Below are 71,740 nucleotides of genomic sequence, written 5' to 3' on the forward strand. Positions count from 1 at the left end.
CCCTCCAGTCCCAATCACCCCTCACCTGTTCCCTTTCCTTCCCACCCATCTCTACCCTCTCCAGTCAACATCAACCCCGTCACCTGTTCCCTTTCCTTCCCACCCATCTCTACCCCTCCAGTCCCAATCACCCCTCACCTGTTCCCTTTCCTTGCCACCCATCTCTACCCTCTCCAGTCCCCATCACCCCCTCAGCTGTTCCCTTTCCTTCCCACCCATCTCTACCCCTCCAGTCCCAATCACCCCTCAGCTGTTCCCTTTCCTTCCCACCCATCTCTACCCTCTCCAGTCCACATCAACCCCGTCACCTGTTCCCTTTCCTTCCGACCCATCTCTGCCCCTCCAGTCCCCATTACCCCCTCACCTGTTCCCTTTCGTTCCCACCCATCTTTGCCCCTCCAGTCCACCTCAACACCCTCACCTGTTTCCTTTCCTTCCCACCCATCCCTCCCCCTCGAGTCCCCATCACCGCCTCACCTGTTCCCTTTCCTTCCCACCCATCTCTCTCTCTCAGTCCCCATCACCCCCTCACCTGTTCCCTTTGCTTCCCACCCATCTCTACCCTCTGCATTCCCCATCACCCCCTCAGCTGTTCCCTTTCCTTCCCACCATCTCTACCCCTCCAGTCCCAATCACCCCTCACCTGTTCCCTTTCCTTCCCACTCATCTCTACCCTCTCCAGTCCACATCAACCCCGTCACCTGTTCCCTTTCCTTCCCACCCATCTCTGCCCGTCCAGTCCCCATTACCCCCTCACCTGTTCCCTTTCCTTCCCACCCATCTCTACCCTCTCCAGTCCCCATCACCCCCTCAGCTGGTCCCTTTCTTTCCCACCCATCTCTACCCCTCCAGTCCCCATTACTCCCTCACCTGTTCCCTTTCCTTCCCACCCATCCCTCCCCCTCGAGTCCCCATCACCGCCTCACCTGTTCCCTGTCCTTCCCACCCATCTCTCCCTCTCCAGTCCCCATCACCCCCTCACCTGTTCCCTTTGCTTCCCACCCATATCTACCCTCTGCATTCCCCATCACCCCCTCAGCTGTTCCCTTTCCTTCCCACCCATCTCTACACTCTGCAGTCCCCATCACCCCCTCACCTGTTCCCTTTCCTTCCCACCCCACTCTACCCCTCCAGTCCCCATCACCCCTTCACCTGTTCGCTTTCCTTCCCTCCCATCTCTGCCCCTCCAGTCCACATCACCCGCTCACCTGTTCCCTTTCCTTCCCACCCCTCTCTACCCCTCCAGTCCCCATCACCCCTTCACCTGTTCGCTTTCCTTCCCTCCCATCTCTCCCGCTCCAGTCCACATCAACCCCTTCACCTGTTCCCTTTCCTTCCCACCCATCTCTCCTCCTCCGGTCCCCATCACACCCTCACCTGTTCCCTTTCCTTCCCACCCATCTTTGCCCCTCCAGTCCACCTCAACCCCTTCACCTGTTTCCTTTCCTTCCCACCCATCCCTCCCCCTCGAGTCCCCATCACCGCCTCACCTGTTCCGTTTCCTTCCCACCCATCTCTCCCTCTCCAGTCCCCATCACCCCCTCACCTGTTCCCTTTGCTTCCCACCCATCTCTACCCTCTGCATTCCCCATCACCCCCTAAGCTGTTCCCTTTCCTTCCAACCCATCTCTACCCCTCCAGTCCCAATCACCCCTCACCTGTTCCCTTTCCTTCCCACCCATCTCTACCCTCTCCAGTCCACATCAACCCCGTCACCTGTTCCCTTTCCTTCCCACCCATCTCTGCCCCTCCAGTCCCCATTACCCCCTCACCTGTTCCCTTTCCTTCCAACCCATCTCTACCCTCTCCAGTCCCCATCACCCCCTCAGCTGGTCCCTTTCTTTCCCACCCATCTCTACCCCTCCAGTCCCCATTACTCCCTCACCTGTTCCCTTTCCTTCCCACCCATCCCTCCCCCTCGAGTCCCCATCACCGCCTCACCTGTTCCCTTTCCTTCCCACCCATCTCTCCCTCTCCAGTCCCCATCACCCCCTCACCTGTTCCCTTTGCTTCCCACCCATCTCTACCCTCTGCATTCCCCATCACCCCCTCAGCTGTTCCCTTTCCTTCCCACTCATCTCTACCCCTCCAGTCCCAATCACCCCTCACCTGTTCCCTTTCCTTCCCACCCATCTCTACCCTCTCCAGTCCACACCAACCCGTTACCTGTTCCCTTTCCTTGCCACCCATCTCTGCCCCTCCAGTCCCTATTACCCCCTCACCCGTTCCCTTTCCTTCCCACCCATCTCTACCCTCTCCAGTCCCCATCACCCCCTCACATGTTCCCTTTCCTTCCCACCCATCTCTACCCTCTCCAGTCAACATCAACCCCGTCACCTGTTCCCTTTCCTTCCCACCCATCTCTACCCCTCCAGTCCCAATCACCCCTCACCTGTTCCCTTTCCTTGCCACCCATCTCTGCCCTCTCCAGTCCCCATCACCCCCTCAGCTGTTCCCTTTCCTTCCCACCCATCTCTACCCCTCCAGTCCCAATCACCCCTCACCTGTTCCCTTTCCTTCCCACCCATCTCTACCCTCTCCAGTCCACATCAACCCCGTCACCTGTTCCCTTTCCTTCCGAGCCATCTCCGCCCCTCCAGTCCCCATTACCCCCTAACCTGTTCCCTTTCGTTCCCACCCATCTTTGCCCCTCCAGTCCACCTCAACCCCCTCACCTGTTTCCTTTCCTTCCCACCCATCCCTCCCCCTCGAGTCCCCATCACCGCCTCACCTGTTCCCTTTCCTTCCCACCCATCTCTCCCTCTCCAGTCCCCATCACCCCCTCACCTGTTCCCTTTGCTTCCCACTCATCTCTACCCTCTGCATTCCCCATCACCCCCTCAGCTGTTCCCTTTCCTTCCCACCATCTCTACCCCTCCAGTCCCAATCACCCCTCACCTGTTCCCTTTCCTTCCCACTCATCTCTATCCTCTCCAGTCCACATCAACCCCGTCACCTGTTCCCTTTCCTTCCCACCCATCTCTGCCCCTCCAGTCCCCATTACCCCCTCACCTGTTCCCTTTCCTTCCCACCCATCTCTACCCTCTCCAGTCCCCATCACCCCCTCAGCTGGTCCCTTTCTTTCCCACCCATCTCTACCCCTCCAGTCCCCATTACTCCCTCACCTGTTCCCTTTCCTTCCCACCCATCCCTCCCCCTCGAGTCCCCATCACCGCCTCACCTGTTCCCTGTCCTTCCCACCCATCTCTCCCTCTCCAGTCCCCATCACCCCCTCACCTGTTCCCTTTGCTTCCCACCCATATCTACCCTCTGCATTCCCCATCACCCGCTCAGCTGTTCCCTTTCCTTCCCACCCATCTCTACCCCTTCAGTCCCAATCACCCCTCTCACCTGTTCCCTTTCCTTCCCACCCACCTCTACCCCACCAGTACCCATCACCCCCTCAGCTTTTCCCTTTTCATTCACACCCACCTCTCCCCCTCCAGCTTCCATCAACTCCCTCACCTGTTCCCTTTCCTTCCCACCCATCTCTGCCCCTCCAGTCCCCATCAACCCCCTCACCTGTTCCCTTTCCTTCCTACCAATCTCTGCCCCTCCAGACCCCATCACCCCCTCACCTGTTCCCTTTCTATCCCACCCATCTCTACCCCACCAGTACCCATCACCCCCTCACCTGTTCCTTTCCTTCCCACCCATCTCTACCCCGCCAGTCCACAACAACCCAATCAACTGTCCCTTTCCTTCCCACCCATCTATGCCCCTCCAGTCCCCATCAGCCCCCTCACCTGTTCCATTTCCTTCCTACCAATCTCTGCCCCTCCAGACCCCATCACCCCCTCACCTGTTCCCTTTCTATCCCACCCATCTCTACCCCTCTAGTCCCCATGTTCCCCTCAGCTGTTCCCTTTCCTTCACACCCACCTCTCCCCCTCCAGCTTCCATCAACCCCCTCACCTGTTCCCTTTCTTTCCCACCCATCTCTACCCCTCCAGTCCCCATCAACCCCCTCGCCTGCTCCCTTTCCTTCCCATCCATCTCTCCCCCTCCAGTCCCCATGACCCCCTCAGCTGTTCCCTTTCCTTCCCACCCATCTCTCCCCTCCAGTCCCAATCACCCCTCACCTGTTCCCTTTCCTTCCCACCCATCTCTACCCTCTCCAGTCCACATCAACCCGTTACCTGTTCCCTTTCCTTCCCACCCATCTCTGCCCCTCCAGTCCCTATTACCCCCTCACCCGTTCCCTTTCCTTCCCACCCATCTCTACCCTCTCCAGTCCCCATCACCCCCTCACATGTTCCCTTTCCTTCCCACCCATCTCTACCCTCTCCAGTCAACATCAACCCCGTCACCTGTTCCCTTTCCTTCCCACCCATCTCTACCCCTCCAGTCCCAATCACCCCTCACCTGTTCCCTTTCCTTGCCACCCATCTCTGCCCTCTCCAGTCCCCATCACCCCCTCAGCTGTTCCCTTTCCTTCCCACCCATCTCTACCCCTCCAGTCCCAATCACCCCTCACCTGTTCCCTTTCCTTCCCACCCATCTCTACCCTCTCCAGTCCACATCAACCCCGTCACCTGTTCCCTTTCCTTCCGAGCCATCTCCGCCCCTCCAGTCCCCATTACCCCCTAACCTGATCCCTTTCGTTCCCACCCATCTTTGCCCCTCCAGTCCACCTCAACCCCCTCACCTGTTTCCTTTCCTTCCCACCCATCCCTCCCCCTCGAGTCCCCATCACCGCCTCACCTGTTCCCTTTCCTTCCCACCCATCTCTCCCTCTCCAGTCCCCATCACCCCCTCACCTGTTCCCTTTGCTTCCCACTCATCTCTACCCTCTGCATTCCCCATCACCCCCTCAGCTGTTCCCTTTCCTTCCCACCATCTCTACCCCTCCAGTCCCAATCACCCCTCACCTGTTCCCTTTCCTTCCCACTCATCTCTATCCTCTCCAGTCCACATCAACCCCGTCACCTGTTCCCTTTCCTTCCCACCCATCTCTGCCCCTCCAGTCCCCATTACCCCCTCACCTGTTCCCTTTCCTTCCCACCCATCTCTACCCTCTCCAGTCCCCATCACCCCCTCAGCTGGTCCCTTTCTTTCCCACCCATCTCTACCCCTCCAGTCCCCATTACTCCCTCACCTGTTCCCTTTCCTTCCCACCCATCCCTCCCCCTCGAGTCCCCATCACCGCCTCACCTGTTCCCTGTCCTTCCCACCCATCTCTCCCTCTCCAGTCCCCATCACCCCCTCACCTGTTCCCTTTGCTTCCCACCCATATCTACCCTCTGCATTCCCCATCACCCGCTCAGCTGTTCCCTTTCCTTCCCACCCATCTCTACCCCTTCAGTCCCAATCACCCCTCTCACCTGTTCCCTTTCCTTCCCACCCACCTCTACCCCACCAGTACCCATCACCCCCTCAGCTTTTCCCTTTTCATTCACACCCACCTCTCCCCCTCCAGCTTCCATCAACTCCCTCACCTGTTCCCTTTCCTTCCCACCCATCTCTGCCCCTCCAGTCCCCATCAACCCCCTCACCTGTTCCCTTTCCTTCCTACCAATCTCTGCCCCTCCAGACCCCATCACCCCCTCACCTGTTCCCTTTCTATCCCACCCATCTCTACCCCACCAGTACCCATCACCCCCTCACCTGTTCCTTTCCTTCCCACCCATCTCTACCCCGCCAGTCTACAACAACCCCCTCAACTGTCCCTTTCCTTCCCACCCATCTATGCCCCTCCAGTCCCCATCAGCCCCCTCACCTGTTCCATTTCCTTCCTACCAATCTCTGCCCCTCCAGACCCCATCACCCCCTCACCTGTTCCCTTTCTATCCCACCCATCTCTACCCCTCTAGTCCCCATGTTCCCCTCAGCTGTTCCCTTTCCTTCACACCCACCTCTCCCCCTCCAGCTTCCATCAACCCCCTCACCTGTTCCCTTTCTTTCCCACCCATCTCTACCCCTCCAGTCCCCATCAACCCCCTCGCCTGCTCCCTTTCCCTCCCACCCATCTCTACTCCTCCAATACCCATCAAACCCTCACCTGTTCCCTTTCCTTCCCACCCATCTCTCCCCCTCCAGTCCCCATGACCCTCTCAGCTGTTCCCTTTCCTTCCCACCCATCTCTCCCCTCGAGTCCCCATCACCCCCTCACCTGTTCCCTTTCCTTCCCACACATCTCTCCCCCTCCAGTCCCCATGACCCCCTCAGCTGTTCCCTTTCCTTCCCACCCATCTCTACCCCATCAGTACCCATCACCCCCTCAGCTGTTCCCTTTCCTTCCCACCCATCTCTACTCCTCCAATACCCATCAACCCCCTCACCTGTTCCCTTTCCTTCCTACCCATCTCTGCTCCTCCAGATCCCATCAACCCCCTCAACTTGTCCCTTCCCATCCATCTCTGCCCCTCCGGTCCACCTCATATCCCTCACCTGTTCCCTTTCCTTCCCACCCATCTCTACCCCACAAGTCCACACCAACCCCCTCAGCTGTCCCTTTCCTTCCCACCCATCTCTACCCTTCCCGTCCCCATACACCCCCTCACCTGTGCCCTTTCCTTCCCACCCATCTCTGTCCCTCCAGTCCCCATCATCTCCCTCACATGTTCCCTTTCCTTCGCACCTATCTCTGCCCCTCCAGTCCCCATGACTCTCTCAGCTGTTCCCTTTCCTTCCCATCCATCTCTACCCCACCAGTACCCATCACGCCCTCAGCTGTTCCCTTTCCTTCCCACCTACCTCTACCCCTCCAGCTCACATCAACCCCCTCAGCTGTTCCCTTTCCTTTCCACCCATCTCTACCCTCTCCAGTCCTCATCATTCCCTCAGCTGTTCCCCTTCCTCCCTCCCATCTCTACCTCTCCAGTCCCCATCAACCCCCACGCCTGCTCCCTTTCCTTCCCACCCATCTCTACTCCTCCAATACCCATCAACCCCCTCACCTGTTCCCTTTCCTTCCCACCCATCTCTGCCCCTCCGGTCCCCATCAACCCCCTCACCTGTTCCCTTTCCTACCCACCTATCTCTAACCCTCCAGTCCCCATCAACTCCCTCACATGTTCCCTTCCCTTCCCACCCATCTCTACTCCTCCAATACCCATCATCCCTCTCACCTGTTCCCTTTCCTTCCCACTCATCTCTACCCCACCAGTACCCATCACCCCCTCAGCTGTTCCCTTTCCTTCAGACCCACCTCTCCCCCTCCAGCTTCCATCAACCCCCTCACCTGTTCCCTTTCCTTCCCACCCATCTCTGCCCCTCCAGTCCCCATCATCTCCCACACCTGTTCCCTTTCCTTCCAACCCATCTCTACCCCTCCAGACCCCATCAACCCCCTCGCCTGCTCCCTTTCCTTCCCACCCATCTCTACTCCTCCAATACCCATCAACCCCCTCACCTGTTCCCTTTCCTTCCCACCCATCTCTCCCCCTCCAGTCCCAATGACCCCCTCAGCTGTTCCCTTTCCTTCCCACCCATCTCTCCCCTCGAGTCCCCATCACCCCCTCACCTGTTCCCTTTCCTTCCCACCCATCTCTCCCCCTCCAGTCCCCATGACCCCCTCTGCTGTTCCCTTTCCTTCCCGCCCATCTCTACCCCATCAGTACCCATCACCCCCTCAGCTGTTCCCTTTCCTTCCCACCCATCTCTACTCCTCCAATACCCATCAACCCCCTCACCTGGTCCCTTTCCTTCCTACCCATCTCTGCCCCTCCAGACCCCATCAACCCCCTCAACTTTTCCCTTCCCATCCATCTCTGCCCCTCTGGTCCACCTCAAACCCCTCACCTGTTCCCTTTCCTTCCCACCCATTTCTACCCCACCAGTCCACACCAACCCCCTCAGCTGTCCCTTTCCTTCCCACCCATCTCTACCCTTCCCATCCCCATAAACCCCCTCACCTGTGTCCTTTCCTTCCCACCCATCTCTGCCCCTCCAGTCCCCATCATCTCCCTCACATGTTCCATTTCCTTCCTACCCATCTCTGCCCCTCCAGTCCCCATCATCCCTCTCACATGTTCCCTTTCTATCCCACCCACCTCTGCCCCTCCAGTCCCCAAGACTCTCTCAGCTGTTCCCTTTCCTTCCCATCCATCTCTACCCCACCAGTACCCATCACCCCCTCAGCTGTTCCCTTTCCTTCCCACCTACCTCTCCCCCTCCAGCTCCCATCAACCCCCTCACCTGTTCCCTTTCCTTTCCACCCATCTCTACCCTCTCCAGTCCTCATCATTCCCTCAGCTGTTCCCCTTCCTTCCCTCCCATCTCTACCTCTCCAGTCCCCATCAACCCCCTCGCCTGCTCCCTTCCTTCCCACCCATCTCTCCCCCTCCGGTCTCCATCAACCCCCTCACCTGTTCCCTTTCCTACCCACCTATATCTACCCCTCCATTCCCCATCATCTCCCTCACATGTTCCCTTTCCTTCCCAGCCATCTCTACTCCTCCAATACCCATCAACCCTCTCACCTGTTCCCTTTCCTTCCCACCCATCTCTACCCCACCAGTACCCATCACCCCCTCAGCTGTTCCCTTTCCTTCACACCCACCTCTCCCCCTCCAGCTTCCATCAACCCCGTCACCTGTTCCCTTTCCTTCCCACCCATCTCTGCCCCTCCAGTCCCCATCATCTCCCTCACCTGTTCCCTTTCCTTCCAACCCATCTCTACCCCTCCAGACCCCATCAACCCCCTCGCCTGCTCCCTTTCCTTCCCACCCATCTATACTCCTCCAATACCCATCAACCCCCTCACCTGTTCCCTTTCCTTCCCACCCATCTCTCCTCCTCCAGTCCCCATGACCCCCTCAGCTGTTCGCTTTCCTTCCCACCCATCTCTCCCCTCGAGTCCCCATCACCCCCTCACCTGTTCCCTTTCCTTCCCACCCATCTCTCCCCCTCCAGTCCCCACGACCCCCTCTGCTGTTCCCTTTCCTTCCCACCCATCTCTACCCCATCAGTACCCATCACCCCCTCAGCTGTTCCCTTTCCTTCCCATCCATCTCTACTCCTCCAATACCCATCAACCCCCTCACCTGTTCCCTTTCCTACCCACCTATCACTGTCCCTCCAGTTCCCATCACCCCCTCACGTGTTCCCTTTCCTTCCCATCCAACTCTACCCCTCCAGTCCACATCAACCCTGTCACCTGTTCCCTTTCCTCCCCACCCATCTCTGCCCCTCCAGACCCCATAACCCCCTCACCTTTTACCTTCCCACCCATCTCTACCCTTTCCAGTCCACATCAACCCCCTCTCCTGTTCCCTTTCCTTCCCACCCATCTCTGCCCCTCCAATCCCCGTCACGCCCTCACCTGTTCCCTTTCCTTCCCACCCATCTCTGCCCCTCCAGACCCCATCACCCCCTCACCTTTTACCTTCCCACCCATCTCTACCCTTTCCAGTCCACATCAACCCCCTCACCTGTTCCCTTTCCTTCCTACCCATCTCTGCCCCTCCAGACCTCATCACCCCCTCACCTTTTACCTTCCCACCCATCTCTACCCTTTCCAGTCCACATCAACCCCCTCACCTGTTCCCTTTCCTTCCTACCCATCTCTGCCCCTCCAGACCTCATCACCCCCTCACCTTTTACCTTCTCACCCATCTCTACAATTTCCAGTCCACATCAACCCCCTCTCCTGTTCCCTTTCCTTCCCACCCATCTTTGCCCCTCCAATCCCCGTCACGCCCTCACCTGTTCCCTTTCCTTCCCACCCATCTCTCCCCTTCAGTCCTCATCACCCCTCGCCTGTTCCCTTTCCTTCCCACCCATCTCTCCCCCTCCAGTCCCCATCAACCCCCTCACCTTTTCTTTCCCACCCATCACTACACTCTCCAGTCCACATCCACCCCCTCGCCTGTTCCCTTTCCTTCCCACTCATCTCTCCCCCTCCAGTCCCCATAACCCCTCACCTGTTCCTTTCCTTCCCACCCATCTCTGCCCCCGCCAGTCCACACCAACCCCCTCAGCTGTCCCTTTCCTTCCCACCCACCTCTCCCCCTCCAGCTTCCATCAACCCCCCCACCTGTTCCCTTTCGTTCCCACCCATCTCTGCCCCTCCAGTCCCCATCATCCCTCACACCTGTTCCCTTTCTATCCCACCCATCTCTGCCCCTCCAGTCCCATGACCCCCTCATCTGTTCCATTTCCTTTCCACCCATTTCTACTCTCTCCAGTCCCCATCATCCCCTCAGCTGTCCCTTTCCTTCCCACCCATCTCTACTCCTCCAATACACATCAACCCCCTCACCTGTTCCCTTTCCTTCCCACCCATCTCTACCCTCTCCAGTCCCCATCACCCCCTTAGCTGTGCCCTTTCTTTCCCACCCATCTCTACCCCTCCAGTCCCCATCAACCCCCTCGCCTGCTCCCTTTCCTTCCCACCCATCTCTACTCCTCCAATATCCATCAACCCCCTCACCTGGTCCCTTTCCTTCCCACCCATCTCTGCCCCTCCGGTCCCCATCAACCCCCTCACCTGTTCCCTTTCCTACCCACCTAACTCTGTCCCTCCAGTTCCCATCACCCCTCACCTGTTCCCTTTCCTTCCCATCCAACTCTACCCCTCCAGTCCCCATGACCCCCTCACCTGTTCCCTTTCCTTCCCACCCATCTCTGCCCCTCCGGTCCCCATCAACCACCTCACCTGTTCCCTTTCCTACCCACCTAATTCTGTCCCTCCAGTTCCCATCACCCCCTCACCTATTCCCTTTCCTTCCCACACATCTCTCCTCCTCCAGCCCCCATCAACCCCCTCACCTGCTCCCTTTCCTTCCCACCCATCTCTCCCCTTCAGTCCTCATCACTCCCTCACCTGTTCCCTTTCCTTCCCACCCATCTCTACCCGGCCAATCCACACCAACCCCCTCACCTGTTCCCTTTCCTTCCCACCCATCTCTACTCCTCCAATACCCATCAACCACATCACCTGTTCCCTTTCCTTCCCACCCATCTCTCCCCTTCAGTTCTCATCACCCCCTCACCTGTTCCCTTTCCTTCCCACCCATCTCTACCCCGCCAGTCCACACCTACCCCCTCAGCTGTCCCTTTCCTTCCCACCCATCTCTACCCCTCCAGTCCCCATAAACCCCCTCACCTGTTCCCTTTACTTCCTACCCATCTCTGCCCCTCCAGTCCCCATCATCTCCCTCACATGTTCCCTTTCCTTCCTACCAATCTCTGCCCCTCCAGACCCCATCACCCCCTCAGCTGTTCCCTTTCCTTCCCACCCATCTCTACCCCACCAGTACCCATCACCCCCTCAGCTGTTCCCTTTCCTTCCCACCCACCTCTCCCCCTCCAGCTCCCATCAACCCTCTCACATGTTCCCTTTCCTTCCTACCCATCTCTGCCCCTCCAGTCACCATCATCTCCCTCACATGTTTCCTTTCCTTCCCACCCATCTCTGCCCCTCCAGTCCCCATCATCTTTCTCACATGTTCCCTTTCCTTCCTACCAATCTCTTCCCCTCCAGACCCCATCATCCCCCTCACCTGTTCCCTTTTTATCCCACCCATCTCTGCCCCTCCAGTCCCCATGACCCCCTCAGCTGTTCCATTTCCTTCCCACCCATCTCTACCCTCTCCAGTCCCTATAAACCTCCTCACCTGTTCCCTTTACTTCCTACCCATCTCTGCCCCTCCAGTCCCCATCATCTCCCTCACCTGTTCCCTTTCTATCCCACCCATCTCTGCACCTCCAGCCCCCATGACCTCCTCAGCTGTTCCCTTTCCTTCCCACCCATCTCTACCCCACCAGTACCCATCACCCCCTCAGCTGTTCCCTTTCCTTCCCACCCACCTCTCCCCCTCCAGCCCCCATCAACCCCCTCACCTGTTCCCTTTCCTTCCCACCCATCTCTGCCCCTCCAGTCCCCATCATCTCCCTCACGTGTTCCCTTTCCTTCCCACCCATCTCTGCCCCTCCAGTCCCCATCATCTTTCGCACATGTTCCCTTTCCTTCCTACCAATCTCTTCCCCTCCAGACCCCATCATCCCCCTCACCTGTTCCCTTTTTATCCCACCCATCTCTGCCCCTCGAGTCCCCATGACCCCCTGAGCTGTTCCATTTCATTCCCACCCATCTCTACCCTCTCCAGTCCCCATCATCCCCTCAGCTGTTGCCTTTCCTTCCCACCCATTTCTACCCTATCCAGTCCCCATCATCCCCTCAGCTGTCCCTGTCCGTCCCACTCATCTCTACTCCTCCAATACCCATCAACCCCCTCACCTGTGCCCTTTCCTACCCACCCATCTCTGCCCCTCCAGTCCCCATCATCTCCCTCACATGTTCCCTTTCCTTCGCACCCATCTCTGCCCCTCCAGTCCAAATGATTCTCTCAGCTGTTCCCTTTCCTTCCCATCCATCTCTACCCCTCCAGCTCCCATCAACCCCCTCAGCTGTTCCCTTTCCTTTCCACCCATCTCTACCCTCTCCAGTCCTCATCATTCCCTCAGCTGTTCCCCTTCCTCCGTCCCATCTCTACCTCTCCAGTCCCCATCAACCCCCTCGCCTGCTCCCTTTCCTTCCCACCCATCTCTACTCCTCCAATACCCATCAACCCCCTCACCTGTTCCCTTTCCTTCCCACCCATTTCTGCCCCTCCGGTCCCCATCAACCCCCTCACCTGTTCCCTTTCCTACCCACCTATCTCTAACCCTCCAGTCCCCATCATCTCCCTCACATGTTCCCTTTCCTTCCCACCCATCTATACTCCTCCAATACCCATCAACCCTCTCACCTGTTCCCTTTCCTTCCCACCCATCTCTACCCCACCAGTACCCATCACCCCCTCAGCTGTTCCCTTTCCTTCACACCCACCACTCCCCCCAGCTTCCATCAACCCCCTCACCTGTTCCCTTTCCTTCCCACCCATCTCTGCCCCTCCAGTCCCCATCATCTCCCTCACCTGTTCCCTTTCCTTCCAACCCACCTCTACCCCTCCAGACCCCATCAACCCCCTCGCCTGCTCCCTTTCCTTCCCACCCATCTCTACTCCTCCAATACCCATCAACCCCCTCACCTGTTCCCTTTCCTTCCCACCCTTCTCTCCCCCTCCAGTCCCAATGACCCCCTCAGCTGTTCCCTTTCCTTCCCACCCATCTCTCCCCTCGAGTCCCCATCACCCCCTCACCTGTTCCCTTTCCTTCCCACCCATCTCTCCCCCTCCAGTCCCCATGACCCCCTCTGCTGTTCCCTTTCCTTCCCATCCATCTCTACCCCATCAGTACCCATCACCCCCTCAGCTGTTCCCTTTCCTTCCCACCCATCTCTACTCCTCCAATACCCATCAACACCCTCACCTGGTCCCTTTCCTTCCTACCCATCTCTGCCCCTCCAGACCCCATCAACCCCCTCAACTTTTCCCTTCCCATCCATCTCTGCCCCTCCGGTCCACCTCAAACCCCTCACCTGTTCCCTTTCCTTCCCACCCATTTCTACCCCACCAGTCCACACCAACCCCCTCAGCTGTCCCTTTCCTTCCCACCCATCTCTACCCTTCCCGTCCCCATAAACCCCTTCACCTGTGCCCTTTCCTTCCCACCCATCTCTGCCCCTCCAGTCCCCATCATCTCCCTCACATGTTCCATTTCCTTCCTACCCATCTCTGCCCCTCCAGTCCCCATCATCCCTCTCACATGTTCCCTTTCTATCCCACCCATCTCTGCCCCTCCAGTCCCCATGACTCTCTCAGCTGTTCCCTTTCCGTCCCACCTACCATTCCCCCTCCAGCTCCCATCAACCCCCTCACCTGCTCCCTTTCCTTTCCACCCATCTCTACCCTCTCCAGTCCTCATCATTCCCTCAGATGTTCCCCTTCCTTCCCTCCCATCTCTACCTCTCCAGTCCCCATCAACCCCCTCGCCTGCTCCCTTTCCTTCCCACCCATCTCTACTCCTCCAATACCCATCAACCCCCTCACCTGTTCCCTTTCCTTCCCACCCATCTCTGCCCCTCCGGTCCCCATCAACTCCCTCACCTGTTCCCTTTCCTACCCACCTATATCTACCCCTCCAGTCCCCATCATCTCCCTCACATGTTCCCTTTCCTTCCCACCCATCTCTACTCCTCAATACCCATCAACCCTCTCACCTGTTCCCTTTCCTTCCCACCCATCTCTACCCCACCAGTACCCATCACCCCCTCAGCTGTTCCCTTTCCTTCACACCCACCTCTCCCCCTCCAGCTTCCATCAACCCCCTCACCTGTTCCCTTTCCTTCCCACCCATCTCTGCCCCTCCAGTCCCCATCATCTCCCTCACCTGTTCCCTATCCTTCCAACCCATCTCTACCCCTCCAGACCCCATCAGCCCCCTCGCCTGCTCCATTTCCTTCCCACCCATCTGTACTCCTCCAATACCCATCAACCCCCTCACCTGTTCCCTTTCCTTCCCACCTATCTCTCCCCCTCCAGTCCCCATGACCCCCTCAGCTGTTCCCTTTCCTTCCCACCCATCTCTCCCCTCGAGTCCCCATCACCCCCTCACCTGTTCCCTTTCCTTCCCACCCATCTCTCCCCCTCCAGTCCCCATGACCCCCTCTGCTGTTCCCTTTCCTTCCCACCCATCTCTACCCCATCAGTACCCATCACCCCCTCAGCTGTTCCCTTTCCTTCCCACCCATCTCTACTCCTCCAATACCCATCAACCCCCTCACCTGTTCCCTTTCCTACCGACCTATCACTGTCCCTCCAGTTCCCATCACCCCCTCACGTGTTCCCTTTCCTTCCCATCCAACTCTACCCCTCCAGTCCACATCAACCCTGTCACCTGTTCCCTTTCCTCCCCACCCATCTCTGCCCCTCCAGACCCCATCACCCCCTCACCTTTTACCTTCCCACCCATCTCTACCCTTTCCAGTCCACATCAACCCCCTCACCTGTTCCCTTTCCTTCCTACCCATCTCTGCCCCTCCAGACCTCATCACCCCTCACCTTTTACCTTCTCACCCATCTCTACAATTTCCAGTCCACATCAACCCCCTCTCCTGTTCCCTTTCCTTCCCACCCATCACTGCCCCTCCAATCCCCGTCACCCCCTCACCTGTTCCCTTTCCTTCCTACCCATCTCTGCCCCTCCAGACCTCATCACCCCCTCACCTTTTACCTTCTCACCCATCTCTACAATTTCCAGTCCACATCAACCCCCTCTCCTGTTCCCTTTCCTTCCCACCCATCTTTGCCCCTCCAATCCCCGTCACGCCCTCACCTGTTCCCTTTCCTTCCCACACATCTCTCCCCTTCAGTCCTCATCACCCCCTCACCTGTTCCCTTTCCTTCCCACCCATCTCTCCCCCTCCAGTCCCCATCAACCCCCTCACCTTTTCTTTCCCAACCATCACTACACTCTCCAGTCCACATCCACCCCCTCGCCTGTTCCCTTTCCTTCCCACTCATCTCTCCCCCCTCCAGTCCCCATAACCCCTCACCTGTTCCTTTCCTTCCCATCCATCTCTGCCCCCGCCAGTCCACACAACCCCCTCAGCTGTTCCTTTCCTTCCCACCCACCTCTCCCCCTCCAGCTTCCATCAACCCCCTCACCTGTTCCCTTTCGTTCCCACCCATCTCGCCCCTCCAGTCCCCATCATCCCTCACACCTGTTCCCTTTCTATCCCACCCATCTCTGCCCCTCCAGTCCCCATGACCCCTTCAGCTGTTCCATTTTCTTTCCACCCATTTCTACTCTCTCCAGTCCCCATCATCCCCTCAGCTGTCCCTTTCCTTCCCACCCATCTCTACTCCTCCAATACACATCAACCCCCTCACCTGTTCCCTTTCCTTCCCACCCATCTCTACCCTCTCCAGTCCCCATCACCCCCTCAGCTGTGCCCTTTCCTTCCCACCCATCTCTACCCCTCCAGTCCCCATTACTCCCTCGCCTGCTCCCTTTCCTTCCCACCCATCTCTACTCCTCCAATACCCATCAACCCCCTCACCTGTTTCCTTTCCTTCCCACCCATCTCTGCCCCTCCGGTCCCCATCAACCCCCTCACCTGTTCCCTTTCCTACCCACCTATCTCTGTCCCTCCAGTTCCTATCACCCCCTCACCTGTTCCCTTTCCTTCCCATCCAACTCTACCCCTCCAGTCCCCATGACCCCCTCACCTGTTCCCTTTCCTTCCCAACCATCTCTGCCCCTCCGGTCCCCATCTACCCCCTCACCTGTTCCCTTTCCTACCCACCTATCTCTGTCCCTCCAGTTCCCATCACCCCCTCACCTATTCCCTCTCCTTCCCACACATCTCTCCTCCTCCAGCCCCCATCAACCCCCTCACCTGCTCCCTTTCCTTCCCACCGATCTCTCCCCTTCAGTCCTCATCACTCCCTCACCTGTTCCCTTTCCTTCCCACCCATCTCTACCCCGCCAGTCCACACCAACCCCACCTGTTCCCTTTCCTTCCCACCCATCTCTACTCCTCCAATACCCATCAACCGCATCACCTGTTCCCTTTCCTTCCCACCCATCTCTCCCCTTCAGTTCTCATCACCCCCTCACCTGTTCCCTTTCCTTCCCACCCATCTCTACCCCGCCAGTCCACACCAACCCCCTCAGCTGTCCCTTTCCTTCCCACCCATCTCTACCCCTCCAGTCCCCATAAACCCCCTCACCTGTTCCCTTTACTTCCTACCCATCTCTGCCCCTCCAGTCCCCATCACCTCCCTCACATGTTCCCTTTCCTTCCTACCAATCTCTGCCCCTCCAGACCCCATCACCCCCTCAGCTGTTCCCTTTCCTTCCCACCCATCTCTACCCCACCATTACCCATCACCCCCTCAGCTGTTCCCTTTCCTTCCCACCCACCTCTCCCCCTCCAGCTCCCATCAACCCCCTCACCTGTTCCCTTTCCTTCCTACCCATCTCTGCCCCTCCAGTCCCCATCACCTCCCTTACATGTTCCCTTTCCTTCCCATCCATCTCTGCCCCTCCAGTCCCCATCATCTTTCTCACATGTTCCCTCTCCTTCCTACCAATCTCTTCCCCTCCAGACCCCATCATCCTCCTCACCTGTTCCCTTTTTATCCCACCCATCTCTGCCCCTCCAGTCCCCATGACCCCCTCAGCTGTTCCATTTCCTTCCCACCCATCTCTACCCTCTCCAGTCCCTATAAACCCCCTCACCTGTTCCCTTTCCTTCCTACCCATCTCTGCCCCTCCAGTCCCCATCATCTCCCTCACATGTTCCCTTTCCTTCCCACCCATCTCTGCCCCTCCAGTCCCCATCATCTCCCTCGCCTGTTCCCTTTCTATCCCACCCATCTCTGCACCTCCAGCCCCCATGACCCCCTCACCTGTTCCCTTTCCTTCCCACCCACCTCTCCCCCTCCAGCTCCCATCAACCCCCTCACCTGTTCCCTTTCCTTCCCACCCACCTCTCCCCCTCCAGCTCCCATCAACCCCCTCACCTGTTCCCTTTCCTTCCCACCCACCTCTCCCCCTCCAGCTCCCATCAACCCCCTCACCTGTTCCCTTTCCTTCCCACCCATCTCTGCCCCTCCAGTCCCCATCATCTCCCTCACGTGTTCCCTTTCCTTCCCACCCATCTCTACCCCATCAGTACCCATCACCCCTCACCTGTTCCCTTTCCTTCCCACCCATCTCTACCCTCTCCAGTCCCCATCATCTTTCTCACATGTTCCCTTTCCTTCCTACCAATCTCTACCCCATCAGTACCCATCACCCCCTCGCCTGTTCCCTTTCCTTCCCACCCATCTATACCTCTGTGCTCCCAGCCAGCCCTGCACCTGCCCCTCTCTTCGCGGGTCTCCCCCAGCCCCACGTGCCCCCCCCCCTCCACGCCCCCTCCCCTGGATGCTCCCAGGCAGTGCCCATATGTTGCTCGCTGGAGCTGGATCTGAACAGTCAGCAGGATTAGAGATGCAGAAACATGCGACTACCTGCCAGACCCTGACAACCCGTGATGAATTACCCTCCCGCATCAGGCGTCGGACGCGGAATGCTTGCACTTCCGGTGCCAGGCCGCCTGACTGCCGGGCGCCATCTTCTCCTACCAGGCCCCGTGCTCTCCGTGGACTAGGACTGGCCTGCGCTTTTACCACCTGTCTTGCTACCCTAGGGGGGCTTTCCAAGTACTCCCCCAGGGGACCCCTGGAGGCTGCAGCCTAGTCCTGCGCAACGCAGCCCTGCGTTCTTCCTCTCCCCTACCTTATGTCCCATCCTTTCCTTTTTTCTTTTCCATTCATTCCCTTATCTCTTTCCCTTCCATCTTCCTCTTCCTTCTTCCCCTCCCCTTCCTTCTTTGTCTTCTCTTCTTTCCCTTCCCTTATTCCCTTCCCTCTTCCCTCTTACCCTTCATTATTTCCTTTCCCTTCCTTCTTTCTTTTCCATTCATTCCCTTCTCTTTTTCCCTTCCATCTTTCTCTTTTTTCTTTCCCTTCCCTTCCTTCTTTGCCTTCCCTTCCCTTCCTTCTTTCTCTTCCTTCTTCCCCTTACTTATTTCCCTTCCCTTCCTTCTTTCCCATTCATTCCCTTCCCTCTTTCCCTCTTCCCCTTATTTCCCTTCCTTCTTTGCCTTCCATTCTCTTCATCCCCCCTTCCCTTCTTTCCTTTCCTTTCCCTTGCCTTCTTTCCCTTCCATTCCCTTCATTCCCTTCCCTTCTTTCCTTTCCATTTCCTTGCCTTCTTTCCCTGCCATTCCCTTCATTCCCTCCCCTTCCCTTCTTTCCTTTCCTTTCCCTTGCCTTCTTTCCCTTCTCAGCCCTTCTTTCTCTTTCCCTTCCCTTCCTTCGTTCCCTGTTCCCCTTACTTATTCCCTTCCTTCTTTGCCTTCCCTTCCCTTCCTTCTTTCCCTTGCCTTCTTTCCCTGCCATTCCCTTCATTCCCTCCCCTTCTTTCCCTCCCCCTTCTTCCGTTCCCTCTATTCCTTCATGTGGCTCCTTCCTCCTTTCCTGTTCCTGACCAAATAAAGCTGTACCAGGCTTCTAACTACATGACCCAGTGCAAGATGGCATTACTTGGAGACTCTGAACCCCTATTTGCCATATGAAGGTAACATCTGGCCAGGTGAAGCTGTGCAGGTAGGAGCATGGAACTCCTGGCAGGCCTGAAGCACCGGCACCATTAACGACCGTGCCGGTGCTTCCGTGTCCGATTCCTGTGGAACTTCACTGACACTCATGAAAGCAGGCAGCGGAAACAGTGTTATGGGGTCCCTCTCTGTCTCTTGTACCCCCAACTAGTCGCCCACCCACCACACTCTGGCAGTGATTTATGACCCAGTGGAGGCCTGAACACTGACAGTGCCGGGCGTGCATATGTCCCCGGTCACCCAACAGTTCTCTTCTCAGCCTCCGTTTGACCTTGGCAGGAGCCCGGGGCCTGTCCGTTCGTGTCTTCCGGTGTCACACCCGTTCTTTCCGCAGCTTAGGGCACCTGGCTGTCTCATACTGCTTCAGAGCTGCCCAGAGCAGCACACTGGGGGCTGTCTATGGAGAGTGCACTGTGTGGCCTCCCACACGTGTGATGCTTAAGTGCAGCCCCGATTCTTACCCAGGGCAGGACTGGCCTATACGGAACTCTGCAATTTCCCGGTAGGCCTCTGCACACTGGGCCTCTTTTGTGTGGTTACCTATTTTATTTCCAAATGTTCTCATTGGAAAAGGGTGCGGCTTGCTGAAAATGTGTAATATGGGACCACTTTGAATATTACTTCCAGGGCCTCTTTTGGTTGCCAGTCCACCCTCTGGCCCCAGCTGTTGTACCTGCCAGGTGTTTCACGCCCTAATACAGGGGGACAGTATACATGTTATGCTGGTTGCTGGCGTTTCCATCGGTATAAGCCACTACCCCGTCCCCAGTGACACGCCGGTGCTGCCGCGCGCGATGCTGCCTCTACACCATGGTGCTTCCCTGTGCAGTTTAGATGACATGGAAGATTAACGACTCTTAAAATGGTTACAGCTAAAAAGCATCTATCCTCCAGAAACTAGTCCAAAAGACAAGGGATTAGCTTAAGTAATGGCAGCAGCTTGCAAATGGCGCACCGGGCATATGATAGCAGTGCCCGCTAAAGTCTTTCTAATCCCTACATACAAGCCAAATCGCTTGGCTGTGCCAATGCTTGTTTTTAACAGGACTTCAGTGAAGGACTCACATACGGCTTATACCAGTATTACGTTTAGAGCACCAGTTATACCATTAGATCTCAGAACACTGCGTTGAAAAAACCCTGGCAGCCACTTTGTGTGCAAAGTTAGTTTTTACGGCTTGATACATTTAGCTCAAAAGAGGTCCCAGGAGGGTGTCTTTTTGGTAGACAGGGTCAGGATGTTGGCGGGAATGGCCATAGGTTTTAGCATAGCCCTAGGCAGTCAATGGGTGGGTAAATAACAAAACAACACATACAAGCCTTGTGCCCCTCCTCAATATGCCATCTCTCCTAGCTGCACACCAATGCATTGGTTCTGGCTAATAGGTGGCACTTTACACCACCTTATATCCAAAACTAAAAAGGAATTTGGGACTGGGATATCAGAATACATACACAAAAATACTATAAGGCAACTCACCAGGGACTAACACCCCCTTCCTACTAGAAACAAGCATTGGCAAAGCAAACTGAGTTTTCAGTCATGGTACTATCAAGCAATAAGAGGGTAACATCTACAAAATGCTGGGATCACCTGGGAATATAATATCAGTGCCTGGAAAATGCCTCCCTAATACCTACAAAAAGTCAAACTGTTGGCCTTGCTTGTGCTTGTTTGTTACAGGACTTCAGATGCAAGGATACACATACTGTTTATCAATCAAGTGGCTGAAGGCACTTTTGGTTAAGACATTTGTATTACAATAGTCGCACGTTTACAACTGCAATAAAATCATGAACTCTCTGGCGACTGCTTTGAAACAACACTGGCATTGAGTTACAGTACTAAGTTTGATAGCGCTAGCTCGAAGAGAGGCCAGAAGGATGTATTTCCGGCAGGCAAGGGAAGGTAGCGGGTGGGAATGGCTATGCAAGGGTAAATAACCAAACAACACCCACATGTTGTGTGTCCCTCCTCACATCCCATCTCCCTTCTAGCTGTACTCCAATGCAATAGTTTTGGCTCATTTCTGCCAATATAGCACCACTAAATAGACAAAACTAAAAAGGGGATTCACAAAACAGAGCAGATTTCATTCCAGTGTCTAATTAACTCTCTGTGTTTGACCATTTGTCTTAGAAGGACAACCAGAGAAGATAACTGTTCCTCACCTTGTGCCATAGAAACCTCTCCCCAAAATAATGAAACCTACTGAGGAGCTCAAGCACAAATAATGTGTTGAGACAGCTCTGTAAAAAAAACTCATAGATGCCGTCTGCCCCTCTCCCACCCGCCACCCTGTACTGGTGTACCCCTTCTCTGTGCCCATCCCTATTTTACCACCGCTTTATTTCAGTTCTGATGCTACCTCTGAAAAGCGCTCTGTTATGCACCTGTACTGTAAAGCGCTCTGTTATGTATCTGTATTATTGTATACCTCTGTAAAGTGCTCTGTTATGTATCTGTACTGTTGTATTCCTCTGTAAAGCGCTCTGTTATGCACCTGTACTGTTGTATACCTCTGTAAAGTGCTCCGATATGTATCTGTATTATTGTATACCTCTGTAAAGCGCTCTGATATGCATCTGTACTGTTGTACACCTCTGTAAAGCGCTCTGTTATGCATCTGTACTGTTGTACACCTCTGTAAAGTGCTCCGTTATGCACCTGTACTGTTGTATACCTCTGTAAAGCTCTCTGTTATGTATCTGTATTGTTGTACACCTCTGTAAAGCGCTCTGTTATGTATCTGTTCTGTTCGTGCCTCTGTAAAGCGCTCTGTTATGCATCTGTACTGTTGTATACCTCTGTAAAGTGCTCCGTTATGTATTTGTACTGTTGTATACCTCTGTAAAGTGCTTGGTTATGTATCAGTACTGTTGTACACCTCTGTAAAATGCTCTGTTATGTATCTGTATTGTTGTATACCTCTGTAAAGCGCTCTGTTATGCATCTGTACTGTTGTATACCTCTGGAAAGCGCTTGGTTATGTATCAGTACTGTTGTACACCTCTGTAAAGTGCTCTGCTGTGTATCTGTATTGTTGTACAACCTTGTAAAACGCACCGTTATGTATCTGTTCTGTTCATACCTCGGTAAAGCGTTCTGTTATGCATCTGTACTGTTGTATACCTCTATAAAGTGCTCCGTTATGTATCTGTACTGTTGTATACCTCTGTAAAGCACTCTGTTATGTATCTGTACTGGTGTACACCTCTGTAAAGCACTCTGTTATGCATCTGTACTGTTGTATACCTCTGTAAAGCGCTCTGTTGTGTATCTGTTCTGTTTGTACCTCTGTAAAGTGCTCTGTTGTGTATCTTATATTGTTGTACACCTCTGTAAAGTGCTCTGTTATGCATCTGTACTGTTGTATACCTCTGTAAAGCGCTCTGTTATGCATCTGTACTGTTGTATACCTCTGTAAAGCGCTCTGTTATGTATCTGTTCTGTTCGTACCTCTGTAAAGTGCTCCGTTATGCATCTGTACTTTTGTATACCTCTGAAAAGCGCTCTGTTATGCACCGGTACTGTTGTATATCTCTATAAAGGGCTCTGTAATGTATCTGTATTGTTGTATACCTCTGTAAAGTACTCTGTTATGCATCTGTACTGTTGTACACCTCTGTAAAGTGCTCCGTTATATATCTGTCCTGTGTGTACCACTGTAAAGCTCACTGTTATGCATCTGTACTGTTGTATAGCTCTGTAAAGTGTTCTGTTATGTATCTGTACTTTTGTATACCTCTGTAAAGTGCTCTGTTATGTATCTGTATTGTTGTATACCTCTGTAAAGTGCTCTGTTATGCACCTGTACTGTTGTACACCTCTGTAAAGCACTCTGTTGTATATCTGTATTGTTGGACACCTCTGTAAAGGGCTCTGTTATGTATCTGTTCTGTTCGTACCTCTGTAAAGCGCTCTGTTATGTATCTGTACTGTTGTATACCTCTGCAATGCGCTCTGTTATGTATCTGTACTGTTGTACACCTCTGTAAAGCGCTCTGTAATGTATCTGTACTGTTGTATACCTCTGTAAAGCGTTCTGTTGTGTATCTGTATTGTTGTATACCTCTGTAAAGAACTCCATTTTGTATCTGTTCTGTTCGTACCTCTGAAAAGTGCACTGTTACGCATCTGTACTGTTGTATAACTCTGTAAAGCGCTCTGTTATGCATCTGTACTGTTGTATACCTCTGTAAAGTGCTCCGTTATGTATCTGTACTGTTGTATACCTCTGTAAAGCACTCTGTTTTGCACCTGTACTGTTGTATACCTCTGTAAAGTGCTCTGTTGTGTATCTTATATTGTTGTACACCTCTGTAAAGTGCTCTGTTATGCATCTGTACTGTTGTATACCTCTGTAAAGCGCTCTGTTATGCATCTGTACTGTTGTATACCTCTGTAAAGCGCTCCGTTATGTATCTCTATTGTTGTATACCTCTGAAAAGAGCTCTGTTATGCATCTGTATTGTTGTATACCTCTGTAAAGCGCTCTGTTATGTATCTGTATTCTTTTATACCTCTGTAAAGCGCTCTGTTATGCACCTGTACTGTTGTATACCTCTGTAAAGCACCCTGTTGTGTATCTGTATAGTTGTACACCTCTGTAAAGCGCTCTGTTATGCATTTGTACTGTTGTATACCTCTGTAAAGTGCTCTGTTATGCATCTTTACTGTTGTATACCTCTGTAAAGTGCTCTGTTATGCATCTGTACTGTTGTATACCTCTGTAAAGTGCTCGTTATGTATCTGTACTGTTGTATACCTCTGTAAAGCACGCTGTTGTGCACCTGTACTGTTGTATACCTATGTAAAGCGCTCTGTTGTGTATCTGTATTGTTGTACACATTTGTAAAGCGCTCAGTTATGTATCTGTTCTGTTCATACCTCTGTAAAGTGCTCCATTATGCATCTGTACTGTTGTGTACCTCTGTAAAGCGCTCTGTTATGCATCTCTACTGTTGAATACCTCTGAAAAGAGCTCTGTTATGCATCTGTATTGTTGTATACCTCTGTAAAGTGCTCTGTTATGTATCTGTATTGTTGTATACCTCTGTAAAGCGCTCTGTTATGCATCTCTACTGTTGAATACCTCTGAAAAGAGCTCTGTTATGCATCTGTATTGTTGTATACCTCTGTAAAGCTCTCTGTTATGTATCTGTATTGTTGTACACCTCTGTAAAGCGCTCTGTTATGTATCTGTTCTGTTCGTGCCTCTGTAAAGCGCTCTGTTATGCATCTGTACTGTTGTATACCTCTGTAAAGTGCTCCGTTATGTATTTGAACTGTTGTATACCTCTGTAAAGTGCTTGGTTATGTATCAGTACTCTTGTACACCTCTGTAAAATGCTCTGTTATGTATCTGTACTGTTGTATACCTCTGGAAAGTGCTTGGTTATGTATCAGTACTGTTGTACACCTCTGTAAAGTGCTCTGCTGTGTATCTGTATTGTTGTACAACCTTGTAAAACGCACCGTTATGTATCTGTTCTGTTCATACCTCTGTAAAGCGTTCTGTTATGCATCTGTACTGTTGTATACCTCTATAAAGTGCTCTGTTATGTATCTGTACTGTTGTATACCTCTGTAAAGCACTCCGTTATGCACCTGTATTGTTGTATACCCATGTAAAGTACTCTGTTGTGTATCTGTATTGTTGTACACATTTGTAAAGCGCTCCGTAATGTATCTGTTCTGTTCGTACCTCTGTAAAGCACTCTGTTATGCATCTGTAGTGTTGTATACCTCTGTAAAGCGCTCCGTTATGTATCTGTACTGTTGTATACCTCTGTAAAGCACTCTGTTATGTATCTGTACTGGTGTACACCTCTGTAAAGCACTCTGTTATGCATCTGTACTGTTGTATACCTCTGTAAAGCGCTCTGTTGTGTATCTGTATTGTTGTACACCTCTGTAAAGCGCTCCATTATGTATCTGTTCTGTTTGTACCTCTGTAAAGCACTCTGTTATGCATCTGTACTGTTGTATACCTCTGTAAAGCGCTCCATTATGTATCTGTACTGTTGTACACCTCTGTAAAGCGCTCTGTAATGTATCTGTACTGTTGTATACCTCTGTAAAGCGCTCTGTTGCGTATCTGTATTGTTGTACACCTCTGTAAAGCGTCAGTTATGTATCTGTTCTGTTCGTACCTCTGTAAAGGGCTGTTATGCATCTGTACTGTTGTATACCACTGTAAAGCGCCCCGTTATGTATCTGTACTGTTGTATCCCTCTGGAAAGCGCTCTGTTATGCATTTGTACTCTTGTATACTTCTGTAAAGTGCTCTGTTATGTATCTGGAATGTTGTATACCTCTGTAAAGTGCTCTGTTATGTATCTGTTCTGTTCGTACCTCTGTAAAGCGCTCTGTTATGTATCTGTACTTTTGTATACCTCTGCAATGCGTTCTGTTGTGTATCTGTATTGTTGTACACCTCTGTAAAGGGCTCTGTTATGTATCTGTACTGTTGTACACCTCTGTAAAGCGCTCTGTAATGTATCTGTACTGTTGTATACCTCTGTAAAGCGTTCTGTTGTGTATCTGTATTGTTGTACACCTCTGTAAAGAGCTCCATTATGTATCTGTTCTGTTCGTACCTCTGTAAAGTGCGCTGTTACGCATCTGTACTGTTGTATAACTCTGTAAAGCGCTCTGTTATGCACCTGTACTGTTGTATACCTCTGTAAAGTGCTCCGATATGTATCTGTATTATTGTATACCTCTGTAAAGCGCTCTGATATGCATCTGTACTGTTGTACACCTCTGTAAAGCGCTCTGTTATGCATCTGTACTGTTGTACACCTCTGTAAAGTGCTCCGTTATGCACCTGTACTGTTGTATACCTCTGTAAAGCTCTCTGTTATGTATCTGTATTGTTGTACACCTCTGTAAAGCGCTCTGTTATGTATCTGTTCTGTTCGTGCCTCTGTAAAGCGCTCTGTTATGCATCTGTACTGTTGTATACCTCTGTAAAGTGCTCCGTTATGTATTTGTACTGTTGTATACCTCTGTAAAGTGCTTGGTTATGTATCAGTACTGTTGTACACCTCTGTAAAATGCTCTGTTATGTATCTGTATTGTTGTATACCTCTGTAAAGCGCTCTGTTATGCATCTGTACTGTTGTATACCTCTGGAAAGCGCTTGGTTATGTATCAGTACTGTTGTACACCTCTGTAAAGTGCTCTGCTGTGTATCTGTATTGTTGTACAACCTTGTAAAATGCACCGTTATGTATCTGTTCTGTTCATACCTCGGTAAAGCGTTCTGTTATGCATCTGTACTGTTGTATACCTCTATAAAGTGCTCTGTTATGTATCTGTACTGTTGTATACCTCTGTAAAGCACTCTGTTATGTATCTGTACTGGTGTACACCTCTGTAAAGCACTCTGTTATGCATCTGTACTGTTGTATACCTCTGTAAAGCGCTCTGTTGTGTATCTGTATTGTTGTACACCTCTGTAAAGCGCTCCATTATGTATCTGTTCTGTTTGTACCTCTGTAAAGTGCTCTGTTGTGTATCTTATATTGTTGTACACCTCTGTAAAGTGCTCTGTTATGCATCTGTACTGTTGTATACCTCTGTAAAGCGCTCTGTTATGCATCTGTACTGTTGTATACCTCTGTAAAGCGCTCTGTTATGTATCTGTTCTGTTCGTACCTCTGTAAAGTGCTCCGTTATGCATCTGTACTTTTGTATACCTCTGAAAAGCGCTCCGTTATGCACCGGTACTGTTGTATATCTCTATAAAGGGCTCTGTAATGTATCTGTATTGTTGTATACCTCTGTAAAGTACTCTGTTATGCATCTGTACTGTTGTAAACCTCTGTAAAGTGCTCCGTTATATATCTGTCCTGTGTGTACCACTGTAAAGCACACTGGTATGCATCTGTACTGTTGTATAGCTCTGTAAAGTGTTCTGTTATGTATCTGTACTTTTGTATACCTCTGTAAAGTGCTCTGTTATGTATCTGTATTGTTGTATACCTCTGTAAAGTGCTCTGTTATGCACCTGTACTGTTGTACACCTCTGTAAAGCACTCTGTTGTATATCTGTATTGTTGGACACCTCTGTAAAGGGCTCTGTTATGTATCTGTTCTGTTCGTACCTCTGTAAAGCGCTCTGTTATGTATCTGTACTGTTGTATACCTCTGCAATGCGCTCTGTTATGTATCTGTACTGTTGTACACCTCTGTAAAGCGCTCTGTAATGTATCTGTACTGTTGTATACCTCTGTAAAGCGTTCTGTTGTGTATCTGTATTGTTGTACACCTCTGTAAAGAGCTCCATTATGTATCTGTTCTGTTCGTACCTCTGTAAAGTGCACTGTTACGCATCTGTACTGTTGTATAACTCTGTAAAGCACTCTGTTATGCATCTGTACTGTTGTATACCTCTGTAAAGTGCTCCGTTATGTATCTGTACTGTTGTATACCTCTGTATAGCACTCTGTTTTGCACCTGTACTGTTGTATACCTCTGTAAAGTGCTCTGTTGTGTATCTTATATTGTTGTACACCTCTGTAAAGTGCTCTGTTATGCATCTGTACTGTTGTATACCTCTGTAAAGCGCTCTGTTATGCATCTGTACTGTTGTATACCTCTGTAAAGCGCTCCGTTATGTATCTCTATTGTTGTATACCTCTGAAAAGAGCTCTGTTATGCATCTGTATTGTTGTATACCTCTGTAAAGCGCTCTGTTATGTATCTGTATTCTTTTATACCTCTGTAAAGCGCTCTGTTATGCACCTGTACTGTTGTATACCTCTGTAAAGCACCCTGTTGTGTATCTGTATAGTTGTACACCTCTGTAAAGCGCTCTGTTATGCATTTGTACTGTTGTATACCTCTGTAAAGTGCTCTGTTATGCATCTTTACTGTTGTATACCTCTGTAAAGTGCTCTGTTATGCATCTGTACTGTTGTATACCTCTGTAAAGTGCTCGTTATGTATCTGTACTGTTGTATACCTCTGTAAAGCACGCTGTTGTGCACCTGTACTGTTGTATACCTATGTAAAGCGCTCTGTTGTGTATCTGTATTGTTGTACACATTTGTAAAGCGCTCAGTTATGTATCTGTTCTGTTCATACCTCTGTAAAGTGCTCCATTATGCATCTGTACTGTTGTGTACCTCTGTAAAGCGCTCTGTTATGCATCTCTACTGTTGAATACCTCTGAAAAGAGCTCTGTTATGCATCTGTATTGTTGTATACCTCTGTAAAGTGCTCTGTTATGTATCTGTATTGTTGTATACCTCTGTAAAGCGCTCTGTTATGCATCTCTACTGTTGAATACCTCTGAAAAGAGCTCTGTTATGCATCTGTATTGTTGTATACCTCTGTAAAGCTCTCTGTTATGTATCTGTATTGTTGTACACCTCTGTAAAGCGCTCTGTTATGTATCTGTTCTGTTCGTGCCTCTGTAAAGCGCTCTGTTATGCATCTGTACTGTTGTATACCTCTGTAAAGTGCTCCGTTATGTATTTGAACTGTTGTATACCTCTGTAAAGTGCTTGGTTATGTATCAGTACTCTTGTACACCTCTGTAAAATGCTCTGTTATGTATCTGTACTGTTGTATACCTCTGGAAAGTGCTTGGTTATGTATCAGTACTGTTGTACACCTCTGTAAAGTGCTCTGCTGTGTATCTGTATTGTTGTACAACCTTGTAAAACGCACCGTTATGTATCTGTTCTGTTCATACCTCTGTAAAGCTTTCTGTTATGCATCTGTACTGTTGTATACCTCTATAAAGTGCTCTGTTATGTATCTGTACTGTTGTATACCTCTGTAAAGCACTCCGTTATGCACCTGTATTGTTGTATACCCATGTAAAGTACTCTGTTGTGTATCTGTATTGTTGTACACATTTGTAAAGCGCTCCGTAATGTATCTGTTCTGTTCGTACCTCTGTAAAGCACTCTGTTATGCATCTGTAGTGTTGTATACCTCTGTAAAGCGCTCCGTTATGTATCTGTACTGTTGTATACCTCTGTAAAGCACTCTGTTATGTATCTGTACTGGTGTACACCTCTGTAAAGCACTCTGTTATGCATCTGTACTGTTGTATACCTCTGTAAAGCGCTCTGTTGTGTATCTGTATTGTTGTACACCTCTGTAAAGCGTCAGTTATGTATCTGTTCTGTTCGTACCTCTGTAAAGGGCTGTTATGCATCTGTACTGTTGTATACCACTGTAAAGCGCCCCGTTATGTATCTGTACTGTTGTATCCCTCTGGAAAGCGCTCTGTTATGCATTTGTACTCTTGTATACTTCTGTAAAGTGCTCTGTTATGTATCTGGAATGTTGTATACCTCTGTAAAGCGCTCTGTTATGTATCTGTTCTGTTGTATACCTCTGTAAAGCTCTCTGTTATGTAAGCGCTCTTTTATGTATCCGTATTGTTGTATACCTCTGTAAAGCGCTCTCTTGTGTATCTGTATTGTTGTACACCTCTGTAAAGCGCTCTGTTATGTATCTGTTCTGTTCGTACCTCTGTAAAGTGCTCCGTTATGCATCTGTACTTTTGTATACCTCTGAAAAGCGCTCCGTTATGCACCGGTACTGTTGTATATCTCTATAAAGGGCTCTGTAATGTATCTGTATTGTTGTATACCTCTGTAAAGTACTCTGTTATGCATCTGTACTGTTGTACACTTCTGTAAAGCCTCCATTATGTATCTGTACTGTTGTATACCTCTGTAAGTGCTGTTATGTATCTATACTGTTGTATACCTCTGTAAAGTGCTCTGTTATGTAGGTGTATTGTTGTATACCTCAGTAAAGCGCTCCGTTATGCACATGTACTGTTGTATACCTCTGTAAAGTGCTCTGTTATGCACCTGTACTGTTGTATACCTCTGTAAAGCACTCTGTTGTATATCTGTATTGTTGGACACCTCTGTAAAGGGCTCTGTTATGTATCTGTTCTGTTCGTACCTCTGTAAAGCGCTCTGTTATGTATCTGTACTGTTGTATACCTCTGCAATGCGTTCTGTTGTGTATCTGTATTGTTGTACACCTCTGTAAAGGGCTCTGTTATGTATCTGTACTGTTGTACACCTCTGTAAAGCGCTCTGTAATGTATCTGTACTGTTGTATACCTCTGTAAAGCGTTCTGTTGTGTATCTGTATTGTTGTACACCTCTGTAAAGAGCTCCATTATGTATCTGTTCTGTTCGTACCTCTGTAAAGTGCGCTGTTACGCATCTGTACTGTTGTATAACTCTGTAAAGCGCTCTGTTATGCATCTGTACTGTTGTATACCTCTGTAAAGTGCTCCGTTATTTATCTGTACTGTTGTATACCTCTGTAAAGCACTCTGTTTTGCACCTGTACTGTTGTATACCTCTGTAAAGTGCTCTGTTGTGTATCTTATATTGTTGTACACCTCTGTAAAGTGCTCTGTTATGCATCTGTACTGTTGTATACCTCTGTAAAGCGCTCTGTTATGCATCTGTACTGTTGTATACCTCTGTAAAGCGCTCTGTTATGTATCTGTTCTGTTCCTACCTCTGTAAAGTGCTCCGTTATGCATCTGTACTTTTGTATACCTCTGAAAAGCGCTCCGTTATGCACCGGTACTGTTGTATATCTCTATAAAGGGCTCTGTAATGTATCTGTATTGTTGTATACCTCTGTAAAGTACTCTGTTATGCATCTGTACTGTTGTACACCTCTGTAAAGTGCTCCGTTATATATCTGTCCTGTGTGTACCACTGTAAAGCACACTGTTATGCATCTGTACTGTTGTATAGCTCTGTAAAGTGCTCTGTTATGTATCTGTACTTTTGTATACCTCTGTAAAGTGCTCTGTTATGTATCTGTATTGTTGTATACCTCTGTAAAGTGCTCTGTTATGCACCTGTACTGTTGTATACCTCTGTAAAGCACTCTGTTGTATATCTGTATTGTTGGACACCTCTGTAAAGGGCTCTGTTATGTATCTGTTCTGTTCGTACCTCTGTAAAGCGCTCTGTTATGTATCTGTACTGTTGTATACCTCTGCAATGCGCTCTGTTATGTATCTGTACTGTTGTACACCTCTGTAAAGCGCTCTGTAATGTATCTGTACTGTTGTATACCTCTGTAAAGCGTTCTGTTGTGTATCTGTATTGTTGTACACCTCTGTAAAGAGCTCCATTATGTATCTGTTCTGTTCGTACCTCTGTAAAGTGCACTGTTACGCATCTGTACTGTTGTATATCTCTGTAAAGTGCTCTGTTATGCATCTGTACTGTTGTATACCTCTGTAAAGTGCTCCGTTATGTATCTGTACTGTTGTATACCTCTGTAAAGCACTCTGTTTTGCACCTGTACTGTTTTATACCTCTGTAAAGTGCTCTGTTGTGTATCTTATATTGTTGTACACCTCTGTAAAGTGCTCTGTTATGCATCTGTACTGTTGTATACCTCTGTAAAGCGCTCCGTTATGCATCTGTACTGTTGTATACCTCTGTAAAGCGCTCTGTTATGTATCTGTATTCTTTTATACCTCTGTAAAGCGCTCTGTTATGCACCTGTACTGTTGTATACCTCTGTAAAGCACCCTGTTGTGTATCTGTATAGTTGTACACCTCTGTAAAGCGCTCTGTTATGCATTTGTACTGTTGTATACCTCTGTAGAGTGCTCTGTTATGCATCTTTACTGTTGTATACCTCTGTAAAGCGCTCTGTTATGTATCTTTACTGTTGTACACCTCTGTAAAGCACTCTGTAATGTATCTGTACTGTTGTACACCTCTGTAAAGCGCTCCATTATGCATCAGAACTGTTGTATACCTGTGTAAAGCCTCTGTTGTGTATCTGTATTGTTGTACACCTCTATAAAGTGCTCTGTTATGCACCTGTTTGGTTGTATACCTCTGTAAAGCGCTCCGTTATGGATCTGTACTGTTGTATACCTCTGTAAAGCACTCGAATGTATCTGTATTGTTGTATACCTCTGTAAAGCACTCCGCTATGTACCTGTACTGTTGTATACCTCTTTAAAGCGCTCTGTTATGTATCTGTACTGTTGTACACCTCTGTAAAGCACTCTGTAAGGTATCTGTACTGTTGTATACCTCTGTAAAGCGTTCTGTTATGTATCTGTACTGTTGTACACCTCTGTAAAGCGCTCTGTTATGCATCTGTACTGTTGTATAACTGTGGAAAGCCTCTGTTGTGTATCTGTGTTGTTGTACATCTCTGTAAAGCGCCCTGTTATGCCTCTTTATTGTTTTATACCTCTGTAAAGCTCTCTGTAATGTATCCGTATTGTTGTTCACCTCTGTAAAGCGCTCTCTAATGTATCTGTATTGTTGTATACCTCTGTAAAGCACTCTGTTATGTATCTGACTTGTTGTACACCTCTGTAAAACGCTTCGGGGGCCCAACTAGTCAGGGTGTGAATTCCCTAACAATGGTGCCCCAGAGATAAAGGAATCCCCTATTACATCAGTAGACCAGAAACAGACATTATTTTAAAATCCTAAGGGGCAAGCGAGTGCGAAGCACGTACGGTGATAGGACAGTACCCACTCCATCCCTGGACGCTCCTCTCCCAGTGGCCCTGCACAAGCTCCTGCAGTATTGTAGCCTAGAGAGAGGAGACTCAGAAGCCATCCCATCCCTGGCCGTCCCCTCCCAGTGACACTGCTCGAGCTTCTGCAGTACCCTAGCCTAAAGAGAGGAGACTCAGTATCCATCCCATCCCTGGCGTCGCGTCTCAGTGACAATGCACAAACTCCTGCAGTACCCTAGCCTAGAGAGAGGAGACTCAGTATCCACCCCATCTCTGGCCGTCCCCTCCTAGTGACTCTGCACAAGCTCCTGCGGTACCCTTGCCTAGAGAGAGGAGACCCAGTACCCATCCCATCCCTGGCCGTCCCATCCCAGGGACTCTGCACAAGCTAATTACTGGTGCTAAATGCCTGTATATGCTATTCACGGAGAGAATAATTCAATGCTCTAAGTGCTTTTTGAACAAAAATAGATAAACTGAAGTTGTCACATAGGGAACAATTACAGCTAGTTGTTCTTACCTATTTAAAATAGGCCAAAAAAGATAGAGTGTCTTGTATGGCCATAGGTGAAAGTGTTCCTGAGATGATTTCGCAAAGTTTGTTCTTGACCTGTCGTGAGATCTGGTCTAAGAAGCAATATTCAGATAAGGAGAAAGACACTGTCTTAATGACAAGAATATAGGTAACTGGTTGTCAGGTCTATGTATAAGTAAAAACACACTTACAAGTCTTTGGTTGAACAACTGGTCCAATGGTAGAGCTGACCAGTCAAAGGTCACTGGGTATCTTAATCTGGTAAATGGTTAATCGATGAAAACTAATCCAAATCAACTGTTTCCAAGCAGAGTAACCTAAAAAACCAAGGTGGTAGAGGTAAGTATAGGGGAAGCGGGGTATTTTTTTAGAAAAGCTGTCACAGACCAAGGAAAGGCTATGTGGCCAGAATGGAAATGGTTAGTCTCTTATTATGATTCTACATAAAAGTATTTGGAAGAAGCAAAGCTTTATTCCCCAAAGTACCTGGCATAGAACAAGTTAAGGCTGTGTGGCCAGATTGAAAATAGTAAGTATCTTATTTCGATTCTACATTACTAAGTGATACCAAAAAAGTGATGAAGTCCAAGGCAACTTACTTCTCTTCTTATTTTACAGGTCCCAAAATGGAGCAACATCCAGACCGGCGAAGGCTGTGGAGGTGTCTGCCATTTTGTGATGGCACTCGTCTTTTTGTACCTTTCAGACAAGCTGATGTCATTCGCGCATGCGCGAGTGACGTCACTGTTGTTTATAGATTGAGTGAGTGAAGTTGTTCGCGCGTGCGCGTGCAACTTGAAAAAAAAGGGAGGGTGTCTATGTAATCAACATGTAATATTAGGCGATTAGGTGCCCCAAGGGGCATGTCGTCTTGTTACAGATAGAAAATAAGTGGGAAAAAATTCCCAATGAAGGTGGAAAATGTGCATGCCACATTATAGGTAATGACTCTAACTTAGTGACGTCAATCGCACATACGCGTTGTACGTCAACCAAGTTAAATCTCTATATGTGTGTTTAAAACACTTAGAGGGGAGAATGAAGATAAGCCAGTGATAGGTTTGGTGCAAATGGCTGTCTGTATTTTAACTAATGTCAAGCTTTACACGTTTGACTAAAGATACAAATTAAATTTTATCGGATGTAAATGTGAGGTCTATTTGTCTGCTTTTCAAAGGTCCACAGGACATGCTTGAGTAAATGAGGGTGTTAAACCTAATGATAAGTAGAATAACCTACATGGTCACATGGTCATAGACGGAAAATAGTCATGGAGTACCTGCCTGATTATTAATGGTTAAAGAAATGGATATTTTAGTGTCGACCATTCTCCACATTAAAACATGTGATTGGCCTATTTGACAAATCTAGGACCTTGTGTAAACTATTATACACTTTTTATCATGTTGTGAACCTTTTTGACAAATATAGGCCATTGTGTTAACACTACCCCGATTGTATGGGTGTGCAATCTAAAACAAAAACATCACTAGAAGCAGTTTCTTGAAGATGAAAATCACAAGTGAATTGACAGCAGATAATGTAACTAAAACACTCATATGCAGAGAAAATAAAGGTTTTTGTTCTAATTTTTGATACCCCAGTAATGCTAGGGTATGTTTGATGGGAGAATCTATTTTTAAAAAAGGAGCAATAGTAACCTATACGGTTTAATCAGGTAGCAGCAATTGGTTTACTTTCATAGATCCTCATTCATGCCTAGTGGTGTCATTGCGTCAATCCGTTGGATCCAAAAAACTTCTCTTTGTAAAAGTTGTCTTTGTAAATCGCCACCCCTCGGGAGTGGGTGTATTACTTCCAATATGATCATTTTCATCTGTGAAATGTTGTGGTTATGGCTCCGGAAATTCCTAAATACAGGATATTTGATATTTTTTGTTCTTATGGAAGACTTGTGCTCTGTCCATCTTTCTTTGGCTTTTCTGTTGGTTTTTCCTATATAATAGACTCCGCAGGGGCAACGGATGGCATAGATGACGTTTTTGCTGTGACATGTAGCATAGTGTCTCAGACTGATTTTTTTACCTGTATTGGGATGTCGTACATATTCTCCTTTAATGATGTTGTTGCAATGTTGGCAGTGGAGACATGGAAATGTGCCTGCTTTTTGTTTAGAAAATGTTGTTTGTAGTGTTTTTTTTGGCCTTTCCGCTTTAATGAGTTGGTTCCGTAGATTTCTTCCTCTTTTGTATGCCATCATAGGGGGATCTGGAAAAAATTCTTGTAAGGTTTTGTCTGACTTAATCAGGTCCCAGTTTTTGTGTATTATTCTTTTGACTTGAAAGCTTTGTCTAGAGTATTTCAGTGAGTGAATCAAATTTTTGGGAACTGGTTTACTGTTGCTTGCTAGGAGTTCTTTTCTTTCATGTGATTCGGTTCTTGTTATGGCTTTCTGTATTGTTTCTCCTGGGTAACCTCTTTCAATGAATCGATTCCGCATGGTTTCATATTCCATCTGTAATATGGTAATATCAGATGTAATACGTTTCACCCTTAAAAGTTGGCTGTAGGGGAGGTTCTCCTTTAAATGTTTCGGATGGAAACTGCTATGATGTAAGCAGCTGTTAACATCTGTTGGTTTCCTTTATATTTTTGTCTTAAGACCTGGTCCATGTATTTCTACTGTAACATCCAGAAAATTAACTGAAGGTTTCCCAATTTCAATTGTGAACCCGATTCTTTCATTACAGGTATTTAAGTATTTCCAGAATTGGAGAAGTTCACTTTCTCTGCCTAGCCATATTCCAAAAATGTCGTCAATGTATTGTTGCCAGCATTTAATTTTGTCTTTCCACTGTTGGTTTTGTAGTACAAATTTCGTTTCAAATTGGTACATGAATATGTTGGCATACGAAGGTGCCACTGATGAACCCATTGAGGTTCCTGAAATTTGTAAATAAAATGTTCCATTATGTCTAAAGTAGTTGTTATATAGAATGATGTTGATTAATTCAATAGCTAGTACTTTGTGAATGTTGACGTTTTTGTTTTCTAGTAGAAACCATTCTAATGCTTCTATCCCTTCTCTATGTGGTATTGAGGTACATAGACTGTTCACGTCCATTGTGAAAAGAATTGGGCTCTCCTCTGTGAGATTAACAGAGTTGATGATGTTCAGGAAGTGGAAGGTGTCCTTTAGATAGGTTTGAGTGCTTTGTACAGCTGGCTGTAGTGCCGTGTCCAAATATATGGCTAACGGCTGAAAGATACTTTCTGTCTCCGCGACTATGGGTCTGATGGGAGGGTCGGTGGCATTTTTGTGGATTTTAGGTAATCCATAGAAAACCGGAGTCACTGGAAATTTTTGTATCAAAAATTCAGCTGTCTTGTCTGTGATCCAATCCATGTCTGATGCTTTGTCAACCACCTTCTTGATAATTTCTTTGATTTCATTTACCAGGTCTCCATCTAGTTGTATGTATGTCCTAGTATCGTCTAAGAGTTTTTGACATCCTATGTTATACATAGTATTATCCATTAGGACTAGAGCTCCTCCTTTGTCTGCTTGTTTTAATGTTAGACTACTGTCCTGGGCCAATTATTTAATGGCTTCCATCTGATGTTTACGAATATTCATTTTGTTTGGCTGGCCATATTTTAGTCGTTTGAGATCTCTTGTAGTCTTTTGTTTAAACAAGTTAATCAAAGGATGGTTCAATTGAGGATGAAAACTGCTTTTGTTTTTGAGTTCTAAAAATTTAGATTTTGGTTGTGGTTGCAGTGTATCTTCGATATTGTGGAAAAAAACTTTCAGTTCCATTTTGCGGATGAGTTTGAAAAGATTAACTTCTTCTTCAAAGAAGGAGGTGTTGTTTGTAGGAATAAATGAGACCCCTAGATTCAATGTCTGAATCTGTGTTGTTGTCAGTGATTTAGAGGAAATATTAATGACCAGATTCTGTTTTATTTCTTCTTCTGTCTTGGTTTTCTTCTTTCCTCTTCTTGTCTTCCTCCCTCTAAAAAAGGTGTAGACGGTTGGTTTTGGGAAGGTATCGTAGGTGGTATCACTTGAGATGCTGCGGTAGGCCCGCTTTCGCTAGTGGATGCAATCTCTTCCAGCTCTCCGCTGGAAACTTCACTGCTCTCTGTGTTGTTAGTGGGCTGCGGTTGTCTTGGTGGCCTATGTTGTGGTGGTCGGTTATTCGCGTAGAATTCCTGCCACGAGTAGACAATGCCCCTCGCGTAGTCTAGTGTGTCCCTTTTAAACTTTCTTATTTTTCGTTGTTCGATGTCTTTTTTATAACTGTCAAGTTTTGTATTAGTGTCTTCCAAAATTTGTTTCAATTCCGTTGCAGTTTTGAATTTAGCCAGTTGGGATGTGATGTCATCAATCTCTTGTTTAAGGTTGGAAACGGATTTTGCCAATTCTTCAATGGTTAACAATATTAGGTCTAGTGAGCATTTGTTCAGGATTTGCTCCCATCTGATGACGACATTTTTATTCTCTTTGCAAAGGGTAGGTCTAAGATAAACTCTAAGTCCTCTTGGAATCCGTTTACACTTATAGTACTGGGCGAGGGTTGTTGCATGTAATTTTTGAGAAATCTCTCGTCTGATGAGTCGTTCTAATTTATGGATTAGCCGTTCAGGGTTCTCTCCCGTTGGTGTATCTTTAATAGTATCTGATATTAAACCCAGAATTCTTTTCGGCTCTTCATCCCCTCCCAGTGACTCTGCACAAGCTCCTGCAGTACCCTAGCCTAGAGAGAGGATACTCAGTACCCATCCCATCCCTGGCCACCCCTCTCAGTGACTCTGCACAAGCTCCTGCAGTACCATAGCCTAGAGAGAGGAAGTACAGTACCCAACCCATCCCCATCTGTCCCCTCCCATTGACTCTGCACAAGCTCCTGCAGTACCCTAACCGAGAGACAGGAGACTTGGTACCCATCCCATCCCCGGCCGTCCCCTCAGTGACTCTGCACAATCTCTGCAGTACCCTACCCTAGAGAGAGGAGGCTCAGTACCCATCCCATCCCTGGCCGCCCCCTCCCAGTGACTCTGCACAAGCTCCTGCAGTACCATAGCCTACAGAGAGGAGATAGAGTACCCATCCCATTCCTGGCCATCCCCCCCATTGACTCTACACAAGCTCCTGCAGTATACTAGCCTCGAGAGAGGAGACTCAGTACCCATTCCATCCCCGGCCGTCCCCTCGCAGTGACTCTGCACAAGCTCCTGCAGTACCCTAGCCTAGAGAGAGGAGACAGAGTACCCATCCCATCCCCAGCCGTCCCTTCCCAGTGTCTCTGCACAAGCTCCTGCAGTACCCTAGCCTAGAGAGAGGAGATTCAGTACCCATCCCATCCCTGGATGCTCCTCTCCCAGTGGCTCTGCACAAGCTCCTGCAGTACCCTAGCCTAAAGAGAGGAGACTCAGTACCCATCCCATCCCTTGCCGTCCCTTCCCAGTGACTCTGCACGAGCTCCTGCAGTACGCTAGCCTAGAGAGAGAAGACTCAGTACCCATCCCATCCCTGGTCGTCCCCTCCCAGTGACTCTACACAAGGTCCTGCAGTAGGCTAGCCTAGAGAGAGGAGACTCAGTATCCATCCCATCCCCGGCCTTTCCCTCCCAGTGACTCTGCACAAGCTCCTGCAGTACCCTAGCCTATAGAGAGGAGAATCAGTACCCATCCCATCCCTGGCCGTCCCCTCGCAGTGACACTGCACAAGCTCCTGCAGTACCATCGCCTAGAGAGAGGAGACTCATTACCCATCCCATCCCTGGCCGTCCCCTTCCAGCGACTCTGCACAAGCTCCTGCAGTACCATAGCCTAGAGAGAGGAGACTCGGTACCCATCCCATCCCCGGCCGTCCCCCCCAGTGACTCTGCACAAGCTCCTGCAGTACCTTACCCTAGAGAGAGGAGGCTCAGTACCCATCCCATCCCTGGCCGCTCCCTCCCAGTGACTCTGCACAAGCTCCTGCAGTACCATAGTCTAGAGAGAGGAGGTACAGTACCCATCCCATCCCTGGCCGTCCCCTCCCAGTGACTCTGCACAAGCTCCTGCAGTACCCTAGCCTAGAGAGAGGAGACTTGTTACCCATCCCATCCCCAGCCGTCCCCCCAGTAACTCTGCACAAGCTCCTGCAGTACCCTACCCTACAGAGGGGAGGCTCAGTACCCATCCCATCCCTGGCCGCTCCCTCCCAGTGACTCTGCACAAGCTCCGGCAGTACGCTAGCCTAGAGAGAGGAGACTCAGTACCCACCCCATCCCCGGCAGTTCCTTCGCAGTGACTCTGCACAAGCTCCTGCAGTACCCTAGCCTAGAGAGAGGAGACTCAGTACCCATCCCATCCCCAGCCGTCTCCTCCCAGTGTCTCTGCACAAGCTCCTGCAGTACCACAGCCTAGAGAGAGGAGGTACAGTACCCATCCCATCCCCGGCTGTCCCCTCCCATTGACTCTGCACAAGCTCCTGCAGTACCCTAGCCTAGAGAGAGGAGATTCAGTACCCATCCCATCCCTGGATGCTCCTCTCTCAGTGGCTCTGCACAAGTTCCTGCAGTACCCTAGCCTAAAGAGAGGAGACTCAGTACCCATCCCATCTCTTGCCGTCCCTTCCCAGTGACTCTGCACAAGCTCCTGCAGTACCATAGCCTAGAGATAGGAGATTCACTACCCATCCCATCCCTGGATGCTCCTCTTCCAGTGACTCTGCACAAGCTTCTGCAGTACCCTAGCCTAGAGAGAGGAGACTCGGTACCCATCCCATCCCCGGCCGTCCCCCCCAGTGACTCTGCACAAGCTCCTGCAGTACCATAGCCTAGAGAGAGGAGGTACAGTACCCATCCCATCCCTGGCCATCCCCTCTCAGTGACTCTGCACAAGCTCCTGCAGTACCCTAGCCTAGAGAGAGGAGACAGAGTCCCCATCCCATCCCGGCAGTTCCTTCGCAGTGACTCTGCACAAGCTCCTGCAGTACCCTAGCCTAGAGAGAGGAGACTCAGTACCCATCCCATCCCCAGCCGTCTCCTCCCAGTGTCTCTGCACAAGCTCCTGCAGTACCATAGCCTAGAGAGAGGAGGTACAGTACCCATCCCATCCCTGGCCATCCCCTCTCAGTGACTCTGCACAAGCTCCTGCAGTACCCTAGCCTAGAGAGATGAGACTCAGTACCCATCCCATCCCTGGATGCTCCTCTCCCAGTGGCTCTGCACAAGCTCCTGCAGTACCCTTCCCTAGAGAGAGGAGGCTCAGTACCCATCCCATCCCTGGCCGCCCCCTCCCAGTGACTCTGCACAAGCTCCTGCAGTACCATAGCCTAGGGAGAGGAGGTACAGTACCCATCCCATGCCTGGCCATCCCCCCATTGACTCTGCACAAGCTCCTGCAGTACGCTAGCCTAGAGAGAGGAGACTCAGTACCCATCCCATCCACGGTTGTCCCCTCGGAGTGACTCTGCACAAGCTCCTGCAGTACCCTAGCCTAGCGAGAGGAGGCAGAGTACCCATCCCATCCCTGGTCGTCCCCTCCCAGTGACTCTACACAAGCTCCTGCAGTACGCTAGCCTACAGAGAGGAGACTCAGTATCCATCCCATCCCCGGCCTTTCCCCCCCAGTGACTCTTCACAAGCTCCTGCAGTACCCTAGCCTATAGAGAGGAGAATCAGTACCCATCCCATCCCTGGCCGTCCCCTCGCAGTGACTCTGCTCAAGCTCCTGCAGTACCATCGCCTAGAGAGAGGAGACTCAGTACCCATCCCATCCCTGGCCGTCCCCTCCCAGTGACTCCTGACAAGCTCCTGCAGTACCATAGCCTAGAGAGAGGAGACTCGGTACCCATCCCATCCCCGGCCGTCACCCCCAGTGACTCTGCACAAGCTCCTGCAGTACCCTACCCTAGAGAGAGGAGACTCAGTACCCATCCCATCCCCGGCCGTCCCCTCCCAGTGTCTCTGCACAAGCTCCTGCAGTACTATAGTCTAGAGAGAGGAGGTACAGTACCCATACCATCCCCGACTGTCCCCTCCCATTTACTCTGCACAAGCTCCTGCAGTACCCTAGCCTAGAGAGAGGAGATTCAGTACCCATCCCATCCATGGATGCTCCTCTCCCAGTGGCTCTGCACAAGTTCCTGCAGTACCCTAGCCTAAAGAGAGGAGACTCAGTACCCATCCCATCCCTGGATGCTCCTCTCCCAGTGACTCTGCACAAGCTCCTGCAGTACCCTAGCCTAGAGAGAGGAGACTCAGTACCCATCACATCCCTGGCCGCCCCCTCTCAGTGACTCTGCACAAGCTCCTGCAGTACAATAGCCTAGAGAGAGGAGGTACAGTACCCATCCCATCCCCGGCTGTCGCCTCCCATTGACTCTGCACAAGCTCCTGCAGTACCCTAGCCTAGAGAGAGGAGACTCGGTACCCATCCCATCCCTGTCTGTCCCCCCCAGTGACTCTGCACAAGCTCCTGCAGTACCATAGCCGAGAGAGAGGAGGTAGAGTACCCATCCCATCCCTGGCCATCCCCCCCATTGACTCTGCACAAGCTCCTGCAGTACGCTAGCCTAGAGAGAGGAGACAGAGTCCCCATCCCATCCCGGCCGTCCCTTCCCAGTGTCTCTGCACAAGCTCCTGCAGTACCCTAGCCTAGAGAGAGGAGATTCAGTACCCATCCCATCCCTGGATGCTCCTCTCCAAGTGGCTCTGCACAAACTCCTGCAGTACCCTAGCCTAAAGAGAGGAGACCCAGTACCCATCCCATCTCTGGCCATCGCTTCCGAGTGACTCTGGACAAGCTCCTGCAGTACCCTAACCTAGAGAGAGGAGGCTCAGTACCCATCCCATCACTGCCCCCCCCTGTGACACATGACAAGATCCTGCAGGACCCTAGCCTAGAAAGAAGAGACTCACTACCCACCCCATCCCTGGCCGTCCCCTCCCAGTGACTCTGCAAAAGCTCCTGCAGTACCCTAGACTACATAGAGGAGACTCAGTACACATCCCATCCTTGGCTGTCGCCTCCCAGTGACTCTGCACAAGCTCCTGCAGTACCCTAGCTTAGAGAGACGAGACCCAGTACCCATCCCATCCATGGCTGTCCCCTCCCAGTGACCCTGTACAAGCTCCTGCAGTACCCTAGCCCAAAGAGAGGAGAATCAGTACCCATCCCATCCCTGGCCGTCCCGTCGCAGTAACAATGCACAAGCTCCTGCAGTACCGTAGCCTAAAGAGAGGAGACTCAGTACCCATCCCATCCCTGGCCGTCTGCTCTCAGTGACTCTGCACAAGCTCCTGCAGTACCCTAGCCTAGAGAGAGGAGACTCAGTACCCACCCCATCCCTGGCTGTTCCCTCCCAGTGACTCTGCACAAGCTCCTGCAGTACCCTAGCCTAGAGAGAGGAGACCCAGAACCTATCCCATCCCTGGCCGTCCCCTCCCAGTGACTCTGCACAAGCTCCTGCAGTACCCTAGCCTAGAGGAGACTCAGTACCCATCCCATCCCCGGCCATCCCCCCCCAGTGACTCTGCAAAAGCTCCTGCAGTGCTCTAGCCTAGAGAGGGGAGACTCACTACCCATCCCATCCCCGGCCGTCCCCTCTCAGTGACTCTGCACAAACTCCTGCAATACCCTAGCCTAGAGAGAGGAGACTCACTACCCATCCCATCCCTTGCCATCCCTTGCCAGTGACTCTGCACAAGCTCCTGCAGTACCCTAGCCTAGTGAGAGGATACTTAGTACCCATCCCATCCCTGGCCGTCCCCTCTCAGTGACTCTGGACAAGCTCCTGCAGTACCCTATGCTAGAGAGAGGAGACTCAGTACCCACCCCATCCCTGGTCGTCCCCTCCCAGTGACTCTGCACAAGCTCCTGCAGTACCCTAGCCTAGAGAGAGGAGATTCAGTACTCACCCCATCCCTGGCTGTTCCCTCCCAGTGACTCTGCACAAGCTCCTGCAGTACCCTAGCCTAGAGAGAGGAGACCCAGTACCTATCCCATCCCTGGCCGTCCCCTCCCAGTGACTCTGCACAAGCTCCTGCAGTACCCTAGCCTAGAAGAGACTCAGTACCCATCCCATCCCCGGCCGTCCCCTCCCAGTGACTCTGCAAAAGCTCCTGCAGTGCTCTAGCCTAGAGAGGGGAGACTCACTACCCATCCCATCCCCGGCCGTCCCCTCTGAGTGACTCTGCACAAGCTCCTGCAATACCCTAGCCTAGAGAGAGGAGACTCACTACCCATCCCATCCCTTGCCATCCCTTCCCAGTGACTCTGCACAAGCTCCTGCAGTACCCTAGCCTAGTGAGAGGATACTCAGTACCCATTCCATCCCTGGCCGACCCCTCTCAGTGACTCTGCACAGGCTTGTGCAGAACCCTAACCTAGAGAGAGGAGACTCAGTACCCATCCCATCCCTGGCCACCCCTACCAGTGACTCTGGACAAGCTCCTGCAGTACCCTAGGCTAGAGAGAGGAGACTCAGTACCCATCCCATCCCTGGCTGTCCCTTTCCAGTGACTCTGGACAAGCTCCTGGAGTACCCTAGTCTAGAGAGAGAAGGTTCAGTACCGATCCCATCCCCGGCCATGCCCTCCCAGTGACTGCACAAGCTCCTGCTGTACCCTGGCCTAGAGAGAGGAGACTCAGTACCCACCCCATCCCTGGCCATCCCCCCCAGTAACTCTGCACAAGCGTGTGCAGTACCCTAGCCTAGAGAGAGGAGACGCAGCACCCACCCCACCCCCGGCCGTCCCCTCCCAGTGACTCTGCACAAGCTCCTGCTGTACGCTAGCCTAGAGAGAGCAGACTCAGTACCCATCTCATCCCTGGCCGTCCCCTCCCAGTGACTCTACACAAGCTCCTGCAGTACGCTAGCCTAGAGAGAGGAGACTCAGTATCCATCCCATCCCCAGCCTTTCCCTCCCAGTGACTCTGCACAAGATCCTGCAGTACCCTAGCCTAGAGAGAGGAGATTCAATACCCACCCCTTCCCTGGCCGCCCCCTCCCAGTGACTCTGGACAAGCTCCTGCAGTACCCTACCCTAGAGAGAGGAGGCTCAGTACCCATCCCATCACTGGCCGCCCCCTCCCAGTGACTCTGCACAAGCTCCTGCAGTACCATAGCCTAGAGAGAGGAGGTACAGTACCCATCCCATCCCCGGCCAGCCCCTCCCAGTGACTCTGCACAAGCTCCTGCAGTACCCTAGACTAGAGAGAGGAGACTCGGTACCCATCCCATCCCCGGCCGTCCCCCCAGTGACTCTGCACAAGCTCCTGCAGTACCCTTCCCTAGAGAGAGGAGGCTCAGTACCCATCCCATCCCTGGCCGCCCCCTCTCAGTGACGCTGCACAAGCTCCTGCAGTACCATAGCCTAGAGAGAGGAGGTACAGTACCATTCCCATCCCTGACCATCCCCCCCATTGACTCTGCACAAGCTCTGGCAGTACGCTGGCCTAGAGAGAGGAGACTCAGTACCCATCTCATCCCCGGCCATCCCCTCGCAGTGACTCTGCACAAGCTCCGGCAGTACCCTAGCCTAGAGAGAGGAGACTCAGTACCCATCCCATCCCCGGCAGTCCCCTCCCAGTGTCTCTGCACAAGCTCCTGCAGTACCATAGCCTAGAGAGAGGAGGTGCAGTACCCATCCCATCCCCGGCTGTCCCCTCGCAGTGACTCTGCACAAGCTCCTGCAGTACCCTATGCTAGAGAGAGGAGACTCAGTACCCACCCCATCCCTGGTCGTCCCCTCCCAGTGACTCTGCACAAGCTCCTGCAGTACCCTAGCCTAGAGAGAGGAGATTCAGTACTCACCCCATCCCTGGCTGTTCCCTCCCAGTGACTCTGCACAAGCTCCTGCAGTACCCTAGCCTAGAGAGAGGAGACCCAGTACCTATCCCATCCCTGGCCGTCCCCTCCCAGTGACTCTGCACAAGCTCCTGCAGTACCCTAGCCTAGAAGAGACTCAGTACCTATCCCATCCCCGGCCGTCCCCTCCCAGTGACTCTGCAAAAGCTCCTGCAGTGCTCTAGCCTAGAGAGGGGAGACTCACTACCCATCCCATCCCCGGCCGTCCCCTCTGACTGACTCTGCACAAGCTCCTGCAATACCCTAGCCTAGAGAGAGGAGACTCAGTACCCATCCCATCCCCGGCAGTCCCCTCCCAGTGTCTCTGCACAAGCTCCTGCAGTACCATAGCCTAGAGAGAGGAGGTGCAGTACCCATCCCATCCCCGGCTGTCCCCTCGCAGTGACTCTGCACAAGCTCCTGCAGTACCCTATGCTAGAGAGAGGAGACTCAGTACCCACCCCATCCCTGGTCGTCCCCTCCCAGTGACTCTGCACAAGCTCCTGCAGTACCCTAGCCTAGAGAGAGGAGATTCAGTACTCACCCCATCCCTGGCTGTTCCCTCCCAGTGACTCTGCACAAGCTCCTGCAGTACCCTAGCCTAGAGAGAGGAGACCCAGTACCTATCCCATCCCTGGCCGTCCCCTCCCAGTGACTCTGCACAAGCTCCTGCAGTACCCTAGCCTAGAAGAGACTCAGTACCTATCCCATCCCCGGCCGTCCCCTCCCAGTGACTCTGCAAAAGCTCCTGCAGTGCTCTAGCCTAGAGAGGGGAGACTCACTACCCATCCCATCCCCGGCCGTCCCCTCTGACTGACTCTGCACAAGCTCCTGCAATACCCTAGCCTAGAGAGAGGAGACTCACTACCCATCCCATCCCTTGCCATCCCTTCCCAGTGACTCTGCACAAGCTCCTGCAGTACCCTAGCCTAGTGAGAGGATACTCAGTACCCATTCCATCCCTGGCCGTCCCCTCTCAGTGACTCTGCACAAGCTTGTGCAGAACCCTAACCTAGAGAGAGGAGATTCAGTACTCACCCCATCCCTGGCTGTTCCCTCCCAGTGACTCTGCACAAGCTCCTGCAGTACCCTAGCCTAGTGAGAGGATACTTAGTACCCATCCCATCCCTGGCCGTCCCCTCTCAGTGACTCTGGACAAGCTCCTGCAGTACCCTATGCTAGAGAGAGGAGACTCAGTACCCACCCCATCCCTGGTCGTCCCCTCCCAGTGACTCTGCACAAGCTCCTGCAGTACCCTAGCCTAGAGAGAGGAGATTCAGTACTCACCCCATCCCTGGCTGTTCCCTCCCAGTGACTCTGCACAAGCTCCTGCAGTACCCTAGCCTAGAGAGAGGAGACCTAGTACCTATCCCATCCCTGGCCGTCCCCTCCCAGTGACTCTGCACAAGCTCCTGCAGTACCCTAGCCTAGAAGAGACTCAGTACCCATCCCATCCCCGGCCGTCCCCTCCCAGTGACTCTGCAAAAGCTCCTGCAGTGCTCTAGCCTAGAGAGGGGAGACTCACTACCCATCCCATCCCCGGCCGTCCCCTCTGAGTGACTCTGCACAAGCTCCTGCAATACCCTAGCCTAGAGAGAGGAGACTCACTACCCATCCCATCCCTTGCCATCCCTTCCCAGTGACTCTGCACAAGCTCCTGCAGTACCCTAGCCTAGTGAGAGGATACTCAGTACCCATTCCATCCCTGGCCGTCCCCTCTCAGTGACTCTGCACAAGCTTGTGCAGAACCCTAACCTAGAGAGAGGAGACTCAGTACCCATCCCATCCCTGGCCACCCCTACCAGTGACTCTGGACAAGCTCCTGCAGTACCCTAGGCTAGAGAGAGGAGACTCAGTACCCATCCCATCCCTGGCTGTCCCTTTCCAGTGACTCTGGACAAGCTCCTGGAGTACCCTAGTCTAGAGAGAGCAGACTCAGTACCCATCCCATCCTCGGCCGTCCCCTCTCTGTGACTCTGCACAAGCTCCTGCACTACCCTAGCCTAGAGAGAGGAGGTACAGTACCCATCCCATCCCTGGCCGTCCCCTCCCAGTGACTCTGCAAAAGGTCCTGCACTACCCTAGCCTAGAGAGAGAAGGTTCAGTACCGATCCCATCCCCGGCCATGCCCTCCCAGTGACTGCACAAGCTCCTGCTGTACCCTGGCCTAGAGAGAGGAGACTCAGTACCCACCCCATCCCTGGCCATCCCCCCCAGTAACTCTGCACAAGCGTGTGCAGTACCCTAGCCTAGAGCGAGGAGACGCAGCACCCACCCCACCCCCGGCCGTCCCCTCCCAGTGACTATGCACAAGCTCCTGCAGTACCCTAGCCTAGAGAGAGGAGACTCAGTACCCATCCAATCCCCGGCCGTCCCCTCCCAGTGACTCTGCACAAGCTCCTGCAGTACCCTAGCCTAGAGAGAGGAGACCCCAGTACCCATCCCATCCCTGCCCCCCTCCCCCAGTGACTCTGCACAAGCTCCTGCTGTACGCTAGCCTAGAGAGAGCAGACTCAGTACCCATCCCATCCCTGGCCGTCCCCTCCCAGTGACTCTACACAAGCTCCTGTAGTACGCTAGCCTAGAGAGAGGAGACTCAGTATCCATCCCATCCCCAGCCTTTCCCTCCCAGTGACTCTGCACAAGATCCTGCAGTACCCTAGCCTAGAGAGAGGAGATTCAATACCCACCCCTTCCCTGGCCGCCCCCTCCCAGTGACTCTGGACAAGCTCCTGCAGTAGCATAGCCTAGAGAGAGGAGACTTGGTACCTATCCCATCCCCGGCTGTCCCCCCCAGTGACTCTGCACAAGCTCCTGCAGTACCCTACCCTAGAGAGAGGAGGCTCAATACCCATCCCATCACTGGCCGCCCCCTCCCAGTGACTCTGCACAAGCTCCTGCAGTACCATAGCCTAGAGAGAGGAGGTACAGTACCCATCCCATCCCCGGCCAGCCCCTCCCAGTGACTCTGCACAAGCTCCTGCAGTACCCTAGACTAGAGAGAGGAGACTCGGTACCCATCCCATCCCCGGCCGTCCCCCCAGTGACTCTGCACAAGCTCCTGCAGTACCCTTCCCTAGAGAGAGGAGGCTCAGTACCCATCCCATCCCTGGCCGCCCCCTCTCAGTGACGCTGCACAAGCTCCTGCAGTACCATAGCCTAGAGAGAGGAGGTACAGTACCATTCCCATCCCTGACCATCCCCCCCATTGACTCTGCACAAGCTCTGGCAGTACGCTGGCCTAGAGAGAGGAGACTCAGTACCCATCTCATCCCCGGCCATCCCCTCGCAGTGACTCTGCACAAGCTCGGGCAGTACCCTAGCCTAGAGAGAGGAGACTCAGTACCCATCCCATCCCCGGCAGTCCCCTCCCAGTGTCTCTGCACAAGCTCCTGCAGTACCATAGCCTAGAGAGAGGAGGTGCAGTACCCATCCCATTCCCGGCTGTCCCCTCGCAGTGACTCTGCACAAGCTCCTGCAGTACCCTATGCTAGAGAGAGGAGACTCAGTACCCACCCCATCCCTGGTCGTCCCCTCCCAGTGACTCTGCACAAGCTCCTGCAGTACCCTAGCCTAGAGAGAGGAGATTCAGTACTCACCCCATCCCTGGCTGTTCCCTCCCAGTGACTCTGCACAAGCTCCTGCAGTACCCTAGCCTAGAGAGAGGAGACCCAGTACCTATCCCATCCCTGGCCGTCCCCTCCCAGTGACTCTGCACAAGCTCCTGCAGTACCCTAGCCTAGAAGAGACTCAGTACCTATCCCATCCCCGGCCGTCCCCTCCCAGTGACTCTGCAAAAGCTCCTGCAGTGCTCTAGCCTAGAGAGGGGAGACTCACTACCCATCCCATCCCCGGCCGTCCCCTCTGACTGACTCTGCACAAGCTCCTGCAATACCCTAGCCTAGAGAGAGGAGACTCACTACCCATCCCATCCCTTGCCATCCCTTCCCAGTGACTCTGCACAAGCTCCTGCAGTACCCTAGCCTAGTGAGAGGATACTCAGTACCCATTCCATCCCTGGCCGTCCCCTCTCAGTGACTCTGCACAAGCTTGTGCAGAACCCTAACCTAGAGAGAGGAGATTCAGTACCCATCCCATCCCTGGCCACCCCTACCAGTGACTCTGGACAAGCTCCTGCAGTACCCTAGGCTAGAGAGAGGAGACTCAGTACCCATCCCATCCCTGGGTGTCCCTTTCCAGTGACTCTGGACAAGCTCCTGGAGTACCCTAGTCTAGAGAGAGCAGACTCAGTACCCATCCCATCCTCGGCCGTCCCCTCTCTGTGACTCTGCACAAGCTCCTGCACTACCCTAGCCTAGAGAGAGGAGGTACAGTACCCATCCCATCCCTGGCCGTCCCCTCCCAGTGACTCTGCAAAAGGTCCTGCACTACCCTAGCCTAGAGAGAGACGGTTCAGTACCGATCCCATCCCCGGCCATGCCCTCCCAGTGACTGCACAAGCTCCTGCTGTACCCTGGCCTAGAGAGAGGAGACTCAGTACCCACCCCATCCCTGGCCATCCCCCCCAGTAACTCTGCACAAGCGTGTGCAGTACCCTAGCCTAGAGAGAGGAGACGCAGCCCACCCCACCCCCGGCCGTCCCCTCCCAGTGACTATGCACAAGCTCCTGCAGTACCCTAGCCTAGAGAGAGGAGACTCAGTACCCATCCCATCCCCAGCCGTCCCCTCCCAGTGACTCTGCACAAGCTCCTGCAGTACCCTAGCCTAGAGAGAGGAGACCCCAGTACCCATCCCATCCCTGCCCCCCTCCCCCAGTGACTCTGCACAAGCTCCTGCTGTACGCTAGCCTAGAGAGAGCAGACTCAGTACCCATCCCATCCCTGGCCGTCCCCTCCCAGTGACTCTACACAAGCTCCTGCAGTACGCTAGCCTAGAGAGAGGAGACTCAGTATCCATCCCATCCCCAGCCTTTCCCTCCCAGTGACTCTGCACAAGATCCTGCAGTACCCTAGCCTAGAGAGAGGAGATTCAATACCCACCCCTTCCCTGGCCGCCCCCTCCCAGTGACTCTGGACAAGCTCCTGCAGTAGCATAGCCTAGAGAGAGGAGACTTGGTACCTATCCCATCCCCGGCCGTCCCCCCCAGTGACTCTGCACAAGCTCCTGCAGTACCCTACCCTAGAGAGAGGAGGTACAGTACCCATCCCAACCCCGGCCGGCCCCTCCCAGTGACTCTGCACAAGCTCCTGCAGTACCCTAGACTAGAGAGAGGAGACTCGGTACCCATCCCATCCCCGGCCGTCCCCCCAGTGACTCTGCACAAGCTCCTGCAGTACCCTTCCCTAGAGAGAGGAGGCTCAGTACCCATCCCATCCCTGGCCGCCCCCTCTCAGTGACTCTGCACAAGCTCCTGCAGTACCATAGCCTAGAGAGAGGAGGTACAGTACCATTCCCATCCCTGACCATCCCCCCCATTGACTCTGCACAAGCTCTGGCAGTACGCTGGCCTAGAGAGAGGAGACTCAGTACCCATCTCATCCCCGGCCATCCCCTCGCAGTGACTCTGCACAAGCTCCGGCAGTACCCTAGCCTAGAGAGAGGAGACTCAGTACCCATCCCATCCCCGGCAGTCCCCTCCCAGTGTCTCTGCACAAGCTCCTGCAGTACCATAGCCTAGAGAGAGGAGGTGCAGTACCCATCCCATCCCCGGCTGTCCCCTCGCAGTGACTCTGCACAAGCTCCTGCAGTACCCTAGCCTAGAGAGAGGAGACCCCAGTACCCATCCCATCCCTGGCCGTCCCCTCCCAGTGTCTCTGCACAAGCTCTTGCAGTACCATAGCCTAGAGAGAGGAGGTACAGTACCCATCCCATCCCCGGCGTCCCCTCCCAGTGATGCTTCAAAAGCTCCTGCAGTACCCTAGCCTAGAGAGAGGAGACCCCAGTACGCATCCCATCCCCGGCCGTCCCCTCCCAGTGTATCTGCACAAGCTCCTGCAGTACCCTAGCCTAGAGAGAGGAGATTCAATACCCACCCCATCCCCGGCCGTCCCCCCCAGTGACTCTGCACAAGCTCCTGCAGTACCCTACCCTAGAGAGAGGAGGTACAGTACCCATCCCAACCCCGGCCGGCCCCTCCCAGTGACTCTGCACAAGCTCCTGCAGTACCCTAGACTAGAGAGAGGAGACTCGGTACCCATCCCATCCCCGGCCGTCCCCCCAGTGACTCTGCACAAGCTCCTGCAGTACCCTTCCCTAGAGAGAGGAGGCTCAGTACCCATCCCATCCCTGGCCGCCCCCTCTCAGTGACTCTGCACAAGCTCCTGCAGTACCATAGCCTAGAGAGAGGAGGTACAGTACCATTCCCATCCCTGACCATCCCCCCCATTGACTCTGCACAAGCTCTGGCAGTACGCTGGCCTAGAGAGAGGAGACTCAGTACCCATCTCATCCCCGGCCATCCCCCCCAGTAACTCTGCACAAGCGTGTGCAGTACCCTAGCCTAGAGAGAGGAGACGCAGCCCACCCCACCCCCGGCCGTCCCCTCCCAGTGACTATGCACAAGCTCCTGCAGTACCCTAGCCTAGAGAGAGGAGACTCAGTACCCATCCCATCCCCGGCCGTCCCCTCCCAGTGACTCTGCACAAGCTCCTGCAGTACCCTAGCCTAGAGAGAGGAGACCCCAGTACCCATCCCATCCCTGCCCCCCTCCCCCAGTGACTCTGCACAAGCTCCTGCTGTACGCTAGCCTAGAGAGAGCAGACTCAGTACCCATCCCATCCCTGGCCGTCCCCTCCCAGTGACTCTACACAAGCTCCTGCAGTACGCTAGCCTAGAGAGAGGAGACTCAGTATCCATCCCATCCCCAGCCTTTCCCTCCCAGTGACTCTGCACAAGATCCTGCAGTACCCTAGCCTAGAGAGAGGAGATTCAATACCCACCCCTTCCCTGGCCGCCCCCTCCCAGTGACTCTGGACAAGCTCCTGCAGTAGCATAGCCTAGAGAGAGGAGACTTGGTACCTATCCCATCCCCGGCCGTCCCCCCCAGTGACTCTGCACAAGCTCCTGCAGTACCCTACCCTAGAGAGAGGAGGTACAGTACCCATCCCAACCCCGGCCGGCCCCTCCCAGTGACTCTGCACAAGCTCCTGCAGTACCCTAGACTAGAGAGAGGAGACTCGGTACCCATCCCATCCCCGGCCGTCCCCCCAGTGACTCTGCACAAGCTCCTGCAGTACCCTTCCCTAGAGAGAGGAGGCTCAGTACCCATCCCATCCCTGGCCGCCCCCTCTCAGTGACTCTGCACAAGCTCCTGCAGTACCATAGCCTAGAGAGAGGAGGTACAGTACCATTCCCATCCCTGACCATCCCCCCCATTGACTCTGCACAAGCTCTGGCAGTACGCTGGCCTAGAGAGAGGAGACTCAGTACCCATCTCATCCCCGGCCATCCCCTCGCAGTGACTCTGCACAAGCTCCGGCAGTACCCTAGCCTAGAGAGAGGAGACTCAGTACCCATCCCATCCCCGGCAGTCCCCTCCCAGTGTCTCTGCACAAGCTCCTGCAGTACCATAGCCTAGAGAGAGGAGGTGCAGTACCCATCCCATCCCCGGCTGTCCCCTCGCAGTGACTCTGCACAAGCTCCTGCAGTACCCTAGCCTAGAGAGAGGAGACCCCAGTACCCATCCCATCCCTGGCCGTCCCCTCCCAGTGTCTCTGCACAAGCTCTTGCAGTACCATAGCCTAGAGAGAGGAGGTACAGTACCCATCCCATCCCCGGCGTCCCCTCCCAGTGATGCTTCAAAAGCTCCTGCAGTACCCTAGCCTAGAGAGAGGAGACCCCAGTACGCATCCCATCCCCGGCCGTCCCCTCCCAGTGTATCTGCACAAGCTCCTGCAGTACCATAGCCTAGAGAGAGGAGGTACAGTAGCCATCCCATCCCCGGCTTTCCCCTCGCAGTGACTCTGCACAAGCTCCTGCAGTACCCTAGCCTAGAGAGAGGAGACCCCAGTACCCATCCCATCCCCGGCCGTCCCCTCCCAGTGTCTCTGCACAAGCTCCTGCAGTACCATAGCCTAGAGAGAGGAGGTACAGTACCCATCCCACCCCCGGCCGTCCCCTCTCAGTGACTCTGCACAAGCTCCTGCAGTACCATAGCCTAGAGAGAGGAGGTACAGTACCCATCCCATCCCCGGCCGTCCCCTCCCAGTTACTCTGCACAAGCTCCTGCAGTACCAAAGCCTAGAGAGAGGAGGTACAGTACCCATCCCATTCCTGGCCATCCCCCCCATTGACACTGCACAAGCTCCTGCAGTACGCTAGCCTAGAGAGAGGAGACTCAGTACCCATCCCATCCCTGGCCGTCCCCTCGCAGTGACTCTGCACAAGCTCCTACAGTACATTAGCCTAGAGAGAAGAGACAGAGTACCCATCCCATCCCCGGCCGTCCCTTCCCAGTGTCTCTGCACAAGCTCCTGCAGTACCCTAGCCTAGAGAGAGGAGATTCAGTACCCATCCAATGCCTGGATGCTCCTCTCCCAGGTGCTCTGCAGGAGCTCCTACAGTACCCTAGCCTAAAGAGAGGAGACTCAGTACCCATCCCATCCCTTGCCGTCCCTTCCCAGTGACTCTGCACAAGCTCCTGCAGTACCCTACCCTGGAGAGAGGAGGCTCAGTTGCCATCCCACCCCCGGCCGTCCCCTCCCAGTGACTCTGCACAAGATCCTGCAGTACCCTAGCCTAGAGAGAGGAGATTCAGTACCCATCACATCCCTGGCCACCCGCTCCCAGTGACTCTGGACAAGCTCCTGTAGTACCGTAGCCTAGAGAGAAAAGACTCAGTACGCATCCCATCCCTGGCCATCCCCTCCCAGTGACACTGCACAAGCTCCTGAAGTACCCTACCCTAGAGAGAGGAGACTCAGTACCAATCCCATCCCTGGCCGTCCCCTCTCAGTGCCTCTGCACAAGCTCATGCAGTACCCTAGCCTGGAGAGAGGAGGTACATCACCCATCCCATTGCTGGCCATCCCCTCCCAGTGACTCTGCACAAGCTCCTGCAGTATACTAGCCTAGAGAGAGGAGACTCAGAATCCATCCCATCCCTGACCGTCCCCTCCCAGTGTCTCTGCACAAGCTCCTGCAGTACCATAGCCTAGAGAGAGGAGGTACAGTACCCATCCCACCCCCGGCCGTCCCCTCTCAGTGACTCTGCACAAGCTCCTGCAGTACCATAGCCTAGAGAGAGGAGGTACAGTACCCATCCCATCCCCGGCCGTCCCCTCCCAGTTACTCTGCACAAGCTCCTGCAGTACCAAAGCCTAGAGAGAGGAGGTACAGTACCCATCCCATTCCTGGCCATCCCCCCCATTGACACTGCACAAGCTCCTGCAGTACGCTAGCCTAGAGAGAGGAGACTCAGTACCCATCCCATCCCTGGCCGTCCCCTCGCAGTGACTCTGCACAAGCTCCTACAGTACATTAGCCTAGAGAGAAGAGACAGAGTACCCATCCCATCCCCGGCCGTCCCTTCCCAGTGTCTCTGCACAAGCTCCTGCAGAACCCTAGCCTAGAGAGAGGAGATTCAGTACCCATCCAATCCCTGGATGCTCCTCTCCCAGGTGCTCTGCAGGAGCTCCTACAGTACCCTAGCCTAAAGAGAGGAGACTCAGTACCCATCCCATCCCTTGCCATCCCTTCCCAGTGACTCTGCACAAGCTCCTGCAGTACCCTACCCTGGAGAGAGGAGGCTCAGTTGCCATCCCACCCCCGGCCGTCCCCTCCCAGTGACTCTGCACAAGATCCTGCAGTACCCTAGCCTAGAGAGAGGAGATTCAGTACCCATCACATCCCTGGCCACCCGCTCCCAGTGACTCTGGACAAGCTCCTGTAGTACCGTAGCCTAGAGAGAAAAGACTCAGTACGCATCCCATCCCTGGCCATCCCCTCCCAGTGACACTGCACAAGCTCCTGAAGTACCCTACCCTAGAGAGAGGAGACTCAGTACCAATCCCATCCCTGGCCGTCCCCTCTCAGTGCCTCTGCACAAGCTCATGCAGTACCCTAGCCTGGAGAGAGGAGGCACATCACCCATCCCATTGCTGGCCATCCCCTCCCAGTGACTCTGCACAAGCTCCTGCAGTATACTAGCCTAGAGAGAGGAGACTCAGAATCCATCCCATCCCTGACCGTCCTCTCCCAGTGACACTGCACAGGCTCCTGCAGTACCCTACCCTAGAGAGAGGAGACTCAGTACCCATCCCATCCCCGTCCGCCCCCTCCCAGTGACTCTGAACAAGCTCCTGCAGTACCATAGCCTAGAGAGAGGAGGTACAGTACCCATCCCACCCCCGGCCGTCCCCTCTCAGTGACTCTGCACAAGCTCCTGCAGTACCATAGCCTAGAGAGAGGAGGTACAGTACCCATCACATCCCTGGCCGTCCCCTCCCAGTGACTCTGCACAAGCTCCTGCAGTACCATAGCCTAGAGAGAGGAGGTACAGTACCCATCACATCCCTGGCCGTCCCCTCCCAGTGACTCTGCACAAGCTCCTGCAGTACCATAGCCTAGAGAGAGGAGGTACAGTACCCATCCCACCCCCGGCCGTCCCCTCTCAGTGACTCTGCACAAGCTCCTGCAGTACCATAGCCTAGAGAGAGGAGGTACAGTACCCATCACATCCCTGGCCGTCCCCTCCCAGTGACTCTGCACAAGCTCCTGCAGTACCATAGCCTAGAGAGAGGAGGTACAGTACCCATCCCATTCCTGGCCATCCCCCCCAGTGTCTCTGCACAAGCTCCTGCAGTACCCTAGCCTAGAGAGAGGAGATTCAGTACCCATCCCATCCCTGGATGCTCCTCTCCCAGTGGCTCTGCAGGAGCTCCTACAGTACCCTAGCCTAAAGAGAGGAGACTCAGTACCCATCCCATCCCTTGCCGTCCCTTCCCAGTGACTCTGCACAAGCTCCTGCAGTACCCTACCCTGGAGAGAGGAGGCTCAGTTGCCATCCCACCCCCGGCCGTCCCCTCCCAGTGACTCTGCACAAGCTCCTGCAGTACCCTAGCCTAGAGAGAGGAGATTCAGTACCCATCACATCCCTGGCCACCCGCTCCCAGTGACTCTGGACAAGCTCCTGTAGTACCGTAGCCTAGAGAGAAAAGACTCAGTACGCATCCCATCCCTGGCCGTCCCCTCCCAGTGACACTGCACAAGCTCCTGAAGTACCCTACCCTAGAGAGAGGAGACTCAGTACCAATCCCATCCCTGGCCGTCCCCTCTCAGTGCCTCTGCACAAGCTTATGCAGTACCCTAGCCTGGAGAGAGGAGGCACATCACCCATCCCATTGCTGGCCATCCCCTCCCAGTGACTCTGCACAAGCTCCTGCAGTATACTAGCCTAGAGAGAGGAGACTCAGAATCCATCCCATCCCTGACCGTCCTCTCCCAGTGACACTGCACAGGCTCCTGCAGTACCCTACCCTAGAGAGAGGAGACTCAGTACCCATCCCATCCCCGACCGTCCCCTCCCAGTGACTCTGAACAAGCTCCTGCAGTACCATAGCCTAGAGAGAGGAGGTACAGTACCCATCCCACCCCCGGCCGTCCCCTCTCAGTGACTCTGCACAAGCTCCTGCAGTACCATAGCCTAGAGAGAGGAGGTACAGTACCCATCACATCCCCGGCCGTCCCCTCCCAGTGACTCTGCACAAGCTCCTGCAGTACCATAGCCTAGAGAGAGGAGGTACAGTACCCATCCCATTCCTGGCCATCCCCCCCAGTGTCTCTGCACAAGCTCCTGCAGTACCCTAGCCTAGAGAGAGGAGATTCAGTACCCATCCCATCCCTGGATGCTCCTCTCCCAGTGGCTCTGCAGGAGCTCCTACAGTACCCTAGCCTAAAGAGAGGAGACTCAGTACCCATCCCATCCCTTGCCGTCCCTTCCCAGTGACTCTGCACAAGCTCCTGCAGTACCCTAGCCTAGAGAGAGGAGATTCAGTACCCATCACATCCCTGGCCACCCTCTCCCAGTGACTCTGGACAAGCTCCTGCAGTACCGGAGCCTAGAGAGAAAAGACTCAGTACGCATCCCATCCCTGGCCGTCCCCTCCCAGTGACACTGCAGAAGCTCCTGAAGTACCCTAGCCTAGATAGAGGAGACTCAGTACCCATCCCCTCCCTGGCCATCCCCTCCCAGTGACTCTGCACAAGCTCCTGCAGTATACTAGCCTAGAGAGAGGAGACTCGGCACCCATCCCATCCCCGGCCGTCCCCACCAGTGACTCTGCACAAGCTCCTCTAGTACCCTACCCTAGAGAGAGGAGACTCAGTACTCATCCCATCCCTTGCCGTCCCTTCCCAGTGACTCTGCACAAGCTCCTGCAGTACCCTAGCCTAGATAGAGGAGACTCAGTACCCATCCCCTCCCTGGCCATCCCCTCCCAATGACTCTGCACAAGTTCCTGCAGTACCATAGCCTAGCCTAGAGAGAGGAGGTACAGTACCCATCCCATCCCTGGCCGTTCCCTCCCAGTGACTCTGCACAAGCTCCTGCAGTGCCCTAGCCTAGAGAGAGGAGACTCAGTACCCATCCCATCCCTGGCCGTCCCCTCCCAGTGACTCTGCACAAGCTCCTGCAGTACTATAGCCTAGAGAGAGGAGGTACAGTACCCATCCCATCCCCGACTGTCCCCTCCCATTGACTCTGCACAAGCTCCTGCAGTACCCTAGCCTAGAGAGAGGAGATTCGGTACCCATCCCATCCCTGGATGCTCCTCTCCCAGTGACTCTGGACAAGCTCCTGCAGTAACCTAGCCTAGAGAGAGGAGACCCAGTACCCATCCCATCCCTGGCCGTCCCTTCCCAGGGACTCTAAACAAGCTCCTGCAGTACCCTAGCCTAGAGAGAGAAGACTCAGTACCCATCCCATCCCTGGCCGTCCCCTCCTAGTGACTCTGCACAAGCTCCTGAAGTACCCTACCCTAGAGAGAGGAGACTCAGTACCCATCCCATCCCTTGCCGTCCCTTCCCAGTGACTCTGCACAAGCTCCTACAGTACCCTAGCCTCGATAGAGGAGACTCAGTACCCATCCCATCCCCGGCCGTCCCCTCCCAGTGACTCTGCACAAGCTCCTGCAGTACCCTAGCCTAGCGAGAGGAGACTCGGTACCCATCCCATCCCTGGCCGTCTCCCCCAGTGACTGCACAAGCTCCTGCAGTACCCTACACTAGAGAGAGGAGGCTCAGTACCCATTCCATCCCTTGCTGCCCCCTCCCAGGGACTCTGCACAAGCTCCTGCAGTACCATAGCCTAGAGAGAGAAGACTCAGTACCCATCCCATCCCTGGCCGTCCCCTCCCAGTGACTCTGCACAAGCTCCTGCAGTACGCTAGCCTAGAGAGAGGAGACTCAGTACCCATCACATCCCCGGCCGTCCCCTCGCAGGTACTCTGCACAAGCTCCTGCAGTACCCTACCATAGAGAGAGGAGACTCAGTACCCATCCTATCCCTGGTCATCCCCTCCCAGTGACTCTGCACAAGCTCCTGCAGTACCGTAGCCTAGAGAGAGGAGGTACCATACCCATCCCATCCCCGGCTGTCCCCTCCCATTAACTCTGCACAAGCTCCAGCAGTACCCTAGCCTAGCGAGAGGAGACTCAGTACCCATCCCATCCCCGGCCGTCCCCTCGCAGGTACTCTGCACAAGCTCCTGCAGTACCCTAGCCTAGAGAGAGGAGGCTCAGTACCCATCCCACCCCCGGTCATCCCCTCCCAGTGACTCTGCACAAGCTCCTGCAGTACCGTAGCCTAGAGAGAGGAGGTACCGTACCCATCCCATCCCCAGCTGTCCCCTCCCATTAACTCTGCACAAGCTCCTGCAGTACCCTAGCCTAGCGAGAGGAGACTCAGTACCCATCCCATCCCCGGCCGTCCCCTCCCAGTGACACTGCACAAGCTCATGCAGTACCATAGCCTAGAGAGAGGAGGTACCGTACCCATCCCATCCCTGGATGCTCCTCTCCCAGTGGCTCTGCACAAGCTCCTGCAGTACCCTAGCCTAAAGAGAGGAGACTCAGTACCCATCCCATCCCTTGCCGTCTCTTCCCAGTGACTCTGCACAAGCTCCTGCAGTACCCTAGCCTAGAGAGAGGAGATTCAATGCCCACCCTTTCCCTGGCCGCCCCCTCCCAGTGACTCTGGACAAGCTCCTGCAGTACCCTAGCCTAGAGCGAGGAGACTCAGTACCCATCCCATCCCTGCTCCCCAGCTCCTGCAGTACCCTAGCCTAGAGAGAGGAGGTACAGTACCCATCCCATCCCCGGCCACCCCCTCCCAGTGACACTGCACAAGCTCCTGCAGTACCCCAGCCTAGAGAGAGGAGACTTGGTACCCATCCCATCCCCGGCCAGCCCCTCTCAGTGACTCTGCACAAGCTCCTGTAGTACCCTAGCCTAGAGAGAGGAGACTCGGCACCCATCCCATCCCCGGCCATCTCTGCCAGTGAATCTGTACAAGCTCCTGCAGTACCCTGCCGTAGATAGAGGAGACTCAGTGGCCATCCCATCCCTGGCCGTCCCCTCCCAGTGACTCTGCACAAGCTCCTGCAGTACCATTGCCTAGAGAGAGGAGGTACAGTACCCATCCCATTCCCTGGCCGTCCCCTCCCAGTGACTCTGCACAAGCTCCTGCAGTACCCTAGCCTAGAGAGAGGAGACTCGGCACCCATCCCATCCCCGGCCGTTCCCGCCAGTGAATCTGCACAAGCTCCTGCAGTACCCTACCCTAGAGAGAGGAGACTCAGTACTCATCCCATCCTTGCCCTCCCTTCCCAGTGACTCTGCACAGGCTCCTGCAGCACCCCAGCCTAGATAGAGGAGACTCAGTACCCATCCCCTCCCTGGCCATCCCCTCCCACTGACTCTGCACAAGCTCCTGCAGTACCATAGCCTAGAGAGAGGAGGTACAGTAACCATCACATCCCCTGCAGTCCCCTCCCACTGACTCTGCAAAAGCTCCTGCAGTACCCTAGCCTAGAGAGAGGAGACTCGGTACCCATCCTATCCCCGCCGTCCCCCCCAGTGACTGCACAAGCTCCTGCAGTACCCTACCCTTGAGAGAGGAGGCTCAGTACCCATTCCATCCCTTGCTGCCCCCTCCCAGTGACTCTGCACAAGCTCCTGCAGTACCATAGCCTAGAGAGAGGAGGTACAGTACCCATCCCATCCCTGGCCATCCCCCCCATTGACTCTGCACAAGCTCCTGCAGTACCCTACCCTTGAGAGAGGAGGCTCAGTACCCATTCCATCCCTTGCTGCCCCCTCCCAGTGACTCTGCACAAGCTCCTGCAGTACCATAGCCTAGAGAGAGGAGGTACAGTACCCATCCCATCCCTGGCCATCCCCCCCATTCACTCTGCACAAGCTCCTGCAGTACCCTACCCTAGAGAGAGGAGGCTCAGTACCCATTCCATCCCTTGCTGCCCCTCCCAGTGACTCTGCACAAGCTCCTGCAGTACGCTAGCCTAGAGAGAGGAGACTCAGTACCCATCCCATCCCCGGCCATCCCCTCGCAGTGACTCTGCACAAGCTCCTGCAGTACGCTAGCCTAGAGAGAGGTGGTACCGTACCCATCCCATCCCCAGCCGTCCCCTCCCTTTGACTCTGCATAAGCTCCTGCAGTACCATAGCCTAGAGAGATGAGGTACCGTACCCATCCCATCCCCGGCCGTCCCCTCCCATTGACTCTGCACAAGCTCCTGCAGTACCCTAGCCTAGAGAGAGGAGGTACAGTACCCATCCCATCCCCGGCCGTCCCCTCCCAGTGACTCTGCACAAGCTCCTGTAGTACCCTAGCCTAGAGAGAGGAGGACAGTACCCATCCCATCCCCGGCCATCCCCTCCCAGTGACTCTGCACAAGTTCCTGCAGTATCCTAGCCTAGAGAGAGGAGACTCTGTACCCATCCCATCCCTGGCCGTCCCCTCCCAATGACTATGGATAAGCTCCTGCAGTACCCTAGCCTAGAGAGAGGAGACTCAGTACGCATCCCATCCCTTGCCGTCCCTTCCCAGTGACTCTGCACAAGCTCCTGCAGTACCATAGCCTAGAGAGAGGAGGTACCGTACCCATCCCATCCCTGGCCGTCCCCTCCCATTGACTCTGCACAAGTTCCTGCAGTACCCTAGCATGGAGAGAGGAGGCTCAGTAGCCATCCCATCCCCGGCGTCCCCTCCCAGTGAATCTGCACAAGTTCCTGCAGTACCATTGCCTAGAGAGAGGAGGTACAGTACCGATCCCATCCCTGGCCGTCCCCTCCCTGTGACTCTGCACAAGCTCCTGCAGTACCCTAGCCTAGAGAGAGGAGACTCGGCACCCATCCCATCCCCGGCCGTCCCCACCAGTGACTCTGCACAAGCTCCTCTAGTACCCTACCCTAGAGAGAGGAGACTCAGTACTCATCCAATCCCTTGCCGTCCCTTCCCAGGGACTCTGCACAAGCTCCTGCAGTACCCTAGCCTAGATAGAGGAGACTCAGTACCCATCCCCTCCCTGGCCATCCCCTCCCAATGACTCTGCACAAGCTCCTGCAGTACCATAGCCTAGAGAGAGGAGGTACAGTACCCATCCCATCCCCTGCCGTCCCCCCCAGTGACTACGCAAGCTCCTGCAGTACCCTACCCTAGAGAGAGGAGGCTCAGTACCCATTCTATCCCTTGCTGCCCCCTCCCAGTGACTCTGCACAAGCTCCTGCAGTACCATAGCCTAGAGAGAGGAGGTACAGTACCCATCCCATCCCTGGCCACCCCCCCCCCAGTGACTCTGCACAAGCTCCTGCAGTACGCTAGCCTAGAGAGAGGAGACTCAGTGCCGATCCCATCCCCGGCCGTCCCCTCACAGTGACTCTGCACAAGCTCCTGCAGTACCCTAGCCTAGAGAGAGGAGACTCAGTACCCATCCCATCCCTGGCCGTCCCCTCCCAGTGACTCTGCACAAGCTCCTGCAGTACCATAGCCTAGAGAGAGGAGGTACCGTACCCATCCTATACCCGGCCGTACCCTCCCATTGACTCTGCACAAGCTCCTGCAGTACCCTAGCCTAGATAGAGGAGACTCAGTACCCATCCCCTCCCTGGCCATCCCCTCCCAATGACTCTGCACAAGCTCCTGCAGTACCATAGCCTAGAGAGAGGAGGTACAGTACCCATCCCATCCCCTGCCGTCCCCCCCAGTGACTACGCAAGCTCCTGCAGTACCCTACCCTAGAGAGAGGAGGCTCAGTACCCATTCTATCCCTTGCTGCCCCCTCCCAGTGACTCTGCACAAGCTCCTGCAGTACCATAGCCTAGAGAGAGGAGGTACAGTACCCATCCCATCCCTGGCCACCCCCCCCCCAGTGACTCTGCACAAGCTCCTGCAGTACGCTAGCCTAGAGAGAGGAGACTCAGTGCCGATCCCATCCCCGGCCGTCCCCTCACAGTGACTCTGCACAAGCTCCTGCAGTACCCTAGCCTAGAGAGAGGAGACTCAGTACCCATCCCATCCCTGGCCGTCCCCTCCCAGTGACTCTGCACAAGCTCCTGCAGTACCATAGCCTAGAGAGAGGAGGTACCGTACCCATCCTATACCCGGCCGTACCCTCCCATTGACTCTGCACAGGCTCCTGCAGTATCCTAGCCTAGAGAGAGGAGACTCGGTACCCATCTCATCCCTGGCCATCCCCTCTCAGTGACTCTGCACAAGCTCCTGCAGTACCATAGCCTAGAGAGAGGAGACTCAGTACCGACCCCATCCCCGGCCATCCCCTCGCAGTGACTCTGCACAAGCTCCTGCAGTGCCCTAGCCTAGAGAGAGGAGACTCAGTACCCATCCCAACCCAGCCGTCCCCTCCCAGTGACTCTGCCCAAGCTCCTGCAGTACCATAGCCTAGAGAGTGGAGGTACCGTACACATCCCATCTCCGGCCGTCCCCTCCCATTGACTCTGCACAAGCTCCTGCAGTACCCTAGCCTAGAGAGAGGCGACTCAGTACCCATCCCATCCCTGGATGCTCCTCTCCAAGTGGCTCTGCACAAGCTCCTGCAGTACCCTAGCCTATAGAGTGGAGGCTCAGTACCCATCCCATCCCTTGCCGTCCCTTCCCAGTGACTGCACAAGATCCTGCAGTACCCTAGCTTGGAGAGAGGAGGCTCAGAAGCCATCCCATTCCCGGCCGTCCTCTCCCAGTGACTCTGCACAAGCTCCTGCAGTACCCTAGCCTAGAGAGAGGAGATTCAGTACCCATCCCATCCCTGGCCACCCCCTCCCAGTACTCTGGAGAAGCTCTTGCAGTACCCTAGCCTAGAGAGAGGAGACTCAGTACCCATCCCATCCCTGGCCGCCCCCTCCCAGTAACTCTGCACAAGCTCCTGCAGTGCCCTAGCCTAGAGAGAGGAGACTAAGTACCCATCCCATCCCTGGCTGTCCCCTCCCAATGACTTTGCACAAGCTCCTGCAGTACCATAGCCTAGAGAGTGGAGGTACCGTATCCATCCCATCCCCGGCCGTCCCCTCCCATTGACTCTGCACAAGCTCCTGCAGTACCCTAGCCTAGAGAGAGGAGACTCAGTACCCATCCCATCCCTGGATGCTCCTCTCCAAGTGGCTCTGCACAAGCTCCTGCAGTACCCTAGCCTAAAGCGTGGAGACTCAGTACCCATCCCATCCCTTGCCGTCCCCTCCCAGTGACCCGGCACAAGCTCCTGCAGTACCCTAGCCTAATGAGAGGAGGTACAGTACCCACCCCATCCCTGGCCGCCCCCTCCCAGTGACTCTGGACAAGCTCCTGCAGTACCCTAGCCTCGAGAGAGGAGACTCGGTACCCATCCCATCCCCGACCGTGCCCCTTCCATTGACTCTGCACAAATTCCTGCAGTACCATAGCCTAGAGAGAGGAGATTCAGTACCCATCCCATCCCTGGCCACCCCCTCCCAGTACTCTGGAGAAGCTCCTGCAGTACCCTAGCCTAGAGAGAGGAGACTCAGTACCCATCCCATCCCTGGCCGTCCCCTCCCAGTGACTCTGCACACGCTCCTGCAGTACCCTAGCCTAGAGAGAGGAGGCACGGTACCCACCCCATCCCTGGCCGCCCCCTCCCAGTGACTCTGGACAAGCTCCTGCAGTACCCTAGCCTAGAGAGAGGAGGCACAGTACCCATCCCATCCCCGACCGTGCCCCTTCCAGTGACTCTGCACAAGCTCCTGCAGTACCATAGCCTAGAGAGAGGATGTATAGTACCCATCCCATCCCCGGCCGTCCTCTCCCAGTGACTCTGCACACGCTCCTGCAGTACCCTAGCCTTGAGAGAGGAGACCCTGGACGCTCCCCTCCCAGTGACTCTGCACAAGCTCCTGCAGTACCCTAGCCTAGAGAGAGGAGACTCAGTACCCATCCCATCCCTGGCCGTCCCCTCCCAGTGACTCTGCACACGCTCCTGCAGAACCCTAGCCTAGAGAGAGGAGGCACGGTATCCACCCCATCCCTGGCCACCCCCTCCCAGTGACTCTGGACAAGCTCCTGCAGTACCCTAGCCTCGAGAGAGGAGACTCAGCACCCATCCCATCCCTGGCCGCCCCCTCCCAGTGACTCTGGACAAGCTCCTGCAGTAACCTAGCCTAGAGAGAGGAGGCACAGTACCCATCCCATCCCCTTCCGTCCCCTCCCAGTGACTCTGCACAAGCTCCTACAGTACCCTAGCCTAGAGAGAGGAGGCACAGTACCCATCCCATCCCCGGCCGTCCCCTCCCAGTGACTCTGCACAAGCTCCTACAGTACCCTAGCCTAGAGAGAGGAGACACAGTACCCACCCCATCCCTGGACGCTCCTCTCCCAGTGGCCCGGCAAAAGCTCCTGCAGTACCCTAGCCTAGAAAGAGGAGGCACAGTACCCACCCCATCCCTGGCCGCCCCCTCCCAGTGACTCTGGACAAGCTCCTTCAGTACCCTAGCCTCGAGAGAGGAGACTCGGTACCCATCCCATCCCCGACCATGCCCCTTCTATTGACTCTGCACAAATTCCTGCAGTACCATAGCCTAGAGAGAGGAGGTATAGTACCCATCCCATCCCTGGCCGTCCTCTCCCAGTGACTCTGCACACGCTCCTGCAGTACCCTAGCCTTGAGAGAGGAGACCCTGGACGCTCCCCTCCCAGTGACTTTGCACAAGCTCCTGCAGTACCATAGCCTAGAGAGAGGAGACTCAGTACCCATCCCATCCCTGGCCGCCCCCTCCCAGTGACTCTGGACAAGCTCCTGCAGTACCCTAGCCTCGAGAGAGGAGACTCAGCACCCATCCCATCCCTGGCCGCCCCCTCCCAGTGACTCTGGACAAGCTCCTGCAGTACCCTAGCCTAGAGAGAGGAGGCACGGTACCCACCCCATCCCTGGCCGCCCCCTCCCAGTGACTCTGGACAAGCTCCTGCAATACCCTAACCTCGAGAGAGGAGACTCGGTACCCATCCCATTCCCGACCGTGCCCCTTCCAGTGACTCTGCACAAGCTCCTGCAGCACCATAGCCTAGAGAGAGGAGGTATAGTACCCATCCCATCCCCGGCCGTCCTCTCCCAGTGACTCTGCACACGCTCCTGCAGTACCCTAGCCTTGAGAGAGGAGACCCTGGACGCTCCCCTCCCAGTGACTCTGCACAAGCTCCTGCAGTACCCTAGCCTAGAGAGAGGAGGCATGGTACCCACCCCATCCCTGGCCACCCCCATCCAGTGACTCTGGACAAGCTCCTGCAGTACCCTAGCCTCGAGAGAGGAGACTCAGTACCCATCCCATCCCCGGCCGTCCCCTCCCAGTGACTCTGCACACGCTCCTGCAGTACCCTAGCCTAGAGAGAAGAGACTCAGCACCCATCCCATCCCTGGCAGCCCCCTCCCAGTGACTCTGGACAAGCTCCTGCAGTACCCTAGCCTAGAGAGAGGAGACACAGTACCCATCCCATCCCCGGCCGTCCTCTCCCAGTGGCCCGGCACAATCTCCTGCAGTACCCTAGCCTAGAGAGAGAAGACTCAGTACCCATCCCATCCCTGACCATCCCCTCCCAGTGACTCTGCACAAGCTCCTGTAGTACCATAGCTTAGAGAGAGGAGGTACAGTACCCATCCCATCCCCAGCCGTCCCCTCCCAGTGACTCTGCACAATCTCCTGCAGTACCCTTGCCTAGAGAGAGGAGATTCAGTACCCATCCCATCCCTGGCCGCCCCCTCCCAGTGACTCTGGACAAGCTCCTGCAGTACCCTAGCCTCGAGAGAGGAGACTCGGTACCCATCCCATCCCCGACCGTGCCCCTTCCATTGACTCTGCACAAATTCCTGCAGTACCATACCCTAGAGAGAGGAGGTATAGTACCCATCCCATCCCTGGCCGTCCCCTCCCAGTGACTCTGCACACGCTCCTGCAGTACCCTAGCCTAGAGAGAGGAGGCACGGTACCCACCCCATCCCTGGCCAACCCCTCCCAGTGACTCTGGACAAGCTCCTGCAGTACCCTAGCCTCGAGAGAGGAGACTCAGCACCCATCCCATCCCTGGCCGCCCCCTCCCAGTGACTCTGGACAAGCTCCTGCAGTACCCTAGCCTAGAGAGAGGAGTACCCATCCCATCCCCGGCCGTCCTCTCCCAGTGGCCCGGCACAATCTCCTGCAGTACCCTAGCCTAGAGAGAGAAGACTCAGTACCCATCCCATCCCTGACCATCCCATCCCAGTGACTCTGGACAAGCTCCTGCAGTACCCTAGCCTAGAGAGAGGCGTACCCATCCCATCCCCGGCCGTCCTCTCCCAGTGGCCCGGCACAATCTCCTGCAGTACCCTAGCCTAGAGAGAGAAGACTCAGTACCCATCCCATCCCTGACCATCCCCTCCCAGTGACTCTGCACAAGCTCCTGTAGTACCATAGCTTAGAGAGAGGAGGTACAGTACCCATCCCATCCCCAGCCGTCCCCTCCCAGTGACTCTGCACAAGCTCCTGCAGTATCCTAGCCTAGAGAGAGGAGACTCAGTACCCATCCCATCCCTGGACGCTCCTCTCCCAGTGGCCCTGCACACCCGTGCCATGGCATGCCTCAGGGACCCGCCCGCCTCCCAGCCCCCTCCTAGCCCCTGTCGCCTGTTCCTGGGTTCTGGGAGGCCTTGTTGCCTGGGCAGGGTCCCCCTCCCGTTCCTTTGTCCTCTTCGGCATGTTGCTCCATGCCAGCCTGCACAAGTGCTACGAGGAGGAGGATGGGTGTGGAGTGGGACATCAGTCACCCCTCAATGTCAGACGGGTTGTGTAGAGGAGGGGTGTGGCTTACGGCCTGGGCTGCGGGGCTAATTAGAGAATAATAAACAGGCGGCTCCATGTGCTGCTGGGGGCTCTGACAACCCCCTCAACCACCTGCCCCCCCCCGCTCCCCTCTCCCTATATCGCATTCACAAGGCAGGGGCTCCCTCTGCCATCTCAGCAGCACACCCCAGGGGGCTTTAATGGGGGACGGCCCCGCTTGCGTTGCATAAAATTAGCCAATTCGTGTAGTCCCTCTTCTGTTCCGTGCTCGTCAGCTGAGGGCTTTTGTCTGTCTCCCAGCCCGCCCCAGTGTGTCTTTCCCAGTCCGCCCAGTGTGTCTTTCCCAGTCCGCCCAGTGTGTCTTTCCCAGCCCGCCCCAGTGTGTCTTTCCCAGTCCGCCCAGTGTGTCTTTCCCAGTCCGCCCAGTGTGTCTTTCCCAGCCCGCCCCAGTGTGTCTTTCCCAGTCCGCCCAGTGTGTCTTTCCCAGTCAGCCCCAATGTGTCTTTCCCAGTCCGCCCAGTGTGTCTTTCCCAGTCCGCCCAGTGTGTCTTTCCCAGTCCGCCCCAGTGTGTCTCTCCCATTCAGCCCCAGTGTGTCTTTCCCAGTCAGTCCCTGTGTGTCTTTCCCAGTCTTTCCCAGTGTGTCTTTCCCAGTCAGCTCTAGGGTGTCTTTCCCAGTCACCCCCCCCCCGTGTGTCTTTCCCAGTCAGCCCCTGTGTGTCTTTCTCAGTCAGCTCCAGTGTGTCTTTCCCAGTCAGCCCCTGTGTGTCTTTCCCAGTCAGCCCCTGTGTGTCTTTCCCAATCAGCCCCTGTGTGTCTTTCCCAGTCAGCCCCAGTGTGTCTCTCCCAGTCAGCCCGTGTGTCTTTCCCAATCAGCCCCTGTGTGTCTTTCCCAGTCAGCCCCAGTGTGTCTTTCCCAGTCCGCCCAGTGTGTCTTTCCCAGTCCGTCCCAGTGTTTCTCTCCCAGTTAGCCTCAGTGTGTCTTTCCCAGTCAGTCCCTGTGTGTCTTTCCCAGTCATCGCCAGTGTGTCTTTCCCAGTCAGCCCCAGTGTGTCTTTCCCAGTCAGCCCCTGTGTGTCTTTCCCAATCAGCCCAAGTGTGTCTTTCCCAGTCAGCCCCATTGTGTCTTTCCCAGTCAGCCCCAGGGTGTCCTTCCCAGTCAGCCCCAGTGTGTCTCTCCCATTCAGCCCCAGTGTGTCTTTCCCAGTCAGCCCCAGTGTCTTTCCCAGTCTGCCCCAGTGTCTTTCCCCGTCAGCTCCAGTGTGTCTTTCCCAGTCAGCCCCTGAATGCCTTGCCCAGTCAGCCCCTGTGTGTCTTTCTCTGTCAGCCCCTGTGTGTCTTTCTCAGTCCGCCCCAGTGTCTCTCTCCCAGTCCGCCCCAGTGTGTCTCTCCCAGTCGGCCCCAGTGTGTCTTTCCCAGTCAGCCCCAGTGTGTCTTTCCCAATCAGCCCCAGTGTGTCTTTCCCAGTCCGCCCCAGTGTATCTTTCCCAGTCAGCCCCAGTGTGTCTTTCCCAGTCCGCCCCAGTCCCCTGTGTGTCTTTCCCAGTCAGCCCCAGTGTCTTTCCCAGTCAGCCCCTGAGTGTCTTGCCCAGTTAGCCCCAGTGTGTCTTTCCCAGTCAGCCCCAGTGTGTCTCTCCCAGTCAGTCCCTGTGTGTCTTTCCCAGTCAGCCCCAGTGTGTCTTTCCCAGTCAGCCCCAGTGTCTTTCCCAGTCAGTCCCAGTGTGTCTTTCCCAGTCAGCCCCAGTGGTTGTTTCCCAGTCAGCCCCAGTGTGTCTTTCCCAGTCAGCCCCAGTGTGTCTTTCCCAGTCAGCCCCAGTGTGTCTCTCGCAGTCAGTCCCAGTGTGTCTTTCCCAGTCGGCCCCAGTGTGTCTTTCCCAGTCACCCCCATTGTTTCTTTCCCAGTCAGCCCCAGTGTGTCTTTTCCAGTCACCCCCATTGTGTCTTTCCCAGTCAGCCCCTGCGTGTCTTTCCCAGTCAGCCCCAGTGTGCCTTTCCCAGTCTGTGTATGACTTCTTCAGTGTCCTGGGTCTGTGTGCTGGGTCCTGCCTGTCCCAGTACACTAGTCCCAGTATGTCTCCCCAAATAAGCCTTTCCCAGTCAGCCCCTGTGTGTCTTTCCCAGTCAGCCCCAGTGTTTTTCCCAGTCAGCCCCAGTGTGTCTTTCCCAGTCAGCCCCAGTGTGTCTCTCCCAGTCAGTCCCAGTGTGTCTTTCCCAGTCGGCCCCAGTGTGTCTTTCCCAGTCACCCCCATTGTTTCTTTCCCAGTCAGCCCCAGTGTGTCTTTTCCAGTCACCCCCATTGTGTCTTTCCCAGTCAGCCCCTGCGTGTCTTTCCCAGTCAGCCCCAGTGTGTCTTTCCCAGTCTGTGTATGACTTCTTCAGTGTCCTGGGTCTGTGTGCTGGGTCCTGCCTGTCCCAGTACACTAGTCCCAGTATGTCTCCCCAAATAAGCCTTTTCCAGTCAGCCCCTGTGTGTCTTTCCCAGTCAGCCCCAGTGTTTTTCCCAGTCAGCCCCAGTGTGTCTTTCCCAGTCAGTCCCAGTGTGTCTTTCCCAGTCAGCCCCTGTGTGTCTTTCCCAGTCAGCCACAGTGTGTCTTTCCCAGTCAGTCCCTGTGTGTCTTTCCCAGTTAGCCCCAGTATGTGTTTCCCAGTCAGCCCCAGTGTGTCTTTCCCAGTCAGACCCAGTGTATGACTTCTCCAGTGTCCTGGCTCTGTATGCTGAGGACTGCCTGTCCCAGTACTCCGGTCCCAGTATGACTAACCCAATACGCCTTTACCAGTCAGCCCCAGTAGGTCTGTCCCAGTCTGATTGTGTATGTCTTCCCCAGTAAGCTAGTGCCTGGATGCCTGGTCCTGTCTGTCCTTACCTGCCTCAATAAGACTTTCCAAGTTATTCCCAGTATGTGTGCCCCAGTATTGCTGACCCTCTCAATAGTTCTCTGCCATTAGGCATGTTTGTCTTTCTATAAGGGGGACTCCCCCATGTGTACCCCAAGTTCATGCCCGCCGCACTGGGGGGACCAGGGCACCCACTTGCATGCCAGGAAACAATGTAACATTGCAGGCCAAGCATGCATGTCCATAACAGCTGGTAATATAGCTCAGCGGGTTGAGTGCTCGCTGCTGCGGTCTATGTGTGATCTGCAGGTCGCAGGTTCGAATTCTGGCAAGGCCAACTCAGCCTTTCATCGTTCCGAGGTCGATAAATGAGTAGTATCTTCAGTTGGGGATGATAAATGTATGTAAATACGTTCTCTGTAAAGCGCTTTGGCTTAAGGCGCTATATAAATAAGAAATCATTATCATTAACAGACAGGAAACTGAGGCACCGCTGGCCCTGGGGGCTCCCGTTTGCGTGGGCATGTTAGTCTCATTCTCTCCACGGGTCACCATCTCCTTTTGTGTTCCTGGTGCCCCAAGGTATCCTGGCTTTGGGGGCACATGGACTGTTGTGGATTTTCTTGAAGCCAGGCCAGCTGTTGGGCTGAGGACAATAGCCGAGCAGAGAGGGGTGTATTCCACCAGGTTATGTTAACAACTTTGCATACTTCCCCACCGGACACCTCAGTAGGTCAATGCACCTGCGGGGGTGGAGAAGTAACCTACGGAGCAGGGAGCCCACTCCAGGCCTTGGCAGGGGCCTCCACTGCATTTTCTGTGTAAGATGTCGCGTCTGCAGCAGCATCCCGGCCTCACTGGAACTTTCATGTGGCGAGGAACAGCCAGAAGGATGCGGAGGGGGCAGAGGGAGGCCCCGCTGGTGGCAGTGGAGCTGGCACTAGGGGGCGCAGACGTTGCTGCAGCACCAATTGTCCTAGGCGGCGTGGGCTGCTGCTGGCCCACAGTTTGCTTGCTTTAAGACTTCACCCCCCCCCCCCCCCCACACACACACCATAAAACGTGCCCCGCCGACAGCAGTGAAGATGGGGTGATGCCTGGCATATTCATGACGTGTCTGCCACGGGGTCCCCGTGATTTATGACCTCTCCGAGGGGCTCCGAGCAGATGTGAAGGCTGACACCCCATCAGGGCCGGGTGCTGGGGACGGGGCGAGCACATGGGCCCTGCCCCGTGCACACCTTTAATTAGGCCTGCGTGGGTCCGCGGACACAGGCGTGCCTAGCGCCCCTTACTCCCAATTCCCTCCCAGGGTCAGAATGCGCTCAGCTGCCATCGCTCGCCCACCGCCGGCTGCTCTAATTACCATCGGGCCGTGCCAGCTGCCGGGCACTGCCAGCCTAGGACCATACAGCGAGATGGACTACTAGGCGAGGCTCATCCGATGCGCATGTGGACATTGTCGACACTACTGCCAGCACTACCCAGCACAGCCAGCTCACGAGTGTACAGCTCCGAGGCACTGCTAGGGCTTATGTGCCACTACCCAGCACTGCCAGCTCACGAGTGTAAGCTCAGAAGCACTGCTAGGGCCTATGCAACACTGCTCAGCACTGCCAGCTCACGAGTGTACAGCTCAGAGGCACTGCTAGGGCCTATGTGGCACTGCCCAGCACTGCTAGCTAGGGTCTATGTGGCATTGCCCAGCACTGCCAGCTCACGAGTGTACAGCTCAGAGGCACTGCTAGGGCCTATGTGCCACTACCCAGCACTGCCAGCTCACGAGTGTACAGCTTCGAGGCA

This window comes from Ambystoma mexicanum, chromosome 5q (genome assembly GCF_040938575.1).
Source record: "Ambystoma mexicanum isolate Mex_15411 chromosome 5q, UKY_AmexF1_1, whole genome shotgun sequence".
Lineage (NCBI taxonomy): Eukaryota > Metazoa > Chordata > Amphibia > Caudata > Ambystomatidae > Ambystoma > Ambystoma mexicanum.